The 55,969-nt window shown below is 37.5% G+C and overlaps 1 protein-coding gene across 1 annotated transcript; it reads left to right on the top strand.

Moving 5' to 3' along the window:
• Positions 1–7,372: 7,372 nt before the first annotated feature.
• Positions 7,373–29,004, top strand: LOC139744809 (mitochondrial 2-oxoglutarate/malate carrier protein-like). The gene is made up of 11 exons (XM_071655225.1): positions 7,373–7,477; positions 8,415–8,476; positions 9,600–9,690; positions 11,883–11,966; positions 12,387–12,430; positions 14,651–14,729; positions 17,213–17,303; positions 19,236–19,326; positions 20,516–20,615; positions 26,964–27,015; positions 28,720–29,004. Exons 1-11 carry the CDS (start codon positions 7,410–7,412, stop codon positions 28,876–28,878), a joined length of 921 nt encoding a protein of 306 aa, XP_071511326.1. The 5' UTR covers positions 7,373–7,409; the 3' UTR covers positions 28,879–29,004.
• The last annotated feature ends 26,965 nt before the right edge of the window (positions 29,005–55,969 follow it).

Raw genomic sequence — 55,969 nt, 5'->3', positions numbered from 1 at the left:
GAGCCATGTTTGCCCAACAAAATGATGTTGAAGAAGAAAAACATACAAACAATAGTAAATACATACACGCATACTCGTACAATGCTTGCTGTTGCTAGGTTATACAGAAGTCCACCGGTATCTTTGTGGTTTTTAATTAAAGGACAAGTTCACCTTCATAAACATAAGGATTGAGAAAATGCAACAATATTAGTAGAACACATCAGTGAAAGTTTGAGGAAAATTGGACAATCGATGCAAAAGTTATGAATTTTTTAAATTTTTGTGTTGGAACCGCTGGATGAGGAGACTACTACTGCTTGTGAGTCATATGCGTACAACAGTATAAAGAAAATGTAAAAGAAAATTCAACATATTTTCACTTTTTTCGCATAATAAAAGAGCACTTGACTTGCCTCTTTCTAAAGGCAGGGGGAATAATATTACCCATAACATTTGTCAGTAACGAGTCAGGGGAATGTGTACGTTTTTCAAAAGATGGAATTTTGTGAAATTCTCTTTATATTTTCCTTATATTGTTGTACGCATGTGACATCTAAGTTATTCATACACTGCAGTAGTCTTCTCATCCAGCGGGTACTGCACAAAAACTTCAAAAATTCATAGCTTTTGAACGGATTGTCTGATTTTCCTCAAACTTTCAATGGTGTGTTCTACCAATATTGCTACATTCTCTCAATCCTTATGTTTATGAAGGTGAACTTGTCCTTTAAGGATAACTTTTTTTTTTTAATGAACAGAGCATGCATAATATCTGAATATATTGTGGCCTGTTACCAAACGGTACTTACACTGCATTAAGATTTTACCCTTATAAGAAATCTAACATCTGCTAAAACGCGACTGATAAGCTCGATTGTCATCGGGACATCGATGATTTCGAAAGCATTATGATTATTGAAATGAAAATTAAACAATTGGTAAAGGTGATGGCGCCTTATAAAGAATGACAGCTCCAAAAGAATTTTGCTGGTTTTAGTATATCTATAGTGTGAGTTCAGCAGTGTCGCGACAAACCTGTGCATCATTTTGCCGGGTGCATGTCACGAGTTCGACTCCCACTATTAAACCATCTTGCCAAAGAGTCATTTAGCCCATGAGTCACAATATAGTCCGTAAATTATACGTCTCATGAGTTCAACACTATACCCGTTCCATACGGGAACCTGGTGGCCTGTGTACTAAGTCTATGGGGATTACAGAATTCGGTAATTAAACAACGTCATAATAAGACAGGAACATTATCTTGCGATTTAATGTCGAAGTTCTGGGCTGCCTTTGAATACCCAATGTCAAACTCATGTGCCTTATCTGCCTAGTTACGAACTCATGGTCTTCATGACTCGTGGGCTGTATGACTCATACACTTTTTTTTTCAGTGTCGAACTAGTGGGATATAATGACACATGGATGTCTATCTTGTGGGATGACTTTAGAAACCCTTCCATTCCTTGCCTTGGTCTCTTGATCTACCGCGATACCGCAATGTGCTGATATTTAACGCAGTGCAGTACATGCCGCATGCTTCATACGTCATGGGCGCTGTGGAAAATCCGCTGACTCCCTGCAAGCCTGGCTGGGATTGGCCCGGAGGCATTCGAAACTCAAATCACTGGAATAGATTGGTGAAGAAGAAAAAGCCCGGGACATTATCGGCGACCTTTGCACACAAGAATGAGATGAAATGACTCAAACAGGAGAAGAGGTCAATTTATGCTATTATTTATAATGTCAACATAATATGCATGAACACATGACATTTCCTATATATCATTATCCAGTAAGAATATATATCGCTCCGATGAACTGATTATCAATAGTCATTTCAACGGCAGTTAACGGAATAGAGAAATTTGACAAAAATATGGATAGATAAATAAGAAAATAAAATTGGTTATTGTGGTTGCCTTTCTTTCATGACTTCATTCTGACACTTCAATAAATATGTAGGCCTAAATATCTGTATAATGTATAGCTATCATTATTATTATATATATATGAAGAGTTTGTTTGCAAAAACCTATAAGTCCATATTGTCAAATGCATTTTGCGATTAAAGGTCAAGAAAAACAAAGAGAATATTAAGAGAATTTCTGCTTCTTTTGACCATAACTTCAAAATGTACCTTTGTAGTGACCAATGTATCATTTAAAAGGTATTATTTTGTATTTTGTGACAGTGACCGTAGGCCCTACTTCAAAATTGGACTTATCGGGGTTTTTTTGCGAACAAACTCTTCATATACACAAAGAGATAATCTCGCTGATACATAACTATATTCATAAGAATTACACACCTGTGCGTGTGTGCGTTTGATTTTACAGAGTTTTGTTCATATGTTTAGACGTTTGGTTGCATACTTTGCTCTTTCTTCAACATGTCAATGTGAACTTAACTTGACCTGCTCTACATTGAGGAAACTAGTGGACTCCTTTAGATAAGTTATATTGACACAATCATCTTTGTCATAGAGTCATAGATAAGGTCAATAGCGTCATTGAAGTGATCGTGTCGAAGGTATGTGCGGGTGTGTGCGTGCATTGGTGGGGCCAGTGTTTGCGTACATTGTGCGTGCAAACACGATCATGTTGGTTGTTTTGATGATAATAAAAATGCACATCATTATGGCTATTTTGTATTGTACAGGGGGTAGGTTGATAGGTTAAAGGTCAATTGTGCTAGTAACTGATCAATGGGAATCAGTGGGAAAGCTGTATGGGAGATGATTGTTCCAATTCTAGTGGAATTCATTTAAGAGTACATTTCATATCTATTGTTGTGTGAAAATTATTTGCTTCAGAACGGTCTCATATTCAAGTAATGTGCACTTTAATGCCCCGTCACTGTACAGGCATGCTAGCCTGGAAACACTAAACTGCACATTATTTGAATACGAGACCATTCTGAAGCAAATAATTTTCACACAACAGAGATATGTAATGTACTCTTGAATGAATCCCACTATGAGAATTGGAACAATGATCCCCCAACATTCCCACTGATCTGTTTTAAGATAGCCATCCCCTTTGAATAAAAATGATGAGTTTTGTTTGGTTAATTTAAGCAAGATTTGTTTTTTTCTTTCAGTTTATGGCAAGTTTTGGGAAATGTTATTCTCAAGGGAGTGAAGAGAGTTTGTATAAAGCGGATATTGATTAATGCATATTTTGATCAAGTTGATCAAGATATTTTTTTCTTTAAAGAGTTATGCTTAATGTTGATTATATAGCGTGTGCTCTACCAAAAAAAAAAAGGAAAAAAGAATAAGCTATACATGTTAAAAAGATAGTGATTTAGCAGCACAAGTGTGTGTGTGTGTGTGTGTATGTGTGTGTATGTGTATAATACGGCAGATATGGATTGGCTTGATTAGGTTAATCAAGATAGCTTTTTCTGAGAGTTTCATGTCATTTCTCTTATATAAACAGGGTATGATTTAACAAAAATGTATTATTTGTACTGTATGTTGGAAAAATTATTTAGCGGCAAAAGAAGGAAGAATACAGCTGCTTTGTTGTTGCTGTTGTTGTTGTTGTTGTTGTTGTTCATATTAACTTCATTCTCAACATGGACCTGATATTGAATGAAACTCAAATAAAGAATATCATAGAACAAAAAATGTGTGTTGTCTGTGTGTGTGTGTGCGTATTTGTGTTTGTGACGTGTGTCTCATACTCTCCTGCGTTGTGTGGTCAGCTGTTTGACTGTTTCGAAACTTATAGTCAAAGTACTTGTGGGGGAAATTCATGTTTTCTTCATCTCTAATAGTACATAACGTACCAGCAACATTGATTGCCACGATCTATTACGATTGTTGTATAGGCACAGGTACAGATAGATTAATCTCCCTCCTCAAATTTCTTGTGGGGCGGAGGGGGGGGGGGGGAGGAGGGGAGGAAGAGCGGGGATGCGCTCCTACTTTTTTTTTTTAATTTATACTCCCTATTAAAAAAAATCGAGTGAAAATATTCATTCTTGAAGGAGTGAATACAAAAAAGAGTGAATTTAGAGTGAAATTATAGAGTGAATTTTTTAGTGAAAAAAATGTTCATTTTCACTCGTTTTAGAGTGACCTCAGGGATCACTCCAAAATCTTCGAGTTCACTCGATTTTTTTTTAGAGAGTATGTATAAGAATACTTATAGGGTCTAATCACTTTGGGCTCCCTGCTTCCCCCCCCCCCTGTAAAAAAACAAAGACAAAACAAAACAAAAAAACACGAACCAAAACAAATAAAACACACGTATAAACATGTATTTGTTTGAGGGTTCTTTTGTTTTTGTTTGCTACAGTTTGTTATTGTTGTTTTGTACATGCCATCAAGCCGATGAAACCTGGGAGTGGTTTATATTTTGTTGTTGTTGTTGTTGTTGTTTGGGGGTGTTTTGTTTGTGTTTTTGGTTTTGTTTTGTACTGTTTGTTTGTTTTGTTTTGTTTTTGTTTTGTTTTTGTTTTGTTCGTTTGTTTGTTTTTGTGTTTATTGTTTGTTTGTTTTTGTTTTTGTTTTTGTTTTTTGTTTGTTTTTTTTGTTTGTTTGTTTGTTTTTTTTTTTTTTGGGGGGGGGGGGGGGGGCTTTGCTCGCTTTTAATACCAGCTGAAGAATTCGGAAAACCGGCGGTCCAAACTTTGATGTTAGGTCTATCGTACGATTTAAAAACGTCCGTTTTAGATGAAGACTATGGAACCTAATACGGCCTATTATATACAAAATAAAAAAAGGAAAAAAAAAACGTTGAGGAAACGTTCTGAAAACGTTTTGTGTCAGTTGCCCGCGCCTGGTGTACAGTATTTTCATGCATTTTCTTTATGATAAAAACTATATTTGTGACCCTGCACCTCAAAACAAACAAAAAGTCGCCAGACATGAATTTTTAGTTAAGACCATATTCTGAAAGAGCAGACTTTAAGCTTTAAAATGATATATAACTCAAATCAAATGGACTCTCCTAACCTATCTAAATATTGGAAAGAAAGCACAAACTCACGGAAAGTGTGAACTGAGAAAAGAGGCTCTGAAGTACAGTGTCTGGAGTCTATTCAAGCGCTTAATCTACCAAACCGTGCTGGCTGTGCGATGAATGGGACAAAAAACAGGAAGTAAACCACCAGAGTAACAACAATGAAGGGATTATCAGATTAAGCTGAAATTGAGCATGCCTCATTAACATATTCTGTCCATAATTAATACCAACTTTCAAAGTAGTAGCACTATCCTTTCATAAGTTATTAGAGTTGAAAGTGAAGAGTGTGGACAAGGTTTTTCAGAAATGAAAAAGGGATTCTAAAGACACACCTAATCACACTATTCTACCAAAAATGTTCGAGATAAACTGCTAAAAAAAAACACACACACTTTCCTGTCCGTTTTATGATACCAAATTTTAACATAATGTAAAAGAAGACCCGTTCTTTTAGAAAATATGAAAAAGTCAAGTTCGGCTAGGTTGACCCATTTCACTTATTTTCAGTCCTCACGCAAAATCAGCGTGTGCGACTTTATGTTCGTTTTGAGGTGCACGGTCACATTTTTTTTTTTTTATGCCTCCGCCACGAAGTGGTGCCGGAGGCATTATGTTTTCGGGTTGTCCGTCCGTCCGTCCGTCCGTCCGTCCGTAATGAATTTTGTGGACAGGGTAACTACCAAAACCTTTTGAGGTATCCTAATGAAACTTGGCATGTATGTGTATTAGGGGGTGAAGTTGTGCCTATCAACTTTTGGGTGCACATGCTCAAGGTCAAAGGTCAAAAGGTCAAGGTCAAATGCTTAAAATTTCACCATTTCCCCCATATCTATGCAATGCCGGAAGATGCTTTCTTGAAACTGAGTGTATACATGTATTACCAAATTAAGATTGTGTGGTGAAAGTTTGGGGTCATGAGGTCAAAAGGTCAAAGGTCAAAAGGTCAAGTAAAATGTTAAAATTTCACTTTTTTCTCTGTATCTTGGAAATTATTCAAGGTATCTTCATGGAACATAGTATACATGCATGTACTGACTGGCAGTGGTTATCTAGGGAATTAAGGGTTCATGGGGTCAAAGGTCAGGAGTCAAAGGTCAAGGGCAATACTTCAAAATTTTATTATTTTCCTTATATTTATGCAATGCCAGCAGGATTTTTTTTTTAACTTGATGTATGCATGTATAACCTAATAGAGATTGTCTGGGATTTTTTTTTTTTGCCGAGAAGGTCAAAGGTCAAAAGGTCAAAGATCAAGTGAAAGTGCGTAACTTTTCTTACTCCATATCTCGGAAGTACAGGCTCAAGTTATCTTGAAACTTAGTACATATTTATGTATGTTCTGCCTGACAGTGATTCTCTTATAAATCAAAGGCCAGATGAAAATGATAACAATTTACTGTTCAATACAGAAATTGCACTTTTTCTCCACACCTTGAAAATTACTCAGTGCATAAACTTAATGAAAGGGTCAAAGTCAAGTTAAAGTTCTTAAATCCCCAAATACATGCTCTCCTATTCCTCCAATTAAACATAGGTCAAGGAAGGTAAACATTCAATACATTTGTGACAAACATGTAATTTTAATATTTTGCCAATTTTGTGAAAATGTAATCACACATTGTCCACATGTACTATAGACCTATTAGGAGAATCATGCATTAATTATGGCGGAGGCATAGGCCTACCAGTCGCCATAGCGACATTTCTAGCTTATACATACTTTTGCTTAAACGCAATAATGCTCTTTCGCGTGACATCGTGTGTGAGGCTTTTCCAGCCGTAAATGAAAGCAGTTAGAGAAAAATATAGTGTTGAAATAGAATTTCAGGTGACAAAAGTATTACTTTACTCTTTAGGCCTATAAAATACGTAGAAAGCGTTCGATACTAATAGTATTACAGTACTGCGATTGATAGAGATTGCAAGCATATTTTATCATAACTGTTTGAAAGGCGATGCGATGAATAACCCATGTAAATTATTCTGGGAGCCTCAACTTTGACAAAGTAGGCCCTACATTCTTCTTTTTCTCTCTTTTCCACGTGCCTTTTCTCTATATACTAGTAATCAGCTGCTCACGAGAAAGGATCTCGATCCGTCGGCTGCACTGCGCAGGAACTAGCTGCCATCATTATGTCCACGCATTCAGCGCATGTACGATCACGTATTTAGATCGTGCTGCAGCACCTGCTGCAGAGCTTGTAAGCGGTTGCAACGAGCGCAACATAACCAGCGCCAGCTATCGAATCGGCCGGTCGAACATTCCCCAGCTGATAAAGAAACGTTCCCAGAGCAGAGGGATCGCATGAAGATCGCTCAAACGCCGGAAAAGATCCACGGTTGTTCCCCGGCCACTTCTGCGCCCATCCACCCCATACGCACGCCTATATCCAGCCCAGATGCATGCACGCTACGTCGCACACGTACACTGACTGCAGCCACACGAAGATGACATCCACCGGAAATCAAAAACCCTTACCAAAGGGGATAAAGTTCCTCTTTGGAGGATTAGCTGGGTACGTACAAGCTCGATAAGGCCGATTTCTTTTTGGTTATTGACATCAGTGGTATTTTAAAGATGTAAGCTGTTATTAATGGATGCCTCAAAAGGATGCGTATGCGATGACTGGTACAGTCCCACTCCTTACAAATTATGTTAGATGTAGTGTTACTGTTACTACCATGGAGCTATTTACAAAGTGTAACACAGCCCAGTCGCTGTAAGTATTCGCACAGCGTACTACTACTAACACTATGTGATTAACAGCGTCTGGTCGGGCTAGGAGCTACTAAGCTCCACGATACTACCATTATTGCAAGACTTGCACTTCACTTGTCTCTGCTGTGCTAAACTATTTTAAACATACTCTGCCTCCCATTTTTTTGGATATGTCGGGCATCCAATTTACAACCAGGTTGAGTCAAACCCAATCAGTTCACATCCTGCTTTTTACCTCATTGATCATTTAGAATTGTTGTTGGATCCAAGTCCAAGAATAATAGAATTTACCTGTTATTTTACTACGCACAAAACTTGAATAGGCCTATTTATACCGGTAAATTTTACTGATTACTGGATGAATTGAAAAAAAAAGAAAAAAATATTGTGAAGATTTGTGCAGGCCAATTGGAGATGTTAGGTTATGACATCATTGCCTTTTATTATGAAAAATTGTAAACTTTGAGGGATCAACTCAGTTGTCAGAAATTCATTTCTTCCAAATTATCATAATTTGTCATTTGTATCTTTGGTAGACCAATGAGGGTTCATCTTGTTCCTTTAACCAGTACATAGGTAGGCCTACTGAGTCACGTGTATGGACAGGTGTCTAGGGGAGATAGGTGTTCTGGCAAAATCGGCTTGTTCTTAATAGGTTAAAAGTTAATTCTACTTCTAGATTGCATTGAGTAAACTGAGGGTCTGACATTTTACTAAAACTCACTCTTTAACAGGATGGCAGCCACAGTGTTTGTCCAACCTCTGGATCTTGTGAAGAACCGTATGCAGATGAGTGGTATGTAGCAACAGTACAATATATGTCAAGGCCAACTCATCAATGGCTGTACCTGGGAATCCTTGGCTTGCTGTTAAAGAAAAGAAAAGAAAAAAAAAAAACTCCGAAAATTAGAAGAAGAGAAAGAAAGTGAATGTTTGAAACATTCTGTCTCGAAATAATTTCCTCCTTACTCATGAAAAATGTGTGATCTATTTCAGTTCATAAGTCTGAATATTGATTCAGGAAATTCAAAATAACCTCAGTTCATCCGTAAGTTGTATTTGATATGCTAAACTGTAAACGTGATCACACACTTGCAGATAACAGTCAGATTTGTAAAAAGAAAATGTTTGATAATGAGATCACTGGTAATTATTTGCACTAACCAATCATCCATCTTGTCAAAGGCCCTTTTGAAATTTTAGTTTGTTTCTCAGTTGATAAAATTGAGTTATTTTATTGGCAATTTATTGAAGAATTGTGCTACATTATATTGACGTAAATAAGCACTGAATTTATTAGTGTTTTGGTAATAGACATGCCACATGAAATCATGGGCATGTATACTCCAGCAGGATTTGAGCTGACAACCTCTTGAGCACTGAACAGGCATCTTACCCATCAACTGAAGAATATGAAGTACCCGCCACTGCATGCTATAAGGATTAGAACCAGCACAGCTGTTGGCAGGAATCCCAATGGTCTAGTGGATAATATTTGTCTGTCCCTGAAAACTTGAATAAATGTTTATGTTTAGACAAGAGAAAATAACAGTCTCCCTGATTTGGGAATAACATTTGCCCATTGAGATGCATGTGACACACAAGTATCTCACAGATTACTCAATGGAATTTCCCTGATTTTCATGAGTAAAAGTTGAAAGCCTTGCAATGAATGAGAGAGACCGTAATTCTACCATATCAAAACTTTTATGCAGTACCCGTTCAGTAGTTGTGTGTTGTTTTCATCAATTTTGTCTAACGAGTTCAGATGATTTCACGCAAGATTTACAAATCTTGAGCATGCTGTTACAAAACTATATGTGTGTTATTATGCGTGAAAATGTAAAATGTGTAAAATCTTGCAGCTAAGACTAGATAACCTGAAAATGATATATTTATTCCACCACATGATTTGGCAGGTGAGGGAGGAGGGGCCAGAGCACACAAGACCAGTCTTCATGCCATCCAAACCATCATGAAGGAGGAAGGTGTCTTAGGTCTCTACAATGGGTGAGAGTATTTGGAGGACCTGTGTAATGGTATCATACATTTGTGATGGCAAAATCACTGTGCATCAATCATAGTTCAGAACATCATTCCTACAGTACGTACGTTGTATGTATTTTCATGTAACATACAATTGGTACCTACCCAGGTTGTTTATTTTGACCTCCGCCAAGGGAGGATGTCATGTTTTCGTTACCGTTGGTTTGTGTGTTTGAGTGTTTGTGGGTTTGTTTGTCCTTGTGCAAAATAACTCAAAAAATAGAACGGATTTGGATGAAACTTGGAGGAAAGGTTTAGAATGATACAAGTAACAGATGATTAAATTTTGGTAGTGATTCAAGAATTTTGGGGGAATTTATGAAGGATTTTTGATATTTTGGCAGGTAGGGTCAATGAACTTGGGAGTTCAGGCGTTGCGCGTATTTGAGGTTTGCATGCACACACTGAAATATGTGCTCTAGTTTCTACTAGGGCGAGGCGTGCTGTGCATCTGAGGGTTTATGACGTAACAAAGGCTTAATATTGGGAAATCGGGCGACTTTCAGCACACAATGCTATAAGTACATACCTAGTGTATGAGTAGAAATCACTGAAATCTCTATGGAAGAACAAGATCAGTGGTGGAAATGAGCTGCATGCTTGATGGAGGTCAGAGTGCTTCTCTAGTTTTTAATTTATTTATCTATCTTATTCATTTCTTTTATTTATTAATTTTTTTGTTTGTTTTTTGTGATGATTTCAGTGCCAAGCTGCCAGTCACAATTCAGTTGTTAACAACACTCTTTGTTGATAGTATGTAACAAGCATCACACCGGCTAATTGTTTACTAGTGTTTTTTTTTTTACCCGTCGCTTCCGAAATTACTCAAATTCCCATTGCTTCAAAACAGGGGGCACCTCCAGTTCCCGTAGACAACGGGTTTATATGTTGTTTTTGTTTCTGTTTTCTGTCTTCTGCTAAGTGAGAAGCATGTGCTTTTCTGTTGTTGAATTGAACTAATCGAAGGAACCCAAGGAAGAACAGTGATATTCTATTTAATGTCACTGAAATTGGGCCATCGTCTGTATCGTACTTGGACGGTACATGATTTTGATATTTTACATATTTTTGTATACCTGCGTTTTTGATATGATTCGGAAATAAATACAAACAAACAAACAGACTGTTCCCTGGAACGAGGAGGAGACATAAGGCTCAGACAAGGAGAGTAACAGACTCAATCACTTGTGTCACAATGTCGTGAACAAATAGTGTTCTCTAATTTGTTTCCTGTTTGTCTACCAACCAGAATATCAGATTTTTCTTTTCTTTTCTTGTTGTATCTTGTCATTGAGAACAAATTGGCATCGCATACTTTGTAGCCGTGTTGTTCAATATCTGCTTGGAAGAGATGCATACATGTATTATTTTTCTGCCTTTCTTTTGTTAAATAGCTTTTCAGCTCTTACATTGTACATGATAAAGACCTCTTTGAGAAATGACACTCAAACTGATTATGAGCTCTTTAGATTAACAAGACAACTCACTTGTAAATAATGTCTTCTGAAACACATTTCATGCAACTGTAGAATGGTAATGCTTGTGAAAGCAAACTTAATCATTATTCCCTGGAGTTCATCTGAAATCACATCTGAATTTTCATGGCCAGGAGATGTTTTCCAATTGAGTTTTGCTGAGTTCACAGTGTGTCATGTGTGTTCATAATGTGAATGCTGTGACCTCTACCACGTGAAGAAGTCTAACTTTCATTCGCTTTCATGCAGTCAAACTGTGCTCTTGGACTTGAGTGTATGTGCATACATAATGGAGCTAGTCCTGCCACTAAACAGAAGTCGTGCTTCTGTGGCGTCTGGTCAAGCTACAAATTGTACATGTTTAACCCATTGGAGACAAGTCTCGAGTATACTTAGGCTGGGGTCTATGGGAAATGCATGTTGTAGCAAAATCAGCTCGTCTTCAGCTCAGGATTAAGTGACAGACAGTTGTTGTAGGGAATGATTGCAGATTGTGGTAGGCAGGAAGAGACATCACTGTGTGATCATTCCACAACTCTACAATCAAAGCCCCACGAGTGAAAAGTTTATTGCAAAAGCATTATTACAATCTAAAACAAACTAATTGTATGGTCAGAAGCGTACATTGTCATTCTTTTTTCACAAAACATCTTGTTTTCTTTTATTCTCTTACTATTTTAGTCTCTCTGCAGGCTTACTACGCCAGGCAACTTACACAACAACCCGTCTGGGAATCTACACAACGCTATTCGACATGGTATCCGGGTGGGTTACTGTTGCAAAGTTAATCCTGACTATTGCGATACATTTTTTTTTTTTCTCTGTAATTTTTAGCAATTTGTCTTAGATACGAAAATCAATATTGCCTAACATAAGACCAACTGTGAATTGCTATTGTTGGTCTCATAATCATCATTGCTTGCACACTCTGTAGTAGTTATAATTGTTGGAGCAGCAACAGCAGTAGTATTTGTGTAATATCACTTATGAAGTCTTACTGCTGGTAGTGGTTATGGTTTCTGTGGTCATGATTCTTATGTACACGTATGTTGACTATTGATCAGAATCTTTCAAAAAAAAAGTCTCATATCATTCAGACATGGAATAAAGATTGTAGCGAGTAATCCTTTATCACATTGATGTATTGTGATGGATGTCATCAAATAGTTATTTCTTTGTTTACAGGGCTGACGGGACTCCCCCTCCCTTTTTACTCAAAGCTGCAATCGGTGAGTTGACATACTCTCTTGTACTCTCTCCCTGTCTCTTTCTCCCCCCCCAAAAAAAAAAAAAACAAAAACAAAAACAAAAAACAAAACAAAACAAAACAAAACAAAACATTTGTTTGTGGTATTATGTTTGATAATATCAGAACTCAGGCTGTCCTTACATGTTGGTTTTCATGTGTGTGTGTGTGTATGTACAAGATATGTGTTGTTATTTTCTTGTTTGTTTGTTTTTTGTGTGTGTATGTTTGCAGTGCAGGTAGTGATAAATCAACCAGCACTGAATCAATCACCCCCCCCCCCCCCCCCCCCCCCCCTCCCTGGTAGTCCAGATGTCTTCATTCAGTGTGATAATGTTATGTTCTGTACCACTGGGTGCTGACTTTACCATTATATTATACCTACTAAAATACTTCATACTAAATTATTTAATGGGAAAGCATGCTATGCCTTTGGAGTCCTCATTCTCCACTCGCTTGCTAGGATGTAATATACTGGTCCATGGGATGGATGGGAATACATAATAATCATTATAGTCAAAGTGTAAGTAAGTGGCCCTCTAACACAAAACCTCCCAAAAGTTGCCAGACGTGCATTTTTTTAGCTGAGGGAAAATTTTGAAAGAACAGACTCTAAGCTTTCAAATGAGTCATACAAACTGTATCTCAGTACAAGAGAACTTTGCTATCAAACCTATGGACAAATAATTAAAAAAAAATATATACATGCACACCCTCTGAAAAGAAAAAAATATATATTTACTGAGAAAAGAGGCTTTGACATAGATCTAGAAAGAGATGACAGATAACTCTACGTGATTGACTGTACTAGGCCATCTGAATAATCGCGAAAAAAAAGTACATTCTCTGAAAGAGGGTTAAACTGAGAAAAGAGACTGAAGTCTAATATCTATTTATGTGCTTAATCTCATCAAGCAGTGTGTTGTGTTGTGAATGGGACAAAGATTAGGATATCAGGATGTTTAAGGTCAATCAGGTTTTAATTTGAAATCAAAACAAAGTAAAAATAAGGAAGATAATACATGTATATCCATCAGTAAGATGCATTTAGAAAAGTGATTTTTTTGTCCCCGCCGAACGAGTTCGAGCAGGGGACTATGAAACGGGCTCCGTACGTGTGTGTGTCCGTGTGTCCGTCCGTGTGTGCGTCCGTGTGTGCGTCCGTGTGTGATCAAAATGTTCAAAATGCTACTCCTTCGCCATTTCTAACCCGATTTTGATTCTGTTTGCTTTATATGATAGCACTACATGGGAGCTTTGAAACTTCTATGCAGAATTTCAATTGTGACCTTTGACCTTGACCTTTGACCTATATTGTACATTTTGCTTCAAAATGCTACTCCTTCGCCATTTCTAACCCGATTTTGATTCCGTTTGCTTTATATGATGGCACTAGGTGAGGGCTTCAAAACTTGTACACAGAATTTTGACCTTTGACTTCTTTGACCTTTGACCTTGATTTTTGACCTATATTGTACATTTTGCTACGAAATGCTGCTCCTTCGCCATTTGTAACCCGATTTCAATTCCGTTTGCTTTATGTGATGGCACTAGGTGAGGGCTTCAAAACTTGTACACAGAATTTTGACCTTTGACTTCTTTGACCTTTGACCTTGATATTTGACCTATATTGTACATTGGCTACAAAATGCTACTCCTTCGCCATTTCTAACCCGATTTCGATTCCGTTTGCTTTATGTGATGGCACTAGGTGAGGGCTTCAAAACTTCTACACAGAATTTTGACCTTTGACTTCTTTGACCTTTGACCTTGATTTTTGACCTATATTGTACATTTTGCTACAAAATGCTACTCCTTTGCCATTTGTAACCCGATTTCAATTCCGTTTGCTTTAAGTGATGGCACTAGGTGAGGGCTTCAAAACTTCTACACAGAATTTTGACCTTTGACTTCTTTGACCTTTGACCTTGATTTTTTTACCTATATTGTACATTGGCTACAAAATGCTACTCCTTTGCCATTTCTAACCCGATTTCGATTCCGTTTGCTTTATGTGATGGCACTAGGTGAGGGCTTCAAAACTTCTACATAGAATTTTGACCTTTGACTTCTTTGACCTTTGACCTTCATCTTTTTACCTATATTGTACATTTTGCTACTAAATGCTACTTCCGGCGGGGACATATATTACGCACCGCGTAATTTCTACTTTTCCTTGTTGTCCTTGCTTTGCTTCAATTAGGCATGGCTGCAGGTGCGACAGGTGCTTTTGTAGGAACGCCGGCTGAAATCTCCCTCATCAGGATGACCTCTGATGGCAGGTGGGTGTGGCTAAATGCCGTTCTTAACCCGTTTAGGATGGGCTCTTTTTACTATGACATGCATTTCCCATAGACACCTGTCCGAGTATACTCGGGACTTGTCTTACCACAGGTTAAAAGGGAAGACCACCCTGAAAATTAGATTGTGTCAATAGGGGCAGAAAAACTAGAGGAACAGATTTGATCAATCAAACACAAATTGGTGTCTCCATGGTGTACTTGTAGCATGTGAACTTGCCGTCCATTTGTCCTATCTGTAAAAGTCCATAAAATCACTTATTTCATCACTATTGATGACAGGATACTTTTCTCTTTTTTTTTCTTTTTTTTTGCGTGCTGGGATTGTTTAGAGAAGTACAATTGATGTATTAGGAGAGTACATGTACAGGAAATTCACCTGATGGTAGTATGAACATTTATTATTTTAACCCTATTCTAACGGGGGGGGGGGGGGGGGGCTCGACATTTCGCGCCGCGATTCCGCAACGCACAAAGATCTTGCCGCGTCGTTTCATGACTTTTTTCTTTGAAGTCTCCCGCATATTTTGAGAACAAATTTGTGATGTCCGGGTACACCGTTCTGAAGTTACGTAATGTTTTGCATATGCATGTCAACCCGAAAATGGCTCAAATTCATGATATCATGTGCAAATCCAATGCAAATTGTGTTTTTGTCCCCGCCGAACGAGTTCGAGCAGGGGACTATGAAACGGGCTCCGTACGTGTGTGTGTCCGTGTGTCCGTGTGTCCGTGTGTCCGTCCGTCCGTCCGTCCGTCCGTGTGTCCGTCCGTGTGTGCGTCCGTGTGTGATCAAAACGTTCAAAATGCTACTCCTTCGCCATTTCTAACCCAATTTTGATTCTGTTTGCTTTATATGATAGCACTACATGGGAGCTTTGAAACTTCTATACAGAATTTCAATTGTGACCTTTGACCTTGACCTTTGACCTATATTGTACATTTTGCTTCAAAATGCTACTCCTTCGCCATTTCTAACCCGATTTTGATTCCGTTTGCTTTATATGATGGCACTAGGTGAGGGCTTCAAAACTTCTACACAGAATTTTGACCTTTGACTTCTTTGACCTTTGACCTTGATTTTTGACCTATATTGTACATTTTGCTACAAAATGCTACTCCTTCGCCATTTGTAACCCGATTTCAATTCCGTTTGCTTTAAGTGATGGCACTAGGTGAGGGCTTCAAAACTTCTACACAGAATTTTGACCTTTGACTTCTTTGACCTTTGACCTTGATTTTTGACCTATATTGCACATTGCCTACAAAATGCTACTCCTTCGCCATTTCTAACCCGATTTTGATTCCGTTTGCTTTATGTGATGGCACTAGGTGAGGGCTTCAAAACTTCTACACAGAATTTTGACCTTTGACTTCTTTGACCTTTGACCTTGATTTTTGACCTATATTGTACATTTTGCTACAAAATGCTACTCCTTTGCCATTTGTAACCCGATTTCAATTCCGTTTGCTTTAAGTGATGGCACTAGGTGAGGGCTTCAAAACTTCGACACAGAATTTTGACCTTTGACTTCTTTGACCTTTGACCTTGATTTTTGACCTATATTGCACATTGCCTACAAAATGCTACTCCTTCGCCATTTCTAACCCGATTTCGATTCCGTTTGCTTTATGTGATGGCACTAGGTGAGGGCTTCAAAACTTCTACATAGAATTTTGACCTTTGACTTCTTTGACCTTTGACCTTCATCTTTTTACCTATATTGTGCATATTGCTACTAAATGCTACTTCCGGCGGGGACATATATTACGCACCGCGTAATTTCTACTTTTCCTTGTTTTGGTTAAATTGAGGTAAATTACATTATTTCAACTTTTAACCATTGAAATTAATCAATTTTAATGTAGATAAGCGTGATAAAGTGCCTGCAACAAATTTTGGCCAAAAAACAATAGAAAACAAAAGGTCAAAAAACAATGAAATACATAAGAAATTAAAAAAACAATAAAAAACAAAAGAAACTGATTTTGATTGTGCTATCTTTTTACAAGAAAATTGTTCAATGTGTCTTGAGGAACTCTTACACAAAAATTTAGCAATCATTCAGTCGTTTTCATGGAGTTATAGGTGAAAATATGATTTCATGCGTACATTTGCATAATTAATTTACTAAAAATAGAAAATCAAAATTTTTCTTTTGTATGATCATGTAATCTTGTAGTTGACATCCGGCTCTATGTTTAGGCAAAATTTTGCGGCGATCACGCGATCGGCGGCCGAGATCTGAAGGGGGGGGTCAAATTGACCCCCCCCCCCCCCCAGTAAAAACTTGGTCTCAAATAGCCCAGTTAGAATAGGGTTAATGTGCAGTGCAAATGGCCATAATGTGAATATTATTTTATAGGCATTTTTTTCTTTTTTCTCTTTTTTTTTTTCAAAGCAGAAACAGGAAAACAACCTCTTCCTTAGCCTGAGGATTCTCTTTGTGATTTTTCGTTCTTAGGCTACCACCAGCTGAGAGGAGAGGTTACACCAGTGTCTTCAATGCCCTGGCTAGAATCACACGGGAGGAGGGACTCTTTACACTATGGAGGGTAAGTGGTACAACGTTTTGACTAGACTCCTAGTCTCTCCCCCTCCCCCATGAATATGAAAGACAATAAGGGTTTATATGAGTGGGTGATGCAGGGTGATGCAGGAAAAGTATATGACCCCGTTTACAGTGCAAGGCTCGGCCGCGGCCGAGTCTACCTTCATTTCAGTGTTAACGCGCAAAAGGCCAAACGCGAGGCCAAAATTGGCCTCGCATTTGGCCTCGCTCTGGAGGTGGTCTCGGCCGCGGCCGAGCCGCGGCCGAGCCCGGCCTTTTCTTGGTGTAAAGGCAAACTGGGCCAAATGCGCGGCCAATCGCGCGGCCACTTTTAGTCTGGCTTCCAAACCCTCTGCCTGTATCTTTCGCTATTTAGGATATTAACCCCCTTAACATCAAAAACTAGTATAATTTAAGGTGGTTTTGTCCTGCAAAGGATTTTTTCCTTCGGCAAAGACCTTTGCCCGAACGGCGACTTCGTCGCCACGGAATTCATTTGGCAAAGGGTCTGAAAACCAGACAATACCAAATTGCGTTTTTTTACAAGCAGAGCGCCACTACGACAAAATATTGAAAGGTTTGAATCAAATGCGCGGCCGAGCCCAGCAGTGTAAACGGACGAAATTGCGGGGCTTGGCCGCGCTATTGAGGCCGGACTCGGCCGCGGCTCGGCCGCGGCCGAGCCCGGCCCCACACTGTAAACGGGGTCTTAGTTATGTAATAATTTTTGAGTCATCTAGTATTTCGTGTAGTAATACTCATAAGCTTGGTGAGAATGACATCAACACAGTGTTTGATTCTAAGTGCACTGGAAATATCCTTGATTTTAATAGAAATCATTTGTAATAATCATTTGAAACAATATGTGACCGTGCATCACAAAACGAACAAAAAGTCACACCCCTTGATTTCACGTGAGGACTCAAACAAGGTGAAATGGGTCACCCAAGTCAATTTTCAGTTTTTCATTACTTCTTAAAGAGCTACCCTTCTTCTACATAATTCTTAAGTTTGGGTTCATAAAATGAATGGGAAAGTACATTTTCAGTAGTTTTTCTACAATCCTTTTTTGTAGAGTAGATGAGATCAGGTATGTCTTTAGAGGCCCCTTTTCATTTCTTGATGACCCTTTGCACACTCTTCACTTTCAAGCCTGATAACTTTTGAAGGTATAGCACTACTGCTTTGAAAGTTGGCATTAATCATGGACAGAATGTGTTAATAGAGCATGCTCAATTTCAATTCAATCTGATAATCCCTTCAACGTTGTTGCTCCAGTGGTTTACATGCTGTTTTTTTGTCCCATTCATCACACAGCCAGCACGGTTTGGTAAAGATTAAGCGCTTCAATAGACAGATAGACCATGTACTTCAGACCCTCTTTTCTCGGTTCACACTTTTCCAGAGTGTGCGCTTTCTTTCCAATATTTAGATAGGTTAGGAGAGTCCATTTGAGTTGAGTTATACATCATTTCAAAGCTTAGAGTCTGCTCTTTCAGAACCTGTCCTTAACTAAAAATCCATGTCTGGCGACTTTTTGTGTGCTTTGTGGTGCTGGGTCACATATTGATTTTTGTGTTTTTTGACACAGGCCTATAAAAGGCTCTTATAAAAGGACATAGCTTGGTCATGTTCTTTTTCATTATCTGTGGTCCCCTATAAATTTTATATTTCTTACTTTGAAATGCCATACATCAAGTGCATGTGATGATTTTATTTTGCCCTTTTTTCGCATTTCTCACATGATAACTGGGGAATATGAACTTTTGTATAAATTTTATCGAATGAAATTACATCAAGAACATTCAGCTAGATTGAAAAAAAAAATAGAAAGAAGGGTGTATTCTGAATTATATCATTGCACGGAATGAAATTTTCTTTCTCCTACATTTAGAAGTCGAAAGCTTGTAATGAATTTGTTTTCTTCTTCCCACAGGGCTGCGGTCCAACGGTAGCCAGGGCAATGGTGGTCAATGCAGCTCAACTTGCGTCATACTCGCAGGCCAAACAGTTCTTACTCGGAACAGGTCAGAATGAACTACTTTATCATACATGTTTATCACGTACCCTCACTGTCCTTCATTAGCGCTACACTAATTAGTGTATTTATGCTACGCAATTATGGATGGCCATTGCATCCTCAAGGTGGAAGTGTGATGCTGCAGTTGATTTTGTTGTTCAAAAGATAACATTTTCCTTAGATGTATCTGTGTCAGAGAGTGGAATGAGCAGGGTGAGTTTGGATCTGTTTCACCTGAAAATACAATGTAAGGAGCATTTATATCAAACTGTCAAGAACATGCTGATTAATACAGAATACAGCCAATCTTGCCTATTAGAATCCACTTCTAAGGTACCAGTGGGACTCCTTAAACCTACATGAACCTTAAAGGGATCGTACAGTTCTGGTTGAGACCTAATTTCAGGTTTCTAACTTTTTTAGGTGAGATAATGAGAAATCTCATATGAAATATGAAAGAGCATGCAATTTTATGAGGAATTCAACGTTTATTTGATAAAAATTGGTTTTGAAATGGCAGAGATATCCAAAAAAGAACGATTCTAATAAAGTGTGGGACCCACACTTTGTAACGATCGCTTTGTTTTACTTTGTTTTTGGATGTTTCAGTTATTCCAAACCCGATTTTCATCAAATAAACTTTGAATTCCTCTTAAAATGGTATGCTCTGTGCTATATCGTAAGTGTTTTCTTGGTATCTTGCAAAAATTCGAAAGCCTATTTGTCATCTCAACCAAAACTGTACTATCATGCAATAATATTATCTCATGTCTACATCCATTCAAGAAGAATTTTTCCGTCAACATACAATTTGTAGACTTGTGCAATGTTATGTAATTGAGGTTAGCTGTACATGGTATGTTGCATTTGCTTGATATCTATACATGTATGTAGATACAGTCATGACTGTGGCATAGCAGTCATTCTTTGCCATATAACTATAAAGAGATCCAATTTGTGAAATCATGAGCTATTTTTTCAGTTAAAATTTGAGTAGACATTTGCCTGTGAGACAAAAAAAAAAAGAATGCTCAAGAGTGTTGGAATGTGTGATCTACCAGTACGTACATATATAATTTGAGGAAAAAATGTATTTTGCAGTATAAAGACCATCATAATATTGTTTACTGGTACATTAGGTGATATTACCTTCCTCTGTTTTGGTATTTTCTCCTGTTTTGATCTGTTACCTCCAGGATATTTCCAGGATAACCTGTTGTGTCACTTTGGGGCTAGTATGATCAGCGGTCTGGTCACCACCATTGCCTCAATGCCTGTCGATATTGCCAAAACAAGGTATGGTTCATCTAAAGACAGCTCAGAGGCACTGGCATTCTTCATGGGGTCTGTTCTTGTATCATTATCAAGAAATTGTTTCATTTCATTTCATTTTTCTCCACACATTTGATATGGTTGGATAGCCTTTATTCATCCGCAAATAACTGGTCTTCCATGGGGTCCAATTTTATTCACTTTAAGCAGACCACTTTGCGGGGTCATGCACCCTTCTGTTCGTGATGAATGAATGAAGGGACATCTTTAACCCGTTAACCTGTTGGGTCCTCCATTTTCTGTCATATCTGAGGGACAGAGTGTTTTGTCTCTTTTTACTAGAGTGGAGGGCATGAATAAATGCAACATGGCTCAATAAAAGTCATGGGAGTCAAACTCAAAGCCAAACTTTTCGATTGCAAGCAGAGGCACTGAGCCACCTCACTGCCCTGAAATGATGAATGAGTTTTTACCATCAAGAATGTACCATTAACTCTTGGAACATCTTGCAGCGCAGCAGACTATTACTGATTTTCAGGAATTTCTACTGGAATCGGAGACGAATACTGAAGGCTACAAGCAAATAACTGATTTTAGATATCATCATCTGTGATATATTCTATAAAAATGATGGATTATTGATTATCACTCAAAAAAGGTGCAAATTACTGATTTTCAGTCATCAAAGTACTTAAAGGCTTGAATACACAAAAGATTGTAGCTCTGATTTTGTCCATATTCAGCAGTAATCCTTGGTTGATATAGACTGTCCAAACTGGGACATAATTACAGAGCTGTAAACAAGGTGACCTCAACTCAGTTGAGTGATAATTTGAGGTCAGGTGCTTAATAGTAATTACAATGTGCTCTTCATGGAGAGAGCCTAGGTGAGGAAAAAACATGTGACTGCCTACACCATGGAAAACTCAACACTGGGTTCTTCATACTGATACATTTCGAAGTGAAGCCAACAATTTGAAACCCAGGTCTGTGGTTTTACTTGTGCATGATTTTCACCCAAATAAAGCAAAATTAGGATAGTAATTTGTGCCGGGAAGGGCCATACAGTAATGTCATTGTGTGATGTAATTCTAATGTAGTAGCCTCTGCTCACGATAGGCTTCTTCAGATGTGTACTGAATTCCAATCACAGTATTAACTAGAGAAGCACTCTGAGAGCACAGACCTTCTCCAAGTATGCAGCTCATTTCCATCACTGATCTTGTTCTTCCATAGAGATATCAGTGATTTCCACCCATAGGCCTACGTTCTTATAGCATGCTGAAAGTGTTTATAGTGTGCTGAAAGTCGCCCGATTTCCCAATATAGAAGCCTATAATTGTTGGCGGAGGTAAATATTTGTTATTGTCCTATTACAAAACTATTGGGTAAACTATAATTGTGTTAACAGGAAACAGTATTGGAAGTCCAATGGTCTGTTGCCAATCCCTTCCACATGCAATGTATTGTTGGTGTAACATGCTCATGGAATTTGTTAAATAGTGTCATGTGAATACACTTTAACCCTTTATTTGCCTATGGTGGAAATCCCCTGTGTGCCACATTATTCTGAGACACCAACGTAGTCATGCTTTGAGAAAGCATTCTGTTTTTTAAATCTATGTAACTTCTATAGATTTCTGTTCAGCTTAACATGTAGTGAGCAAAGTTGCAGAGAAAATGCCAATCTTTCCTTTGATGAAAATTGTAAGACAAATTGATGATTGCTTTTCTTTGAAATGACCGGTAGCTGCATTCACTGTAAAGGCTGACTTTTGCACACAAAAGAGTGACAGAAACTTAAAATCTACAGGCAAATCTGTGACGGAATGCTGCTTGATAATCAATCACAAGATAAAATGCAAGCTATTCATGAGACGGACAGAAGTGCAACAAAAGCTTTCATTGTACTGCTGCATTTGGCGAATTATCAATCGGTTTGGGCAGGTTTGTGGGTTTGAGTAGAATATGCGAAGTTGGCACGCCATCAACTGAGCTGGACGTGTGAACGTGGCACATGAAGAGTAAAGAATAGTCGTACATTCATATAGTGTTGAAAACAAACGTTTTTGTGCTTTACATAGATGCATATATTGCAGTGTATGCTTATGGGCAATTCCGCAGTTAGGTGGACATGACATGGATAAAAGAAATGTGCCTCTTTATCTTACTCTTTAATCTAGGTATCAACTAATGTCATAGATGTTCACCAATCATTAAGGTCTTTCAAATTCAATAGATTTTATCTTTCGTATTGATTGATTTCGCGAGATCTAAAAGCATCATTTAAAATGTACATGTGGGACTGGGGATGCTGAAACTCACTTAAATGCAAATTACAGTGGGTTCCTTTGAAATTTTTTCCTCAAAGTTTTGCTAAAGGATAAAAGATGAATACATTTAAATACTCCAGAAGTCATGTGACATTTTGTCAATTACAAAAGGGTGAAATGACCTGCGGAATTACTCCGGACAAATGTAACGTTACTAACCGTAACGTTACTAACCATGCTTTTGGGGGTCTAGCTAAGAAATTATTGGTCAAACTGCTAAAAAACATTGTGTGAACATTTGTCATGATGCAATAATTGAAATTAATGCAACACTTTGTTTGAAGTAACTTGAATTTTTGGACACTTTTTGTCACAAGACATTGATTTTTTTGTCATGTCCTTTTTTCGTAACGTTACTAACCAGCCCTTTAAGTTGCCATAGCAATGCTATTATTTCTTGGATTGTATTCATTCTTTTCTGTATCATAAACCTGGGAATGATGAACATGTTTTTGACATAATATTGGCTTGAAATGAATAAATGGTAATTTAGTAGTAAAAACAAATATCTAAATTTGTTCAAATGTAACGTTACTAACCGCGGAATTGCCCTTATACCTAAACTACAATAAATTTGACTATGCAATACCACAATTAAAGGTACATAATTTACTGTAAAAGTGGAATTTTTTTCATACACTTAATTTTTCATGCCCTAAGTATGATCAATTTTGCATAATCAAAGAAGATGCACTAGACATATCACAAGCAATCGTATTTGCATGCTTTTATTTTGTACTTGGTTGCTTAGAATGTGCACAAATTTTCACATTTCAAAAATTTCCACTTTTACAGTATTAGTCAAATTAGATCAAAGATTGAAGAAATTTAGAATTAATCACTGCAAAAGAAAAAGTGATGATAATCATCCTTCAGACAGGATTTGAACAATTCAAATAATGTCGAATTATGGATAGTATTTGGTAGACCGTTGTGAAGTTTGGAAGGCATAAGGGAGAGAAGGCACAGTCACCATAGTGAGTGTAAGTGCAGGGAGTGGGGCCCTATTTTATGAAGAGTTATAATTGATTATACAGTTGATTTCTATCATAAGTCTAAGACAGCCTGTGTGGTAAGGAAATTTAAAATTGATTATATCTTTTGATAAAATTGGGCCCTGGACTTACAACTTTAATACCATCACCCTCCTTGCACATACATGTACTCTTTGTCAGCCATTGTTTGTGAAAGCCCAGAGATGAGATTGTTCCCTATAAGGAGAATGAAATATGTCTGTGTAGGACAGATCCATCAAACTCCCAACAAGATAGAGGTAAAAGGGGCACAGTGATAAACAATACACACAGGGCAGAATGTGTGATGTAAAACGTGATAGTATGCATATTCGCCGCATGAAAGTTTTGCAAACTGGAGTCGATGGCCTTTACTGCATCGTGAAATTTCAGAGTATTGCCACTGGCATTCAATACATAATTATAGTGTAGGCAAGATCTTCCGCGTGCATTTTTAATTTTGCGAATCTTGGCTCTCGCAAAATTCACAAAATTAAAATACATGCAAACATTCCTCATTTTACAATAACCGTGTGAGGTGAGGCTCATCCATTGTTAGCATCCCTCCGTGTTAAGTTAATGGGAAATGTAGTAAAGGTAAAAAAATATAAAAATTCAAGCAAATTTTTGTCCTATGCACACAAAGACTGTCAGTCCTTATCATGCATTGCCAATACTCACCACTCTGAAAGATCCATGTAATTACCATATCACATGCTGTGTGCCCCCGCCCACCCCGATCATCATCTTTTCCTTTTTCATTGAGAGTGATAGCCATTTCCATGATTACTCCAGCCAAGCCTTGAACCAAACACTGCTACCATTTCTGTAACATAAATAAGCTTCCTTTTTCATTTGATTGGACCATTGTTCACGTTAGCCATGTTTGCAGAATTTATCCTTGTTATTATCATAATTGTATAGTTCAAACACCATATAAACTATAGGCTAATGTGGGGTGTTGTTAGCCTTCTTGTAACTATCTCATTTAGCTGGTATAATGGGGTTGCTTTAGTGTTTTTACCTTTAATACATATAGGTCAAATTGTGGTACATGGCTTTCATATTTAGAAACCTTCTTCTGTTGACAGTGATATAAGTTTTTGATCCTTAAAAACTAAACAAAACAAAACAAAAAACTGCAAACATTCATCCATGGGGTTTCTCTTGTAATTACAATATTTGGGAGTGTGCTTTAAATTTTTTCCTTTTTATGTATGCTTTCTTATCTACTGTAAAAGTGGATATTTTAGCAGGAGTAATTAAAAGTATTAAGGCAAATTTTGTGTGTTTTTAATTCCACAAAATTAGGATATCAACTACTGGAATGTGTGGCATGCAAAAATATTTCGCATGCAATTATTGCACCAACTTGTAGTTGCAATGTGTGAAAATTTCCACACTGCGAAAATTTCCACTTTTACAGTATGTGGTTTAAACATGCATGTTACGTGCTTGACATAAATGAATCAATAGATATGTACCCAGTTTGTTTTACTTTACAATTCTTTTGTAGGACCAGAACAAACTGTTAGTTACAAAAATGTAGGCATACTACTAGCATTCATATTGTATGGTCTGAGACTAGAGCTTTCCTCATGAAGCGAGACTGATGGGACTGCCATTTCATAAGTTTCTCACATAAAATGAGCAAAATTACATTGTTGACTCTAAATTGTGCTGTTAATCTCAATACTGATAATTAAGAAGAAGAAGATTGTTGCCCCAATATAATCTTCTGATAATGTAAAGGAGGGGGGGGGTAACATATTGTCCAATACATTTCAGTGTCCCATGTGTAAGAACTTTATTTGTGCAGTCATTTTACAGAATACAGTATACCTTTGGATTAGTTGGCCTGATGTTAGTGACTTGTACACATACATTATTAGTGTGCACTTCAAAGACATTATGTGTTCAGAAGTATATTGAAACAACACTTTCATAGAGGGATTTTAGGGGTCATTTTATCAGAAGCCAATTTTATTACAGTTGTAACATAAGTGAAATAGGTAAATCATGAAATAGGCATTTACAACGATTATCAGTAATTGGAGGTTGTATATCTATGCATAATCTTTACCATATGGTGGTACATGTATGTTATCACTGATGTGTCATCCAGACTTACTTCAAAACACACTGTTGTGTAAATCTGTCACCAGTTATTCACTAAGGCAATGAAGCTTTTGTTTGTTTATTTTCTTTTTGTCATATTTTGTCTGTCTTATGAACAGAGATGTTCATGGTAGTAGTGTCCTTTACTTGCCTGAAGGATTCTGTGTTTTGTCTCCATAATGTGATTTACTATAGATGTTTCAATCTTCATAAAGGTGTATCAAGGGTAAAATTATAATTTTGATCTCAAGCACAGAATATTACACCTTTAATTGAGGAAGTCTGTCCGTACATTGTACGTAGGAAGGATCTTACTTGAATTAGAAAAATTTGGGGGAAGTGATCTGTGCCTTGTAGTGCTACGTAGATTTCATGTTACAGTATGTATCTTTTAAGTAGATTAAAAAAAAAAGGAATAGAATGTATCATCAAAGTTGATGACAAATTGAAACAAATAGTAATGTATAATAAGCTTCGGTGTTCCAAGCAAATTGAACAAAAACCTCAGCTCATGATACTGCCACCTTTTGACAAGATATGACCAGGAATGAACTCTTCCCAATTACTGAAAAAATCGTCCTTGCAGCGAAATGGTTCTACAACCAATAACAAAAATGAAGTCAGATTGTAAATGAAGTCGCATTTGACATTTTGTTTATTAGACTAATCATTTTATGTTATATTTCATCAGCTGAGAATGAGAAGGGCATTAAGTTGTTTCCAACACTATTGGTTTAATGGCTAGTAACACCCTTATCATTCTCACCCGACGATTTAATATAAGATTATGTTTTGTGTTAATCAAAAACACAGAAATGATAATCATGTAAAACATCATGTTCAGTGATTTGATCATGTAGATGTATTGATGTTTTGATGTTTGTTTCCTTTTCTTTAATTTCTACCAGAATTCAAAACATGAGGATAATTGATGGCAAGCCTGAGTACAAGGGAGCTCTTGTAAGTTGACCCCTGATTTGATTTGATTACTAGTATCATATGAAGCAGTGCTCGTGAGATAATCCCTTGCAAATTCAACGTAAAGGGAACTCAACTTATAGGACAAGTTCACCTCTTCATGGATGTGTGGGTCGAGTGAATGCAGCAATATATAGTAGAACATATCAGTGAGAATTTGAGGGAGGTCAGATGATCCGTTCAAAAGTTATGATTTTTTTTAAGTTTATGCTTAGTCATTGCTGGATGAGAAGACCACTACAGCTTGTGATGTCACATTTGTACAACAATATAAAGAAAGTACAAAGAAAATTCAACATATTCTCACTTTTCTTGCATGACAGAAGAACACTGGACTTCTCTCGTTCAGAAGGCAAGGGGAATGATATTACTCTTAACATACATCAATTACAAGTTGAAGAAATGTGCACTTAAAAAAAAAAAGAGGTTTTGTGAATTTCTTTTTATTTCCTTATATCGTTCTATGCATGTGACATCATACACTGAGGTAGTCTTCTCATTCAGCAGTGATTGTGCAGATACTTATAACAATTAATAGTTTTTGAACGGATAGTCAGATTTTCCTCAAAATTTCGCTGATGTGTTCTGCTAATATTGTTACATTCACTCAATCCACATGTATATGAAAGTGGACTAGTCCTTTAATGTTCTTTAATTTACTCTGATAAGGAGAGGGCAGTCAAAGAAAAAATAGAGCATTTGAAAGTGTAATTCATGCCAAAAAATAAAAGTATGATCTTCTAATATTAAGTATCGTTTTGCAAAACCACTTCTAGAAATAGTATCAATGACTTATACCCCGTTCACAGTCCCACTTTGTCTAGCACAACCTCTAGAGGTTGTGCTGTGTTCACGCCAGACGAGGGGACTGTGAATGGTCTCGGCACAAGAACGGCACAAACACGGCGTGAACATAGTCTGGTTTTCAGACCCTTTGCCAACTGTACTCCTTTTACAAAATGCATCCTCCGCGGATTTTGTTGCCGCCATTAATGAAGTCACAGTTTTTGTCAAAGGATAAGGCCCGTCAGCTTAACCTGCTACTTCTTTCGTTGTGAGAAGCAGTAAATATTCTGAAAAGGAAATTAGTGTGAGAAATAGGTCTGAAAACCAGACTAGCGTAAACACAGCACACACTTGTGGTGGAAAAAATACTCTTCCACTAATTTCCATAGCAGTGTATGCGGACCTCACTCTAGACAGCAAGGGGACTGTGAACGGGGGTCTCTCTTACCACCCACTGAGTTTGTATAAAAAATAGCTAATTTTCATGTAGCATGTCTTCCAGAGGTCCTCCTAGACAGGGGGACTGTGAACGGGGTACAAGTTTTTAGTGTACGATGTGGTGGGAGGTCCATGCCTTCTCATTCATGAGAAATAGGTAGAGGTCATTAAACATGCTAATCGAGTGTCAATATCATGAAGTAGTGTCACATTGCTCCATATGCTATTGTAAAAATTAAGCTTTGACAGTTGTTTTGTGTTTATCAAATCTAAAAATACTCTTCCATGAGAGTTTGAATAAGATTATAATAGTCATGTGCCAAAACAGGGATTTAGTTTCAAGAAAAATGATTCTCAGTATTTGAGAAAAGCAAAAGCAAAGAAAAAAACAAAACAAAAGCAAAACAAATCCAGAAATGAATTGTCATATCAAAGCCATGCTACTCTTTGTTTGTCTTGCAGGATGTTCTAGGTAGGACCATTCGCTCTGAAGGATTCTTCAGTCTGTGGAAAGGCTTCACACCATACTACACCCGTCTTGGTCCCCACACCGTCCTAACATTCATCTTCCTAGAGCAGTTCAACAAGCATTACAGGAATCGCTTCATGAAGGACCAGTAGAGGGAGCCCTCCAAGTATTCTCTCTTTCTATTTTGAAAACCATTCATGAAATTGCCACACAGAAGAGGGGCATTTTTCTCCTATTTCAAAGAGTTATTGCTCGATAGTATGAGTAGCAGTAACATCACTATCATGAGTTTGGATTTTAATGGAATTTATCTAGTGGTGTTTGTATGTCTTTTTTCCCCCCTTTTTTCCCCTTTTTTTTATGCATGCCAGGAAGGATCTTATGTGTCCATATCTGCTGAAGAAAGAGACATTTTGATGCATAGTCATAAAACATGATAGCTGTGAGACCTTGTAGAATGTGTCTTTGTGATTATGTTTTGGACATGTGAATTACCCCCATGCTACTCACTTCCTTTACTTTGTTTATTGAATAATTTTGGGGTAATTATATACAACGTGTACTGCCTCCTAAATAATCTATGAATATGATTTCAATGTGTTAAAAATTAGATACTATATATGCTTATGTTAAAACATGCTTAGAATATGAAGGAATAAGATGCTTGACTCTGAAATTGGTGTGCTCTGTACACATACGATTAGGCACAATTCATCATTTTTAATGAATTAATAAGTTGTGGATATAGTTATGTGCACAGTTCACATTGAGAGACTGAGTTGCACTACTATACACTTGATCAGTGTACTGAAGAAGAAGACCAAAAAAACAACAACAATGCTTAATGGCTCCTACTGTGAAGAACAAGCAAAGTCTGAGAATCGAAGATGCTTCTTTCTTCTTTTTCACTCAAATATTTCAATAGCAATGTAGAGGACACCAGCTTTTGACTGTTATTTACTTATTTTTATAACTTTGCAGTCTCAAATCATGGCCATGTGGGTGAAATTGCTGGTGATTCAAATTTCCATTCTGTTGTGATTTTCAGAATCACCATTGCCTTCCTTTGTTAATCATACAAGATGTAGTAGTCTCGTAGTCTTCTGGTGCAAGTTAATATCCAGTACTCATGACCAAAGGAAAAGAAAGAAATCTTTTGGAGCTTTAGCTTTGCTTTTATATTCAAGAAGTACTCATGGGAATGCCAGAGTCGACATGTGTAGAGGTAATAGTATTATTGAGGACCGGAATCAGTTGATCAGCAGACTTCAAGTACAGGCACAATGCTGTGCTCCTATAGTAAAAACTCTCATTCAGTCTAGATAAAGCAGCAACATTGTGTGAAGTTTTAATTGTCAAAACAGTATTATTTGGTGCCATCTTCTCAACATATTACCAGCATCAGAAGCATTTCTGAATTGGGTAGTACTGACAGGACTTGTGTTGATTACATTGCATGCTTTGCCTATATTACATGATTAATAGGAAGCCTCAAATTAGATGTAACACAGCACAATGCCTGCTGCATGTTTATTAGATACATGTGCCAAACCGTGTATGTTTCCGATGTGTGCAGAACAAAACATGCAAAAAGTCTTGCTTGATTCAGCGCTAATGGTCAGTATTCAGATATATGCTTGACCCTTTCTGCACCAGAAACTTTGGACAGTGTTTACAATGCTATAAGATTTCTTGTGTCAATCAGCACCCAAAGCCCACCAAGGTGTAAAAAACAGTATCCCTTTTTTAATGCAGGTATTTTGAGGGAATATACCTTTTTAACATTGGGAAATTTCGTCCCAAACCAACCAGCCATCATTAGCCAAGTTAATTGAAATTACCATTTCAATTACATATGAACGCAAATTCTTGTGTGATATCAATTCACTATATTAGTGGAGGCTGTTGATAGTCGGACTTAAGAAGAGTGTTGTGTTGGGGTTTTTTGTTGGTGGGAATTTATAGTAAATTAACTTGCAGAACCCCCTTTGTTCCTATGACCTCAAAAGTCAACTGTACATTGGAGGTACTGTTCTGATACTGTGATTGCATTGGAATTGCATTGTATATAGAAATCCAGTAGCTATAGAGTATGGAAGATGTTCATAGTGTTTGTGGTCCATGTGTGATAATTGCATTGTGGATTATGATATGCATCTGAAGACCTTATGTCAGATACAGTGTAATAAACTATCTCGTTCTTATATGAACATCAAGAAAAGTTTAGACTCGTTGATTTCTGCAACGTGTTTAAGAGCTGGAAGCAAGTCTTTGTTGTTGAGTTAAGGAGTGTGTGTTTCATAACCTCATTTCATGGACACCTCTGTTTGTGTGTGCGTTTGTGCATGATTTTGTGTGTGTGTGTGTGTGTGTCTGTGTCTGTGTCTGTTCCTCAATACGCACATTTATAGAGTGCACGTGTACTTCTTTAAATCACTTGCCGACCATTCTACGAACTCTGAAATCACTGGTCGTTTTTTTGGATATCACAGGTCGTCAAGAAGTTTTGTTGCTGTTTTGTTTTGTTTTTTATTTGTGTGTGTGTGTCAGTGATTTTGTTTTTCGTTTTTTGTTGTCGGCGACCGGTTTTAGGAGTTATCGATATTGCATTGAAAGCCATTTGCCGACCAAACTGGCCTGTAAAAGTTTTTTTTTTTTTTTTCATCTTCAGTTGGTCAAAAAAAGATGGTTGGCAATCAGCGGTTGCTAACCTCTGTAGAACTCGTCTGCAGTGATATCTGGCCCTTGAATTGGTAAATATATATATATATATACAGGGCTCGACACTAACGGTGGCCCGGGGCCACCAAAAACGCGCGTCGGGCCACCAAAATTTCAGAAATGAAGATTTTGGTGGCCCAATCGGGCCACCAAAAAGTCGGATAATTGCCTTTACTTTTGTAGATGGACAGCGGTAACAATCGGCTCCGTAAGATGCTAAAATAAATGTCAGATGTTTGCTTTTTATTTTGGAAATGAATAACGGTAATATTCGACTCCGTATGATACTAAAATAAGTGTCGGATGTTTGATTTTGCGTTCGGAAATGAATAAGAATAACATTCGGCTCCAGAAGATGATGAAATAAATGTGGAATGTTAGCTTTGACGTTCGGAAATGAATACTAATAATATTCAACTCCGTAAGATGAGAAAATAAATGCCGGATGTTTGCTTTTTATTTTGAAAATGAATAACGGTAATATTCGGCTCCGTATGATACTAAAAGAAGTGTCGGATGTTTGGTTTTGCATTCGGAAATGAATAAGGATAACATTCGGCTCCAGAAGATGCTGAAATAAATGTGGAATGTTAGCTTTGACGTTCGGAAATGAATACTAATCATATTCAACTCCGTACGATGAGAAAATAAATGCCGGATGTTTGCTTTTACGTTGGAAAGTAAATAACAACAGCATTCAGCTCCAGAAGATGCTAAAGTAAGTGTCGAATGATCCCTTTGACGTTCGGAAATGAATAAACATGATATTCAACTCCATATAGATAGTAAAATAAATACCGGATGTTCACGTTCAGGTGAATGATAAGAATAATGTCTCATGTTTGCTTTTATGTTCGAATGTAAATAGCAACAACATTCAGCTCCGGAAGATGCTGAAATAGATGTCGGATATTAATTTTGCTCTGACGTTCGGAAATGAACAACAATAATATTCAACTCCATATAGATAGTAAAATAAATACCGGATGTTCACGTTCAGGTTTGAAGTAAATAGCAATAACAGATCAGCTGTGGAAGATGCTAAAATAAATGTCGTTAATGATCCCTTGCCCTTTGACGTTCGGAAATGAATAGCAATGATATTCAACCCCGAATGATGATTAAATAAATGTCGGATGTTTGCTTTTACTTTCGAAAGTAAATAGCAATAACATTCGGCTAAGGAAGATGCTAAAATAAATGTCAGATGATTGCTTTTACGTTCGGAAGTGAATAGCAGTAATATTCTGCTCCATACAATGCTAAAATGAATGTCGGATATTTGCTATTACATTTCGAAATGAATAACAGTAACTTTCAGCTGCGTTTGATGGTAAAATATTTAATGTCTGATGTCTGCCTTGACGTTCAAAAATGAAAAACGGTAAAATTCGGCTCCGTACAATGCTAAATTGTCAGACAATTCATTTCACTTTCGGAAGTGGACAGCAGTAACATTCGGCTCCGTACGATAATAAAACAAATGTTGGATGTTTGCTTTTTTAATTTTAAAATGAATAACGGTAATATTCCGCTCCGTACGATGCTAAAATGAATAACATATTATTGCTTTTACATTTGGAAATGATTAACGGTATCAATCGGCTCAGTTAGATGCTGAAATAAATTGGGGATGTTTGCTTTCACGTTCAGAAATGAATAAGGATAACATTCAGCTCCGTAAGATGCTAAAATGAATGTCAGTTCTTTGCTTTTACATTTGAAAAAAAAAAAAATTAATAGTAACATTCGGCTCCGTACGGTGTTAAAATACTAGTAAATGTTGGATAATTGCTTTTACAATCAGAAATGAATAACGGTAACTTCCAGCTCTTTATAATGCCAAAACAGATGTCGGATGTTCACAAATGTCTGCAAATGCTCCCACTCTATCGTTTAAAACGTAAGTTTTGACCACCTAAACAGGCATCAACTTTTATAATAATCTATAAGCCTATTTGCTAAATCTTAGAACTCAGAATAACGGTAAGATGATTGAATTTTCTCTTCATTTATTTTAGACATGGGTACATGTATCACTTCAGTAATACTTAATATTTCATTTTTTATGTTCAGTAGGACCGATTTAGTATTTCTTATGTTTTTCTTGATTTTTTTTCGGGCCACCAAAAAATAAAAATCAATGATTTTGGTGGCCCGATCGGGCCACCAAAAATAAAAATTAGTGTCGAGCCCTGATATATATATATATATATATATATATATATATATATATAGTTTTAATTTTCTATTTATTTATTCATTCATTTTTTGTCGGCAACCAGTTGCCAACCAATTGCCAAACAAAAGATTGATCGCGGACCATTTGCCAAGTAGATGCTAAACCGGATTTTGGGCTTGGTCGCAGATTGGTTGTCGACAGTATGGTTATGTTTTTAATACTATTTTCACTACATGGAAATAATACTTTCCGTTGGCTAGAGATACCAAACGATTGATGATGACAAACTAAACAAATAAACAATATTCTTGTAGTCATTGGCACCTGCTGCGCTCCATACTGCAGCACAATGATATTTTATCCATAATGCCATATCGCAAAAAGTGAACAGGCGACTTCTGGTCCCACGACTTGGCGAACCCAAATAATTGTGTTGCTCATGCGTATTTCATCTCTTTCTGATTGCCAAAGACCACCATTATCACTACTGAAAATGCATACAGCAGTTGCTTGTTTTCTTGCTTGTTTTATTGATAATTCTTTGTTTTGTTGCCTCTAGTTCATCTTCAGTGTAAACGAAAATACGCTTCTCACAGTCTGTCAGTGCTGGATAGCAAAATAAAAGAAAGCACTTAACTATTCGCCTGTTCCGTATGATAGATGTAATTAACCCCGTAGCACGCCATCTATGAGTTCTGAATTCATAACGTATCAAAAGCATTAGTCGAATTTGCCCGCCACGAGCTACTCATAAATCTAATACGTGGCGCTCCGGGTTTCAGAATTTGAAAGCAATGATGCGAGGTGCATAATAGTGTACTTTTGCGCGTTTTATTGTCCCGCAACCTGAACATGACAATAAAAATTCAATACACCCGAAAACAGTATATTGCCGTCTTAAAGGGGATGGCTAGTAACTGATCAGTGGGAATCAGTGGGAATGCTGGGGGATTGTTCCAATCCTTATGGGATTCATTTAAGGGCACATTATAATATCTATTGTTGTGTAAAAATTATTTGCTTCAGAATGGTCTCATATTCAAGTAATGTGCTGTTTAATGTTTCCAGGTTGGCATGCCTGTACGGTGTCGGGGCGACCGTTAACGGGCCGTTATTTTTCTCAAAACTACATCATTTCGTTAAATTATGCGACATTAAATTTAGAAAAGCCTCGTTAATCATCTTTATAATGACACTTCGCCTTCTATGTTTGGGGGTTCCTCAAATGCAAAGTTCGACTTTGTAAGAGGAAGGGAAGTATGACGAAACGTAAAATGTTACACAATGGATCAAACGTGTTATGTGAAACAGTATAATCTCTAAACGTTTTGTCTTTTTAGGAAAAGCATGTGCTTGAAAAGGGTGTTTCCAGGCTTTATCAATGAATTAAAAACTGCGGTAGTATCTATCTGCAGGTTAAAATTAAACATAAAGTTGACAAAACAATCATTTAATGTTTAGGAAATCGGAGTTTTTGAAAGTGCTCACATTTCAGATATAGATATTCAAGTGGCGTTTATCCATCGAAACAGTACATGATCAATAGCAGAATTGTGGCGACTTTTCACTTTTGATCTGTCCCCATGCACACTCGGGTGTTTTGCACATTTTCAGGAAAGCCAAATCATAGCAAGTGAGAAGTTGAGATAATTAATCAAACTTTCTTATGATGTCACAATCATGTCAATGAAATGATGTAGTTTTAAGAGAAATGTGCATGATACATCGAATTGGATTGTAGGAAGGACTTTTTTAGGGGGAGTACGTTTTTATCATCATAAATCATTAGTGTTTCTAACACTGCAACTGAAACAGTCCTGTTCTTGTATGCTAATATGTTAGCGACAGTGTTTTATGTTTGGCTATGTTTGTGTAAATTTCTGGGGTATGTCATTGGATACCACTTTGGGTATAGGCAACAAGACGCTGAAGGGACACTGTTATTTCGTAAAGCTTGTGTGTGTATGTGTATGTGTGCGTGTGTGTGTGTGTGTGTGTGTGTGTGTGAGTGTTTATCTTGTTGCCCAGCAATAATAAGCATTTTTTTAACACTGAAGTCGAACTGGAGGGAACAAAACCAAGGATTATTTATAAAGCAAGCGAGAAAACAAGCGACTGCTGCAGCATTTTCAGTAATGATACCGTTGGCTATTGCCTTATGGAACAAACACACGGTCACACAGTGTGGTTTATGTGGAAATGTCCCAATTTCACATAGTTACTATGTGAAATTGGGACATTTCCACGTAAAGCACACTGTGTGACCGTGTGTTTGTTCCATTGTCAATTGGCAATCAGAAAGAGATGAAGTACGCATGAGCACCGCAAATATAAGTTTGCCAAGTCGTTGGACCAGAAGCCGCCTCTTCATTTTTTGCGATATGGCATTATGGATAATAAATATATCATTGTGCTGCAGGATGGAGCTGTAAACAGCTGCCAATGACTATAAGAATATTGTTTATTTGTTTAGTTTGTCATCGTCAATCGTTTGGCATCTCTAGTCAACGGAAAGTATATATTTCCGTGTTAATGAAAATACACATGTAGTATCAAAAACATAACCATACTGTCGACAACCAATTTGCGACCAAGCCCCAAATTTTTGAACAAAAATGATGATAAATAGACGAATCCTCTCAAAAAGGTTTGCAAAATATTGGTCTTCAACTGGTCGACAAATGGTCGGTGACGTAGTGAAGACCACTAGAAACTGGCTGCTGATTGGTTGCTGATTTTCAAATGTGTAGGCACGAGGACGCAGACGCTCTAGAAAAAGGTGGTCCGTAGTAATGTATGTTATACATGAAATCTGATTGGCATCCACTTGGCAAATGGCCCGCGATGAATATTTCTTCATATTGCCGCTCACGCACTTCCGGGGTAAAAAAAAAAAAAAAAAAAAAAAAAAAAAAAGTGTGGGGCCCAAAGTAGTGACACCTTATGTATTCCTTTGTATGGTGCAAAAATGTTGCGGGGAGGGGGAGGGGGCCCAAGCCCCCCTCCCCCCCCCCCCCCCCCGTTCTGCCGGCAATGCCTATAGCATACGAAAACCGATTGCCGAAAGCCACACACACACACACATTTCTTGACGACCTGTGACATCCAAATAACGACCAGTGATTTCAGAGTTCGTAGAATGGTCGGCGAGCGGTTCTAAAGAAGTACACACTCTAGAAATGTGGGCACGGAAGAAAAAAAAAAACCTTTGAAGTGTAAGGTCTTGAAGTACGGCCTATAACACCCAGCGATTTGCTTTAAAATGAAGGACAGAAAAAAAAAAAGAAATGGGTGCTAGTGTAAATCCCTCCGAAGAAACATTTATTACTGTCATCACATACCTTTATTTTTAATTTCAAATTTCGATATTGTCAATGGTATGATGTGGGAAAGCAGATCGAATAGAAATGACTTGCGTTCCGTTTTCAAAAGAGAGAGATCGGGACTTTGGTTCGTATGGCTATTATTATAACGGATAAAAATCCACCATCCTGAAGGAGCTTTCATAATCAAGCCATTCATCTCAACGAATATTCCACATTGACGATGAATGAGGTGATTCTGGTGGGGCATTACATTCAGTACTTAGAGCGTGGCTCGTGCAAATGATTGTTAACTTTTTAAATTTGTTTTATGCAATAGTTTTTGTATTTATGCATCCTACAAGAGCAAGTAGTGTGCCTAAAGCTTTCAGCAGTATAACGAGCTAAACTTCAAAGTAGGGAAGATGGCGTCAAAGGGGAGAATAGCCCTCTCCCCTTTTTCCTGACGGATAGGAGATTTGCCAAATCTGTTTGCACAATCGCATTTCACAAGTTTTAAGTCATATTTCAGAGGTAATACAACTCTGCAAACAGAATTGTAAACAAAATTTTCTCACTTAGACTTAAAGATAATATAAAGTTTTGGTACCTCAAAAGTTTCCCTGAATTTCCTTGTCTTAGTTTGTGTTTCAGGTTAAAGTACCTTTCATATAACTAACACTGTGAGACTTACTCGCCCCAAAGTGCTCTCATGTCTTAGTAATCATGCAATAATGGTTTCGTACCTGAGCCGTTAAAGCCCCCTCACACTGTCCTGAGCGAATGTAGGGGGACGAAGGGGGACGAATGGGAAAAACGCACGAAATGCGCGCGAATTCAACGATTTCAAATAAAATTGCTTTCAAATCATCCGATTATAAACTAAAGTCAAATATGATTAACGAACGGTAAGCGAAAGATGAATATGACATGCGAAGGATAACGATTATTCGGTTCACTTCTTTGAGTAAATTGCGGCCGAAGGCGAGCGAAGGGTTGATATGACCCGATAAGACGAACGAACAATGAGCAATGGTTTGATATGGCGTGCGATTGGAAACGAAGACGAAAGAATAGATCAGGCGTTCTCGTACGTGTGTGTGCGCTCCTCGGGGAGTTAAAAAGCGACCAGGTCCGTCCAGATTTCAGTGCGGCCAGAGAAATCATCCACGCAACATGAAAGGAAGAGGCAAAGGCATTGTAATAAAACAAATCAATCAATTTCACATTTTTGTTTCTACACAAAAGGTCATTTGTGTGAAATAAATATCCAACATTATTAATTATTCTTAAAGCACGTTTTTGAAGAAGAAAAATGTATCAAGCAAAAACTGAGATGAATTACCCCAATTGCTATCATTTTAGCAAAAAATAGATATTGAAATAGTAACAATGGAGGTGAGGTGATAACAAATCTGACGTACCCCTAAATTGACTCGACCCACCCCCTTTCCCCTATTGTATCATACCTACCACCAACATCGCACCAGACAAATTTGTAGTCACTGTCCACTATAGCCAACAGGATTATACTAAAAAAGCCCTTGTAGTTGCAGTATAACGAGCCAGACAGAGGAGGCTTTCTGATGGCCACATGCTTGCCATCAGTAGCTACCACACATTGGGGAAAATTCCACCGCTTGTAGAATCCACCAGCAAGTTGTCTCCATCCATCAGGGGTTGAAAGGGCTGTCATGACTTCATCTGCATACTCGTCACATATGGCCTGACACACTTCCCTCACCACTACAGATAGGGTGTTTTCAGGCACCCTCCACCCATACTGCATGTCGGAGTACTTGGTGCCAGACACAAGATGACGGAGAGTAGCTGCCAACTTGAGACCTTCTTCTAGCGGCTCCCTGTACCAGGTGTACTGCCTCCTGATTCTTCCTCGATTCTTCCTCTGACCCTCTCCAGGATTCCATCGTAGAGTTCAGGGGGCATGCAGAGAAATTTCTTGAAATTCGAAGGGTCTTCTCTTCGGAGCTCAACCAACAGCTGGTCGTAGATTCCAAAAGCCCTTCTTCTGGCAGGGTTCAGCCACGTCCTTCTCTAGATACGACGTTGTTTGAAGCCTCGTCTCCATCTGAAGCGGCCTCTGATGAACTGGTGTAGGTTCAGCTGCTGATGTATAACTTCATTCTGAGCCATTGCGAGTAAATACTGGACTCTGAGGCAGGCTGCATCTTCCATTTTTCTGAAGAAACGTTGAAACTTTCGGGTGGAATGTTTATATATAAGTAGCGCGGTGAGTGGCTGGTCACAGAGAGCAGCTCAGCATTCGCCAATTTTTTCGTCAGGTCATTCGCTCGTATTAGTAGGGGCTACTATGTAATCCCGTGAGATTTTTGTGCCAAAATTGATTTTTTTGGCTAACTTTGTCAATTTGGGGGTGCTGAATCCAAAAAACTTTGGTTCCATTTTTTCTGACCACGTCTTCAGCCGCCATTTTGAATTTCAAAATGGCCGCCATAGCAAACTGTATTTTTATCCATATCTCATTAAGTGAACATTGAAGAAGCTTCAAATTTGGTGCAAAATGCATGGTTGTGATGTCAGACACTCTGGTATATCTTTTTCTGATATTGTGGATTGTTTTGATACAATTTGTAGGCTGCCATCTTGAATTTCAAAATGGCCGCCATAGCAAACAGTATTTTGAACCTCATCTCATACACGAGCATTGTAGAAGCTTCATATTTGGTGCAAAATGCATGGTAGTGATGTCAGACACTCCGATATATCATTTTCTGATATTGTGGATTGTTTTGATACAATTACTAGGCTGCCATCTTGAAATTCAAAATGGCCGCCGTAGCGTTTTTATGCATATCTCATGTTGCAATTACTGTAGGAGCATCAAATTTTCAGTAATGCACATGCTTGTGGTGTCTAACGTTCCAGTACAGCTGTTTCCTATTGTAGATCATTAGATAGGCCACCATCTTGAAATTCAAGATGGTGGCCAAAGAAAAACATAATACATGTAATACTGTAACTGTGGTAAGAGCCACAGATGAATTTGCCAAAATTGTCCTAGTTAGACCGAATTCATTTTCAGGTCACGCAGAACGACAGCCATTTCTTAATTCAAAATGGCCGCCATAAATTCAGACTGTAAGGACGAGGTTCCAATGACGTCATCAAGCCATCCTGAGGAGCAAAGACTGCGTAAGGAGGGGGGGGGGGGGGGGAAGGGTCTCATACCACTTCCCATAAGTGTGGGCAAGTGTGAAGGCGTTACATCCCACGTCCCATAATAGCCAAGCGGGTATGTGGTTCGCGTACACGTGATTTGTTTTGCCTCTCAGGCAAGACATTATTTGTTGTCATGGAACCTCAAGCAAGCATTGATACGATTAAAGGTGATCTTCAAAAACTTGATACCGCCTCGAGAGAATAAAGACAAACAAGGAAAAGTCTCGCAATGACAAAAAATGCCATAGTCACCCTACCAGGCATCCCACTCACAAGAGTGTTTGTTGACCACAAAATGAAACAACTCATCAGGGAGCTCATAGTTGCTGGATGTATATCTGGAATAACACAGAATGAATAAGGAATGCCAATGAGTAGATTTTACCTGATCGCCCTTGTGTGGGTCATCCTCAATTATCAAGACTTCCAAGATGATTACTAATGTACCGCCAATGATTCTAGAACTACAAAGGAGCAATAATAGCTCAGTTCTGTGGCACTTTGGATGCATCAGAATTCCTCAACAATTTAGAACACAATCTCACGAGGGCAATCTCAAAAATTTTCACTGCATTGAAACTTATGAATATGGTGCTTGGCAATCAGATATCGGAAACATTCAAGGAGGATATTCTAGAAAGCGATGAAAAGGGAAGTTTTCATGTTCTGTACTAAGAATTTGTATCTGAAAGAATTTAAACAAGAAAAAAACCAAAAAAAAAAACACAAAAAAAAACCTGTCTGGGATAATATGAGAAAAGATCTGTCTGGGACAATATGAGAAAGGCCAGACATTCAGCTCTTGCAATTGAAATACATTGTGTACGATTGGATCAAAAAGTCATTAAGCTGAAGAGGACCAAAATCTTCTTATAACGCTTCTACCGGTACAACAATCTGATAGACTTGTCATTTTCGAGTCATTACTGGACGATACAATTATCGGAAGTTATATGAGTTCTACTGTTCTAAGTAATTCCACAGTGACTCTTCATCTAACAATTTCATGGCCTTCTCTTCCATCTGACACAGAACGGGGGAAAAAAAGAAACAAAGGGTTCAGCACAGATGCCATGGGAGCTGTCACCCGTCACAATGAGGAAGCAGATATCCTCATTCCATTGCATGTATTAGATGCTACTTCAAGAGCAACAGGGAATTTCAGAGATATTGATGATTATCACGTATAGACACTGACATTTTCATTCTCCCAATGGATCTTTGTTTTACTTTTAATACAGCTGCATCGTACGTTGTCTGCTCCATCACTGGAAAAGGAGATGATAAAGTACAATTGACACTGTTGAGAGATTATGTTCTGCAAATTGTTGCGAAAAACAAAGGTCTGCTCGGTCATGCCTTTCATGGCACAGGCTGAAGTTGAAAATTTGAGGATGTCTCAAAGAGCAGATGGATCAAGAATTCTCTAAGCCTTGAATCATGCAGAATGTGCAATGAAACAGTCCATGCCTTCCAGAAGTTGGGCGTGGATGACTTCAACCTGGACAGCCACTCTCGTAGAATCTTGGTACAACACATCCAGAGAACAAAACTCGTAAACCTTCAAAACCTAATTTGTGCCTCTACTTCAGGGGAATATAATATGGTACATTGTACATTGTCATCATTTCCAGCGGATATACATAAACTGTGCAATTAAATTCTTTGAGCTCCCTACACCAACGGTATAGCCACAGAATTCATTATCATGTTCATATGGCAAGAAATGCAAAAGTCATTGTTTCTGGAAGAATTTAGAACCAATTCTCCCCTGTGTACAGCCCTATACAAGTGTGACTTCAAAAACACATGCAGGGAACGAGCCTAGAAGACATTAGCTAAGTAAATTTCCGATACACGGCTAATATTGTTTATTTGAACTCCACAACCAAATCGTCTAAATGGGGGCATTTAGTCACTCAGACACAGTATTTTATTGAGGCGCTTTTGAAAGTCATTTGCTTTGACACCAGAATCACATGATTTCCCATTCACAAGTTTTACCCAAATGCAATGCTGTTGAAGGATTGTTTCCCATGGCAGCCATTTTGCATTTCAACGTGGCAGTGTACCTGCAGGAAACAATCCCGCCTATGCAATGATAATACTATTTATTGAAGTGATTGACTTCCACATATTTGTAGGTCCTATACATGAAAGTGCTCCAGCATGCTTGAGTTTGCAGGATAAAGATCTTACAGCACCAAATATGGGTAGAAATCCATCTTGAATTTCAAGATTGGCAGCCAATGCGAATAATCCATCATTACAGAATGTATAATTATGTGTGTGTATGTTTGTAAAAGAATGTACAATGTACACCTCCATAAACTTGATATGCCTAAAAGTTGCTTGTAACCACAGATATTAGCTGAAAAGCAGCCATTTTGAAAGATAAAATGGCAGCCTCAAAAATGATGTGCAATTTTAGGGAGGGGATCAAAGTGCATCTGAATGTTCAACATCATGAGCCCGGTTTATGCCCGGAATGTGAACTTTCTGTATTGTTTACAACATTAAATATGGGTCAAAATATGCATTCTGGTATGGCGGCCATTTTGAATTTCAAGATGGCCACCTACTAGTATAATATCAAAATGGACAGAAAAAGATGTTTCAGAAAGTCTGATAGCATACGCAATCTCTTTGCCCCTAGTTAGAACCTTACACGCTGCATACGATATGAGATATAGGCCCAATTACATATGCTATGGTGGCCATTTTGAATTTCAAGATGGCCGCTAACCAAAATGAACCATCATTTAAAACAAAAATGTATGGGTTAGCATGTCTGACATCATAAGCATGCTTTTTGCCTCAAATTTATACTTTCCATAATGCTTACAACCTGAGATACAGGTAAAAACACAGTTAGCTATGGCGGCCATTTTGAATTTCAAGATGGCAGCCCTCAAATTGTATTAAACACTCTACAATATCAGGAAATGGTGTATCAGAATGTCTGATGTCATAAACATGCTTTTTGCGTCAAATTTGAACCTTCATTGATGCTCACATTATGAGAACTGGGTCAAAATACAGTTTGCTACGGCGGCCATTTTGAAATTCAAAATGGCGGCTGAAGACGTGGTCGAAAAAAATGGAACCAAAGTTTTTTGGATTCAGCACCCCAAAATTGACAAAGTTAGCTAAAAAAATCAATTTTGGCACGAAAATCTCACGGGATCCAATATTTCGACATAGCAGACCGTACTATATTCGTATCACATTGCAATCCATAGTTTGTCATAGTATCTCTTAGACTTGCCTTCGTGTATGCATCGCCTTTCAAATTTAGTAAAAGTCAATCTTAGTTTCCCTTCGCATAGAAGATGGCAAGCGAAAATACGTTTGTCATAGTATCTTCGTTTCTATGCGCAAGTCATATTTAGTCATCGTGTTGCTTCGTTTAGGGTTCTTTCGAGATCGGTCCACCTTGGCAAAAGCGCGATGAGGGACTATGCGTGACAATAGCACACGAACGATAAACGAAGGATTACCGCAGACTAAATAAGAGATGCAAATGACAGACGATTTTTCAATTCGTCGGGAAATTTTAAACATATTCAAAAAATATTGGCAGAACCAAACGTTGCCCGAAGCCTGTTTTCAATACTTCAACTTAACTGGTAAGTCTTCAAATTGAAGAAATTTTTGGATTTTAAGTTGATATCTACCCGCGATACTAGTCTGTCATGATCCTGAATGCTACAATGCGCAGCCCCATTACGCTATGCGTATGGGGCTGCTGGTCGCAGTTAATTGCATGATTACTAAGACATGAGAGCACTTTGGGGCGAGTAAGTCTCGCAGTGTTATAGGCCATGGGCTAGTGGGGGTCAACGTGCACCCCCTCTGCACCTAACATTCATTGGTGTTTCCATGTAGCCCTTGGTCTGGAGGGTCAGAAAAGTGATGTTAACAAAAAAAAAGTTGGGTCCCAAGACCCGCTCCATGACGTTTTGTGACGTCACTTCCGTAACGACCTATTAGCGAATATAGGGGAATAGCATTTGGTTATTATCCTAATAAAGTGGTCCCCATGTCTTTATTTTTCAATGATAACCAAAGATTTTGGTATTTATAGATTCCTCAGAAGATGGAAAATACGATGCAAAGCAAAGTTTGGCAATATAAGCCCTCAGATTGTCGTCATCGACAACGAAATGGACAACGATGTCGACAAAATTCAACAAAATTTTGCAAAATTTGTGCAATTTTTCAAGTTTCAGCCTTAAAGCTTGTATTTTTTCGTGAAACTTTTGTTAAATGACTTGAAACTTGGTCTAGACGTTGAATGGATATCCCTTTATATGAAAACAAAAGATTTTGGCCTAATCATGACGCTATCGTCTTTTGTAGACATTCAAGTGCGCATAGGCGTTGTCTAGAAATAAGCCTCCCAAACGCCTTTTTTGATGTCCAGTATACAAAGTGAGTTACAACTCATCTCTTTATCATGTAAATCCACAAATTTAATTATATTTTGCAATCAGCAATCACCTGATTTAATTAAAGTTGCCCTCAAATGAGAAATCAAAGGTGACCATGGTTCTTTTTGATGATTACGTTGGTCACGACATCGAAGGTGAAGACGACGTCAATGACTGGAATTTACGACATAGCAGGGATTATTTTACAAATCTCCATTTTAGTCTAGTGGGATTTCTGAAAAAAGGCTCTCTAAAATGGTGTTAGAGGCATTTTTGAGTAAAAGTTGGGAACCGGTCTCTTTTACCTAATTTGAGTATGCTGAATCCGAAAAATCCGGTTCCCAAGCGAAATTCGCCGATCTTGACCATCTAATTTGCATAAACAAAATGGCTGCCAAGCCACAGAAATTATCAGTTTCAGATACGCATTTTCTAGAAATTCTTTGCAAACGAGCTGGAAAAAAGTGATTTGAAATGTTTGTAAAGAGAATAGAATTACAAATTTAATGGATAAACGTTTCTCAGGTGGTAAATAGTATATTTTATTCATAATTATGCAAATTAGGACTGAAATATGCAGATGAATATATATATATATATATATACATTAACACTGGTAGAGTAATTTTGACATTTTTTTTTCTTGAGAGGCAAATTAAATACTAAATATGAAGACTTTAAGGTTTTGAGGGTTAGGAAAACGTCGGTTCCCAAGCGAAATTCACCGATCTTGCCGATCTAATTTGCATAAACAAAATGGCTGCCCAGCCACAGAAATTGTGAGTTACAGACACGCATTTTCTAGATTTTTTTTGTAAACGACCTGGAAAAAAGTGATTTGAAATCTATGCACATTGAATGGACTTAGCAACTTGAGGGATAAACGTTTCTTAGGTGGTAAATACATTGTAGTATATTTCTTTCATAATTATGCAAATTAGTACTGAAATATGCAGATAAATATATATTAACACTGGAAGGTTTTTTATGTTTTTTTTTTCTTGAGAGGGAAGTTAAAAACACTAGACATATAGACTTTAAGGTTTTGAGGGTTAGATAAAAACCAGAATCCCTTCTCAGTGGTATCAAAATAAATGCAAATATTGTAATTGGTATGCAAATTATATGTAGGCTTCATGAGTTTTATGTGCATGCAGTTCATTCAATAGCCTATATACCCTGGCAAATTTTTATTTGTTCAAATCCTCTATAGAGGTCTTTTGGGATTTTTTTTTAAAGAATTCAAGTTAGGATCTCCAAGATCTCAAAAGGCGCAGCCAAATTGGCAAATTATCGAAAAGTTTAAGTATTTCAAGTGCGTTTGACTGCAAACTTTCTGCGAAACTTCCCACTACAGCTAGGGATATTTCATTTTATAATGCTGTCCTCGCCAAACTTCTCGATCTCTTGCCAGTGTGACCGGACAACAAAAGATCGTGAAGACTTCGCGATCTTAAACTTTGCGATCTTTTGCCACTTTTGCCTTATCATGATAAACTTAAATAACGATGTTAGAATAGCAGTGAGAGAGAATAAATGGGAAAACGAAAAGACGCGTGGCACACATCTACCTATATTTGATCCTTGTACATCTGTTATAAGAATGTAACTTACTCAACTTCCAAGAGAGTTCGAACTCTGAAATTGCCTCGGCTAGTGCAATCTGCGAAATAAGGGGTTTACACCTTCCTTTTCCTTTTTGTTTTTGTTTTCAATATACTTGGATAACATGCCGCCAGTGATAACCACCACTTGTCTGTCTGACTTATGATATATCTCACCAGGTGTGATTCAGATCATAGAAATGACATTCTTAGCAAACAGGTCTCTAGCTTTAAGGGCCAGTGGATTGTAAGAACTAAGGAATAATGAATACTCATTAGAAACCATGTTACATACAGAAGATTCCACTTCGTATCAGACGTAAAGAGTTGCCATTTTGCCTCTCTTAATATGCTTTATCAAGTATAGTTTTTGAATATCCACGTTGTCACTTGAATTTCTGCCCAAGAATTAGGATATTGATCTTTTCATGGAGGACCTGGGTTTTCCACCACCTTGCTAACACGATCCGATAGCTCCCTTAAAGAAGCCTTCTTCCGTAGATACTGGAGTTGTGCTTTTTTCTGCCAGACTGATATTGACAGTAGCACTTTTCTTAAAGCAAGTGATCAATGTCTCACAATCATCAAGGATGCTGCTTGTACGAGAAGAAAACTAAAGGGTTCCAAGAACATGGTTGTTATCAGTCGTCTTTATAAGAATAAACATATATTCGATTCAAAAGATGTATCACACAAGCTCGTTTGGCACAAAATATGTTCCGCCATTTTACAGACAAAAGTATCCTGAACGCTCGCGGAAGCAGTTCAACGACTATACTCCTGTATTTAAAAAAAAAAACGATAAAAAAGAAGAAAATCCTGTTCACTGTGCCAAACCTGATCTTTCTTCACCAGTAGACAATGGATGGGAACGTTTTGATGTGGTCTACAGCCTGTACAACTGATATATCTAGCTCCAATCCTGCAAAGTTGCCTTGAGATGATTTCATCTGCATGCGAAAGCAATGCAGAACATTTCGATGCAAATATCACAAATCAGGCCTACGATGTACAGCAGTGTGTGCATGTAAAGCTAGTATCTCACCAAACGAGACATCTCCGCGACGTCTCCAACACAAAATGTCTTGCGGTCTCACCAAGGAGACGTCTCTGAGACGAGTTATGGCAGGTGTCAAAAATTTTCAAATATGAGGGAGCCGTTGCAGGATCACCTGACTTGATCTAGGCAGGATGTCAGTACGCAGATGGGTCACGTGGTTTCTAAAGTAGGTCAAACAGCGTCAAATAGAGTCGCGGAGACGTCTCCGCGACCTCTCACCAGTTTTTCTGGTCTCCTGCAGGTCCCGGCGACGTCTCGGAGACGTCTCGGAGACATCGCGGAGACGTCTCAGCAGTCGCGGATATGAATAGTTTCCGCGACGTCTCCGCAACTGATGGAGACGTCTCGGAGACGTCTCGGAGACGTCGCGAAGACTTCACGAAAAATCGAACATGTTTAAATTTCTTGCAACTAATCGCAGACTGTAATTTTCAGGAGAGGTCTTGGAAACGTCGCGGAGACGTCTCTGCAACTAGCATAATCTGGAGTCGCGAACCAGTCGCGAACTAGTTTCAAGCCCGGTGAGATACCCCTTTAGCAACAATGTGATGATGCAAACCTTGCATGAATGTAGATCAATTTAGCTCGATTGAGAAATAGACTTTTCGACTCAGATTATGTTTCTTTTCAGCCAAAATAAGAAGGTGTTGATGACTAGAATTACAAAGTTCATCCTTCGTTTCTGTTTCCGACACTGTCCGAGATACCAGGATTTTTCTTACAATTTCTTTTTTTGCTTGAGCCTGGAGAGTGGGTGAAGAGATAGATTAAAAAAAAGAATAAATTATGACGAAATTTATGAAAGTTGCCACTTGATTTTAAATTAAACAGATTGAAAATAACTACAAACCAATTTATCCATTAATGAAAACGACAAAGTACAGGGAAGTATTAAGTGACCTTGCACTAATCCGAAGAGTAATGTATAGTGTTGTGATTGCCCGGTTGGCGATAAGTTTGATGGCAAGACCTTGTTTTTGGTGGTAAATATGCATAGAAAATGGGTGAATATTTGCATATACTATTATGCAAATGAGATAATAGATGTGTGTTGTTTAGTAGTTGCAGTCAATTTTTGCATCTCTTATTCACACCAGGAATCATTAACAGGTCTTGAAGTTATAACTGTTATGAAACATATTCATATAATGCGGTAGTGCGTTGTAGAATCTCGAAACTTGCCTGGTCTACGGCCTCTTGAATATCAATTTACAAACATATTTCCTTTTAGTGTCATTCAGTTCTCCTTTATTGATTGATTCCAGTACCTGATTCACTTTGGACTCTGACGACATCATAATGTGCAACTTGTTTGCCTGATAACTTAGCTGTATTTTAGTACGCCAAGGTACATTTTGATAGCAAGACTTTGTTTTAGGGAATATATCCATACAAATGGCCAACTATTTGTATGATTCATTATGCAAATTAGATTATTAGGGTATTTCTAATAGCAGGGTTTTTTTTTTTTGCATCTCTTTATCACAAGAGAATCATCAACTCATGTCTTGATATTATAACTATAATGATTCAGATTCATATATCGCGGCAATGTGTTGTAGAATCTCGAAGCCTGTTGTAGTATAGCCTCTTGCATACCAATTTGCATACGTCATTGCAAATATTGTTATTCATTTTTTTTTATTCTGAATTGGTTGATTCCAGTACTTGATTTTCCTCGGACTCAGATGACACCATGTACAGTTTGCTTGACCGATTGCATATCTATTTTTCTATACGCCAAGGTACATTTTATTAGCAAAATTTTGTTTTAGGGGAAAATATGTTAAAAAAGGAAAAAGTTTGCTTAATTTATTATGCAAATGAGATGCATGCTTTATTTTAATACTTAAAGTTGGTTCTTGTATCTCTTTATCACACTAGGAATCGTGAACCGGTCTTGATACAATGAACTATCATCAGAATTATGATTCAGATCCATATATTGCGGCAATGCGTTGTAGAATCTAGAATCCTGCCAGTTATGTATCCTCTTGTATACCAATTTGCATAGATAATTGCATAAGTGTAATTCAATTCTATTGAACTGATTAATTTTAATTCGACTCTGGCGACACCAAGTACTTTTTGTTTGCCCGATAACTTGTTAAAATGATTAAAAACAGAAGTGAACACGTAGGTACTATACATGTGCATATATGTGCGGTAATGCATTGCTGTGTCAGCGGCAACTCCTAATTTGCATATTTCACTTCTTAATTTGCATATATAAGTGAAAGTTATGAACAATTGATGACCTAGCTATTGTCTTTGCACCTTAATTTCTGAAATCATTACTATTTCTGCATGTCTAGGACCATTTTAGGAAAATTAGATCATCGAAACACCTTAAAAAGCAATGAATTGGCGGCCATTTTGTTTATACAAATTAGATGCTCTTAGAGTCGAAATTCCTCTTGGGCACAGGAATTTTTGAATTCAGTGTACTTGATTTATACAAAATAGCCCGGTTCCCAACATGTAAGTACAAACACATAGATACACGGATAGATGAACACGTAGGTACTATACATGTGCATATATATGCGGTAATGCATTGATATATCAGCGGCAACTCCTAATTTGCATATTCCACTTCTTAATTTGCATATATAAGTGAAAGTTATGAACAATTGATGACCAAGCTATTGTCTTTGCACTTTAATTTATGAAATTATTACTATTTCTGCATGTCTAGGACCATTTTATGAAAATTAGATCATCGAAACACCTTAAAAAGCAATGAATTGGCGGCCATTTTGTTTATGCAAATTAGATGCTCTTAGACTCAAAATTCCGCTTGGGAACCGGAATTTTTGGATTCAGCGTACTTGAATTATACAAAATAGACCGGTTCCCAACTTTTACTAAAAAATGCCTCTGACAGTCATATTTTCCCCAAATCCCACTAGACTATTTCCATTGATTGATTTTAGGGATAGATTCACAGTAAAAAGAAATTAAGGTAATGAATTTTCAATTCTATTGTCATTTTATTCCTTTGCAATAATCTCAAATCCTGCTTAAAGGGAAAATCCAGTCTAAAAATAAGTTAGTCCGATAAAAAAAAAGAAACAGTTATATCTTAAGAGTTCAACGGTATGAATTCGACTGTAATCTGACGAAAAGTATAGTTATGAAATGTTATTTTGAATTTTCGCTTATTTCTGCAAAGCAGTTCTTCTACACTGGATATGAATATGCAAATGAGTGAGCTGACCATGTTATAACCTCATAATTTTCCATTGATCGTGTCCAAAAATGACGAAAATCAATGTTTCTGTCATCAAAGTTTGAAACATGATGCTATTCCTGGTTGCATAAAACTTCGTAATAGTGATCAGTTAGATATATCAGGATTTGAGCCTCAATCGTAATAGCGTTCGAATGAAAAACTTGAAATGTCAAGATTTTATGTACAAACTTTAGGGCAAGATGTGAGGGGATGACATGCCCACTTTGTTATTTGCATATTCATATTGACCGTTCAAGAACTGTTTAGTAAAAAATTATCGAAACTTTGAAATGTCGAAACTTCGTTATTTTTCATGGAATTACGGTCACTATGTTAACATTGAACTCGTAATATTTTACTCTTTCTTTTCAGACTAAATTATATTTGGACTGAATTTCCCCTTTAGATAAAGTCTTATGACTAGCTTCTTTACCAACATAATTAAAACATTGATCTGAACTACGCTGCATTCACTGGCACAATTCTAAATAGTATACTGTCTCAGGCATGGATTTTTGTTGTTGTTGTTGTTGTTGTAATCAGGAAGGTGGTTCCCGCCTCCCTGTTGTAATCGTGTCTTGATTGATACGTAAAAACAAAGGACATGTTGATATACATGTATAAACCAGGTCCATGGTCCTATTCTTGACACATGGCATGCAATGACACACTTACAAATACTTGCGCAGTGAATGAATAACAATATAGCTATATTTACAACAGATTTGTGAGGTTGACATCAATAAAATCAATTAACCATCGTATTATCTCCCCACGTAGTACACATACACTGTATTAATGACTACTGACTAACTTCGTTATTTTGTCCAGGACTCTACATAACACTTTCTAAGTGATCACGTGACATTCGAATAAATCATTATGTCCGCTATAAATGCATTTCTATAAGTATTCGCGTGGATCCAATATTACTAATTTATTGATTTTTTTTTTTTTTGGATAAGTGCCAAATGTTATTCCAGTAAATTATTACATTTATCTTATTGATGTAATAATTCCACATAATTACTGCATCATTATTAAATGCCTTTCATTCTTAAACGTTACTTTCTAAGTGATTAACGTCCCCCCAGTTCTGTTCCTTTTCTTCCATATAATAATATGGTGAATGATGAAACTATTGCATATCTACTAATGTCTTGATAGAATTCAGTGGACTTTGTTTGGATTTATATGTTTTGTGTAGACCTTTGAGTCGTTATTTGTTGTCAAGTGTTATCTGTCCCCTTGCTCCGATCTCATTGGTAAGAAAGGAAAGCTTATAGCCCTTGCGTTTTAGTTCATTCAACAATACTTTGTATTTCTCTACTTTTCTTTCATGAGCGGCCTCAGTGTTAGGTTCGAATGGTATATACTCAGTTTGACAATTAGGTTGTGCTTTACTCTTTCTATCAAAACTACTATGTCTGGTCATTGATTAGTTGTAACTATGTGGGGTGGAATCGTTCCGTCTGCCACTTTGCACACATCTAGATCAGCGTATATTTCATAACCAGTGGGAAGTGACTCTTTGATCGTACGGTAAATGTATTGCAATAATGTTGTTGTGTCTCCATGCGTACCTTTCCAAAAATACCGGGCAATTCGACAAAATATGGTGGAGAGTGCCGGTTGTAGTTGTACAAAAGAGACATTTGTTTGTTAACCTTTTCCCCATCTATAAAGATTAATTATTGTGCATACGATGGTAAGGAGTCTAAGCATGCATTTGTCAGAAATTTGAGTACCCTGGCAAATTGTACATAATTGATTTCCAGGTGAGATTTTCGTCAGAAAGGGGTAAGGAGCTTTACAAATAGACCTTGCACCAACGGCGGCTCGATACGTGTTTTTTTTTTCAGTATTCGGTTATATTGTCTTCAAATGCCCCCTTAATCGTTTTCTTCACGGAATTCCACTTACTGTTATCGACATCAATGGTGTCTTTGACTTTTTGCAGACTTTCATGACAGTGGGTCATCATTGACTGCTTATTTGACCATTGTAATTCTCACCTGAGAGTACTATTAAGTGCGTGGTTCACTAAGTTGTCACCTTTTATTCTTGACCGGGCGTATGCGAGGGTATGACATTCACGATAGATGTCTGATAATTGTGGTATATTCATTCCGCTAGGTATATGTAACAGACCTACATTGGCTCCTCGGGAGGCGATACCCATCCATTTTTTTTTTTGAAATTTCCTCGATAGAAGGTCAAGATCTTCTAAATGACATTTCTGGATTGAGCGAACCGTTAACAGAAACTGGATGGAGGGTTGGAAGTATGGGGTATTTATGGCATCTGGTCTTATCTCAGCCTCGTCGATTAATTCTTTCAAGTTTAACTCGATTTCACTTTGGTCATGTTTTAGAACATCTTTTGTTTTTCCAGAAAAATAAATCTTGGCCCCTAGAAACCGATGGGGTTTATCTTTAAGCGATCGGATTTTATGAGATATGACATATTTTGACATGACATATTTGACATGATTTTTTTTCCTCTATTTTCTTCAGAAATTGCATCTACATTGTAATTATCACAGAAATGGCACATTTCATATTGCATAATGGAGACAATGGACTTTTAGAGACCTAGGTTACTTTGATGTTTTCTTAACTTGGGGTGCTACCTTGGGTGTTCTTGGCGGTGCTGTGGCATAGTGAATTAAAAAAAAATCCTGACTCCCGACTCCCGATCTGACTCGAGGACCCGAGTTCGATTCCCGCCCGGTGCTTACGTCCTTGGACAATATGTTTTACCCACCATCTCCCTCTCAACCCAGGTGTATAAATGGGTACCTGACAATGCTATAGGGGCGCGATGTAGGCCCTTCATTTTCTCGTTGGCAATATAATAATATAATTATCTGATTTTGTATTTTGATTTTTTTTTCCATTTTCTTTCGAAAATTTGGCAATATGGAGTTGCAGGTCATCAACCATGAAGTGGGTATGTATGAGGTCGAACAAACTAAAGCCCACACATTTTTTTTTTGCAAGTTCTCACACTAAAACATATAAATATTCACTATTTGTAGTTAATTCATTAAAATTAAACATGGCTATTTATCGAATAGCCATGTTTGATGAAAACAACAACAACAACAAAATAAGGCATAATTTTAATTCAGGCTTCTTCTGTAAATTTGAACTGAAAAGTCAACATTTTTTTTTTTTTTTTTTTAGATCAGCCGTGGTGCCTTATAGATGTCCAAGAGCTGACGCTGAATCACCGGGTGCACTTCACGAGTTTGACACCCACGAATCATACAGACCATGAGTCATAGAGCCAGAGGGTTATACAGCCTGTGAGTCGTACAGCCCATGAGTTTGACGCCATTGAGTCTGACACTAGGCAAGCAAGGCCCATGAGTTCGACACGTAACAAACAAGACCCACGAAGCCAACACATTTACGGCCCTGCAATGTAATGTCGAACTCGTGGGGTTTTTGTGTTGCTTAGACAAGTATCTAACTCGTGGGCCTTGTTTGCCAAGTTCTATATCAAACTTGCGGGCCTTGTTTGCATACTTTTGGACTCATGGGCCTTAATAAATTATTTGCCTGCTGTCGAAGTCATGGGCTGTACAACTCGTTTGCTGTATGATTCGTGGATGTCGAACTCGTGGGATGACCCCGAATCACTTCGCCCTCTTTTCAAAGTCTGACATTCATTTGCACCTGAGCTCTGAATTGAATTCCAATGTCACCATCATTGTCGTTTTCTGAGTGTATATGTAAGAATATAGAAATAATACGAAATAAAAGAAATAATAATAACGGTATAATGAAATAATATAAAGAAAATTCAACATATTTTTACTTTTCTTACAAAGTAAAGAACACTCGACTTGTCTCATTCAAAAGGCAGGGAGAATAATATCCTTCATATCCGTTACTGACATGTCGAGGAAATAAATGTGTGTTTTTTTTAAATAAGATTTTTGAAATTCTCTTTATATTTTCTTTACATTCTATATATCGTTCTACGCATGTGACATCACACATTGCACTGTAATAGTTTTCTCATCCAACAGTGATCAGAGTGCAGATACTTTCAAAAGTCAAAACTTTTGAATGGATTGTCCACTTTTCCCAAACTTTCACCGATGTGGAATTCTACTAATAGTGCTGCATTCACATAAAAAACCAAAACCCAAAGAGCAATGTGGATTGAGTGAAAGCAGCAACATTAGTAGAACACATCAGTGAAAATTTAAGGAAAATCAGACAATCGATGCAAAAGTTAAGAATTTTTAAAGTTTTAGTGTTGGAACAGCTCGATGAGGAGACTACTAGAGATTATAACGTATGTGTGGACAACAATATAAATAAAATAATAAATGAAATTCCACAAAAATTCATTTTTCATGAAAATTACACTTCATCAACTTGATACTGACATATGTTAAGGGTATAGCAATTATTCCCCCTACTTTCTGAAAGCGGTTAGTCATAGTGGACTTTCATTCTGCTAGAAAAGTGAATTATTTGTGGAATTTTCTTTATATTTTCTATATATTGTTGTCCACACATACGTCATAACCTCTAGTAGTCTCATCATCCAGCGGTTCCAACACCAAAACTTTAAAAATTCCCAACTTTTGCATTGATTGTCCGGTTTTCCTCAAATTTTCACTGATGTGTTCTACTAATGTTGCTGCTTTCACTGAATCCACATTTCTCTTTGGGTTTAGGTTTCCTTTACTAGTAATTTACATGTACATGAGACTGGACTTATCCTTTGATAACCAGAATAAATTCCAATGCATATAGTCAAACAACCACAAAGTAATACATATCTAAATTAGCATGAAGACTTGCGATAACTTAGTTTGTCGACCTCATCTATGCCCAATTCGTTGTCGATGACCTGCATGTCCCTATTGCCAAATTTTCGAAAGAAAATTGTTAAAAAAAAATCCAAAACAGTTTAGGTCATACAGTGTATTGATCAAATGAATATCAATTCTGTTAAATATAAGGAATAAACAAACAATCAGATATTGATGTTAATAAAATCATTACCAATAAGGTAATATGCATTTGTGACTTACCTAATTACAAACATGACTTACAATATTTTATAAAAGTTTTAAAGAGATTAAAAGAGATTTGTAAAAGAATCCCTGCTATGTCGTAATTCTGGTCTTTGACGTTGTCTTCATCTTCGATGTCGTGACCAACGTCATCATCAAAAAGAGCCATAGTCACCTTTGATTTCTCATTTGAGGGCAACTTTTATTCAATCAGCTGATTGCTGATTGCAAAATATGATTAAATTTGTGAAATTTCATGATAAAGAGATGAGTTGTAACTCATTTTTAATACTGAACATCAAGAAAAGGCATTTGGAAGGCTTATTTCGTGACACCGCGCATGCGCACTTGAATGTCTGCAAAAGACGATAGCATTATATTTAGGCCAAAATCTTTTGTTTTCATAAGGGATATTCATTCAATGTCTAGACCAAATTTCAAGTCATTTAACAAAATTTTCACTA

The sequence above is a fragment of the Diadema antillarum genome, unplaced genomic scaffold (assembly GCF_040938485.1).
Source record: "Diadema antillarum isolate AM-2024a unplaced genomic scaffold, OU_Dant_1.0 seq00001212_RagTag, whole genome shotgun sequence".
Lineage (NCBI taxonomy): Eukaryota > Metazoa > Echinodermata > Echinoidea > Diadematoida > Diadematidae > Diadema > Diadema antillarum.
The sequence above is the reverse complement of the archived record's forward strand: the minus strand, read 5'-3'. Positions and strand labels throughout refer to the sequence as shown.

Coding starts and splice junctions, on each gene's coding strand:
- LOC139744809 (XM_071655225.1), top strand. CDS start 7,410: ATGACATCCACCGGAAATCAAAAACCCTTACCAAAGGGGATAAAGTTC. Junction 11,967..12,386: donor CTATTCGACATGGTATCCGG/GTGGGTTACTGT, acceptor CTTTGTTTACAG/GGCTGACGGGACTCCCCCTC. Junction 27,016..28,719: donor CTGAGTACAAGGGAGCTCTT/GTAAGTTGACCC, acceptor TTTGTCTTGCAG/GATGTTCTAGGTAGGACCAT.